This window comes from Hermetia illucens, chromosome 5 (assembly GCF_905115235.1).
Source record: "Hermetia illucens chromosome 5, iHerIll2.2.curated.20191125, whole genome shotgun sequence".
Taxonomy (NCBI): Eukaryota; Metazoa; Arthropoda; class Insecta; order Diptera; family Stratiomyidae; genus Hermetia; species Hermetia illucens.
The window spans coordinates 102,788,477-102,860,565 of NC_051853.1; positions in this window are offsets into that span (position 1 = coordinate 102,788,477).

A 72,089-nucleotide genomic window follows, 5' to 3' on the forward strand; every position below is an offset into this window, starting at 1 on the left:
GATCGAATGGCGGAAGTCACTGTCGGTAGGTCACACTTTGTGGAGGGGTGACAGTTGCATTGCGGGCTACGCTATACACTGGAATCCGCTCTACCAAGACCACCGACGAGTGATTCGCCCAAGGGCATTTGGTGTAGAAAAGTAGAGGAGGAGTGCGAGCGTCTCACGAAGTCGTAGGGACGGAGGGGGGGATACCGAAAAGCATTTCTGGTAACCCCAAACGATGGCGCCTAGGTGTGCTTGACGCGCTGATATATATTGCATATTGATGCCTTCGTCAATACTTGTTTGTAGCATATCATCGAGGTATTCGGGTATGACGTGATTTAATTCTTCATTCACTATTAGGTTAGGAATTAAGAAGGAGTGGCATTGGAATCTCCTATCCCACATTGACCACTACTTTAACAAAACTAAACCATTCACATGGTAGATGCACTACGCCCTGAGAGTGAAAGGCCGACATACCAATGTATAATCGGCAATGGGAAAAAGCTTTCAAATATCAGAATTAATTTCAAGGTGCAATAGTAGTGTAATCAGTCAGGCTGTCCATCGTTCAGAAATTCAATGCTTTTCTATAAAAATCTGTTGGGACTTTACGGCTGAAATCCATGAGCGACGCAAAATATTTATTCGAGAATAATATATAAAAGCGATGGCCTCTTTCTTGCTAATTGTTCAGAAAAATCCAATTACCCTAAAAAATAGGACCCATAAAACCATAAATTCCCCGATAAGGGCAACAGCGATTGCATTAGTGTAGTGCTTTAAATTGCTGGCCAATCATTGCCTTAATTATGCATTAACTCCGTTAGTCTCGTACATTTAAACAACAAGGACTTTAGCCAAGCCGACTCCTTCGTTATATAGCACATACAACATAGAAAGCATTTGCCACTCCCGAAGCTACAGAGCACGTGCCAACTCAACACAGAAGTGCTCATAATTCCTCCAGCAAGACAGCATAAGCCATCGAATAATTACAGTAATTAAAGTTCGTTCCAATAAATAGGACGAGAAACTACAAGAAGTCGAGGGTGGAACTGCCAGAAAATAACATCACAGTGTATCCTGGGGAGTTCTTTTAGAAATTTTGTAATATTCTGAGGACCTTGTTGTGACTATCTCTGGAGAACTGAGAATTTCCTATGATAAATGTGCCTGAAAGCTGCAACTACTAAAAAATGTATACACGCCATTGCTTAAGGTAGTCAGTATTTTTTTATATTTTTATCTGCTTTTCTTGAAGAGAGCTTCTCCACAGGCACTGTCTTCTTACCTTTAAACAGTTTGTTATCCATTGCATCTCCCCTAAATACCATAAAGAACTAGTCCACGTCGCTTCCAAAACTTCACGGTACACTATTTCATGAATAATAAATGTCCTTTCTTCCGCGGAGGGTTGAAAATCTCCGATACAACGTTGACCCCCTTCAAAGTTATCTTTTCGTCAAGACTGCCATAAATCACAGCGTCGAAATCTCAAAATTTCCATGAACTTCTCATTTTTTTCAACCCTCTTCCTTCCCTTTGTTGAAGCATAGGAGAGTGCAGGCCTGGAAAACTTGCCTCTGGATTAGAAAAGACTTTTCGAGTGAAATTCTTGGCAGAGCGCTGGTTATCGGCGGCACGAAGGCAAAGATACCGTGGAAAATTCAGCTTGACATATTGAATCCAAGTTAATCTCCGATTCATTTTTCATCATAATCAAAGCAATGAACGGAGCTTTAAGAGTTGTTTTGAGGTGAATGAAAAGGGGTCGAGTGTTTGTCAGAATTCCGAACCGTTCAAGACAATGAGGATGGCAACCGTAGCTGTAGTGGAAGAGCACTTGCAGCATTGTTGTTTCTAGGTAAATGATCTCCGTGCATTGGATTTAGGACAATAAACTGGAATTGTGCTTGGAAGATAGGGAAGTAATCAAGTTTAAAAGGTCTACTTGGATGTAATACAGTGTTAGCATCGAAAGCCTTTAAATCTCGCCCTGAGTGGTTTCATCCAAAAATGTTCATCGAAATCGATAAGGTATTGTTTAAATCTACTTGGTTGAAAGTTGATATCTAAAATGTTTTCAATTTCATATTCTTGGATCTATTTGAATTCTACGCAAGTGTATGGTTTAATACTAAATAAATTTTGCAAAACATGACTTCAAACTGAAATATAATTATCCGATTGCATTAGGTGCGTCATTCGTGAAGCGAGAGGTTTGCTTCCAAAAAGGATTATGTCTATTTGGGGTAACTTTTCAGGAAGTAGAAATTCATCTTTGTGGTTTTTGATATTTTCTTAATGCATTTTTAATTTTGTGCAGTTACATACAAATTAAGTTTGGAGAGACGACACGATGAGATTCATTCTAATCTACCCAGTTTCTTACAGGTTGTGGAGGATATCGCTAGTACCTGCACAGGTTTAAACTGGACACTTCACCAGATTGGCCAAATTGCGATGGAGTCCCAGAGGACTCAGAGCATGTATTCTTTCACTGTCCAAGGTGTTTTGGGAAAGGAGAAATTTAGTAGAAACTCTAGGAGAGGTGCTGGTACCATAAAATCTGGGGCCGAGAATCGGATGCGGATGCGATCAACTCCATGATCGTATCTATTCAGAACAAACTGTGGGCGGCAGCGGAGAAGAGAAAAGCGGGGTTACGTGCTCCGGGTTCAGAAGAAAAGTGACGAAGCTAGAGTAGCTTGACTCCTCCTCGTGGTGTAATACCCTGTGATGATTCCGCGGGGCAAGGAGGGGAGTAGGAGTGGTTTTAGTGGTTAGAATTCCGCTCAAAAAACCTGATTTAAAAAAAACCTCAAAACCGGCGGTACTAAAAAAAGAAACACAACTTTCGCAGTTGTTTTTTACCATAACTACCTAGGGGTGGATCTATACATACCTACACTGAAGTACACTACTAACGACTAAAGTGGCTATACTCCACTTCCCAACGACGATTATGCATGAGCTGTCTTCAAACCCCAATATAAGCAACGTTCTCCACTGTACTGTCGATAAATGGGAAGCTGAACGTTTCAGTTATCACAGGTATTGTGTATTACTTATATAAACATATTTAAATGGGTATTTGTCCCATTCATGCATTTAGTTTGTCACACCATTCACTTGAGTATGGTATTGACACTCAAAGTTTTAGAATGGATGGAGGTTCCAAGTCAATTTCTAAAAAATATAAATATAATAAACATGGTAATATACGTCGGATACCAGTCAACTCAGCTGTGAATGAGTACCTGAGTCAAATCAGGGTAATAATCCCGGGCGAGTGCAATGCTGGCCACATTGCCTCATACAGTGTACTGTAATGTACCGTTACGGTCTTGAATGAAGCGCTCTAACACGGCCTGATCCAATACGGATTGTTGGGCCAACGATTATTATTATCATTAATGCACTATTATTAACTTTATTTACACCAGCATCGGTATGAAGAGTATTTTGAGTCCTAAATACGATGTGCATGGACCACCACATTTCTTTTCAGATATTTAGAATGGATAGTTTCTTAGAACAGGTCCTTGAAGAAGCTGACCCTTTTAGGACCACCGCATTACTCTCGTTTGCAGCCAATTTCAAAACTAATACCGGCCTCAGAAAGTAAAAATCGAGACCATTAATTTGGTACCCCTCATAAATACATTTGATGAAAAAAAATGTACACTCCTTTGCACGTATAGGAACTCACTGCCCCGATAGCAGCGAGATGGGCGGGAGTATTAATCTCCGCTGAGGATTTTCATACGAGATTCCGATTAGCCGAATTAAATGCATTTTTTGCGTCCAGCGTTACTACCACTACGCCTTGCTGATACTACCCTTGCCGTGAATTACATTTTTGACCAAGCCAATAACCAATTTGATGGCGTCAATGGTTGATCCCGCTTTACTAAAACCTTAAACCATTCTGATGATCTGAAAAGCCGACTCTCAACAGCAGGGGTTAATCTATTATAGATTACCCGCTCTAACATTTTCCCCACAGTGTTCAGAAGACATATCGGTTGGTATGCGGATGGTTTACCTGGGGGTCTACCAGACTTGGGCAGAAGTATCAACTACCGCCACTTCTATGCAGGTAAAAATATCCCCCCGGGCATGCACGCTTCGAATAACTTAACTGGATTTCACGTTAGGCTTAAGCGCCTTATTTGGTACTCCATTCAGGTCAGGGACTTTGCAGTCTCCTATTCTACCGCAAATTTCCAGCAGCCCGTCTGTAGTAACGCGCGGAAGTGCCGTCAGATTCAGTCGGTGGCGTCTGTCAGTGGACTCCTCTTGCTGGGGGAATAACCCCAGGATGATTTTCTGCAAAAGGATAGGACGCGTGGTCTGAGAAGGTGAACGGCGTCTGAATCGTTCCATCACGATTATATAAGCACTCCCCACGGGTTGACGTCCGCTTCTGAGCAGTGCTGCTTGAAGCATCTCCGCCTGATTTGCTGGCGCACTCTTTTTACCAGTGATCGATTCTACCTAACACCCTCTGAGCCGCTCTTCTGGCTCAGTTGCTGGCTGATCGAAGGTTGCCCGGTTCACCATTCCACCCGTAGTTTGGTCTTTTACTGGGGAATGAGCACCTCCAGGGCATGGACGCGTCGCATGCTTTGGCGATGCATTGGGCTACAGGGACAGCTCTTTGCCTATAGGCGTCTGCTTTATCAGGTTGGTTTAACCACACCTCTATGAAGGTCTTCTCATCCATATGTCATCGTGACGGTTTCTATACGGTTCACTTATGATTGCAATTTTCATATTAGATTTAAATAAACCTCATTTTCTGATTCGATTCGATGTCACTTCATCGAGAGCCTTACATTGTATGTAGATCTCATGTTTTTGGGGACGCACTGGAGCATTGAAAGTGAGTTTTTAACTTGAGCGCCAAAGCCATTAGTTTTGCCTACGCTAGATCTTTTCAGCACGAACTGCTCACTCGAGCTGTTCGTATTTCCGCTCAGATCAGATCAGCTTAGATCAGATTGCCCTTACTGGAGATAATAATCACCTCTGGACGAATTCGCACTTTTGCATTTCGTTTCGTTTGTCTTGGGCTTCAAAACGCTGGCGGACGTTCGTACATTGTGTAAAACAAATCCTTATTAAAATCGGTATGCTGTCTGCCTGTCTGTCTATCCGTCCGTCTCTCTGTCTATCCATCAGTGGGTCACACGGGTTTTTCTTGGAGACGGTTATAGCGATTGGCACTAAATTTGGTGAGAAAGTGGGAACTGTGAACGCTAGCGCATACGGTGAGTTACATGCATTTATGTTGAATTTAAAGGAGGTTTCTATACATGCAAACAGGAGGTGTATCTTTTTTCAACGAATATGGTCATGTGAGGTATCAAATGAAAGGTGTTGATTAGTACCGAAGCTGGTCTTAGTTTTGACATTTGTTGTAAAGGTGTGGAGTGCGGGGGTCGAGAGTGATCATTAATTTAACGGACCCATTCTCAGAAACTGGCCAACCGAAAAATCTGAAAAAAAAAATCAAGAGGCTGTTACTATATGGTGCCTAGATTCCGGAATACCTACCGTACCGGTATCCTTTAAAAAAAGTTAATAATAGTATATTATTATAATTTTTAGTAATTGGCTGCGAAACTCCCCTAAGTTTATCCTAGTACCACGTAGGTTATAGAGCATGGTCCTACCAAGTTTCAAGGAAATCGCACTATTAGTAACACAGTTATAACAGGTCAAAATTTTCACTTCTTCGGAAATTCAAAATTTTGATTGTCAATATCCCCCGAAAGTAAATATTCTCACATTTTTTCATTTTAATTTCCTTTTTCAAAATCATTTTTATTTAAAACAAATGTTGAACAGTATTAATATAGATCGAGAAAAAGGAATGAAAAAACGATCTTATAATCAAACAAGTTAAAATGGAATAAGCATTATGGCCATTGTGGGCACTCAAAGTTTTTCACTAATATACAGGGTGCGGCAGTATAACTTCCTTTTTTCAAAACTCAATAAAAACTATTGTATCCATTGGAAAATATTTATTTATTTTTTATAATGTAGGTACATGTCTAAAGTTTTTATTTAAATTGTTTTGAAGATCAAATCTGTTAGGTGACGCCCCCATTCTCCATACATTGCGTCAACCGATTTCTGGCGTTTGTCATGACTCTTGTTAGCATAGCAGGTGTTATGTTGGCAATTTCTTCTTGGATGTTAGTCTTCAAATCTTGTAGGGTTCTTGGACGGTTCACATAAACACGGGATTTCAAAAAACCCTATAGAAAAAAATCACAAGGGGACAGATCGGGAGAGCGTGCCGGCCATTCCAAATCGCCTCTAATTGAGATAAGCCACTCTGGAAAGTGTTCCCTCAAAACAGCCATCGATGCTCTTGAAGTGTGCGCTGTTGCACCGTCTTGTTGGAACCAAGTGTCCCCCAAATCCAAATTTTCTAGCCGTGGGAAAAAAAAATTCTGTAGCATGTTTACATACCGGTCTGAATTCATTGTCACTGTAACCTCATTTTCCTCAAAAAACCAGGGACCAATAATTCCAGCTGAGGAAATTGCACACCACACTGTGACTTTGGGTGAATGCAAAGGCTTTTGATGCAATTCTCGAGGGTTGGTGTCAGCCCAGTAGCGCATATTTTGTTTGTTAATCGACCCACACAAATGAAAATGGGCTTCATCGCTAAAAAAAACAATAGCACCCTCGGGAACGACATCAAGAAGAAGCTCACACGCGTTCATCCGAGAATTGAAGTCACGTTCTGAAAGTTCCTGCACTATCGCCATCTTATAGGGATGAAAATGAAGATCATCACGAAGAATTCTTCTCACAGAACGATCGGATAGTCCAAGGGCAGATGCGTGTTTGCGCACAGGACGCCGTGGCGATCGCAACATTGACGCTCTCACTGCTTCAATGTTCTCTGGTGATCTGACGGGCTGAGGGTCTCCAGTTTTTCCTTTTGTCGCACTTGCAGTTTGTCTGAATGTAGTGACCCATGTAACAATTGATTTGCGGTCTGGGACGGGAGCCAAGGGGGCTAAGGGGTTAAATTAAAGCGATTCCGAAATGGTTTTTTGAAATGTGTTGCAATAACCGAACATCCGCTTGAAAAGTTAACCTCAACGGCAAAGGCATGCTCCTCACTATTCCAACGCATGATGGCGACTGAACCGTGTCGGGACAAAACTTTACAGTATCCCCTCTTGAACGAGACCACTAGCGCTCCGCTATGACATCAACTAACTGAGTGGCGCGCATTTTAAAAGAGGAAGTTATGCTGCCGCACCCTGTATAACAAACTATAATTAATATAACAAAATACACTACATTGAAAAATAATATGTACGTTATCGGAAAATGATCAAAAACTTGAAATTCCCTAATCTAATTCGGCACTTTACATCTTAAAAAAAACTACTTCTGAAATTTAAATTTATGGTTGTTGTTTAGGATCTGCGGGATCCTAAGTCCACATCCATGTGATGGTGGACCGGACTAAATGAGGGGCAACTTACTCCCACGTTTTTTTTAGTCCATGGATCCCTGTTTGGAGCGTAGCACCCCAAGCATTTAAAAATCGAAAAAATCAAAATTTGACTGACGGTTTCGTCCAGGGCAGAGGCAACTCATCAGACGCTGCCTCACCTCTGCCCTGGGAGCAGCGTGACCGAAAGTGCCAACAGGTGGAAAGACGCTCCCTTTTAGCAGCGCAACACGACAAGGTCGCGAATTATATTGGACTTAAAACGCCAGTCGTTGTAGTCTAAGCTAGACTAAGGCTAAAGCTAGGTTGTTGTTTAGGATCTGCGGGATCCTACGTCCACATCCATCTGACGGTGAACCGGACTAAATGAGGAGCAACTTACTCCCAGGTTTTTTTAGTCCATGGATCCCTGTTTGGAGCGTAGCACCCCAAGCATTTAAAAATCGAAAAAATCAAAATTTGACTGACAGCAGCGTCTCATGAGTTGCCTCTGCCCTGGACGAAACCGTTAGTCAAATTTTGATTTTTTCGATTTTTAAATTTATTCTTAAGGCTAGTACAAAAATATATACAATTTATTTATCTTAAAGCTAATAAAATGGATGGTATATTTATTTATTGAGATTCTTATAATTTACAATTTTTGTTTTCTTTTTTAATGAGCGAAATGAGCACAATACAATATAATAAAATATATAATTCATAACGACCGGAGGTGAAAGTAACACCCGTATAATATTTATATTATTTACATAGTCCTACTAGGAAACAAATGGCAGAACTGAGCACGGCCGCCGCTAACCGGCATCCCGCAGCCACCAGTACCACGGGGGTATTCTATCCTTTTGTTCGTGGCCCGCCTATGTATATGATACATAACCGGATCACCGGCAGAATCGAGAATTAGACCATTCCTGCTCCCGCTTCGGGAGGAATGAAGCCTGTCGTGAGAGCTTTCTCGAAATACCCATCATTTGGGTGCGTAACAGATTGCACTATATGATAACTGTGATGTTTATGATAACATCACCTCATTAGTTACATAATGCTCATAGTTTGACGAAGCAGTCTTATTAAGCCCTTACAAGCACGTAGACATTTCCTTTCAAATATCCTTATTTTCTCCATTTGGCTATCATTCAAATTAAACCAGATAGGACACCCGTAGGTCAGCACCGGTCTAACCAAAGTAAGATAGCAAATAATCTTAACCTTCCGGCAAAGATGTGGAGCATAAAAGAGTTTTCGAATGCATATATTACGTGCTACGTACTAATGGGGCAACTGCACCCTCAAATGTCTCTATATAGGAAGTACAAAACCTTTCATACCTCAAACGTCCAGCTTCCCTCTTTTTTGCGCACTCTGTTATTTGGCAGTAATTCGATAGAAGTATTAGGCGTCACTTGGGTTGCTTGTGACATTGTTAGGACAGCTGGTTTCGGCATCTCCTTAATATTTTTTTCCTCCATCTCTGATTTATTATAAAGAAGTCTAGTACCTATCACCATATTCTAGTGAAGCCGGTATAGGTTGTGCTTGATCAACTCGGACAGGTCGACTATTCTCCTCAACTTTGGTGTTTATTGACCTTGCCTGCACCTTTTCCTTTACCGCCTTTGACATTGGTGGAGATCTCACAGTTGAAGAGCTTTTTCTGAATGGGTCTCTTTCTTGGCCCTGGAGTACCCACTGCTGTCGCGTCTCTTGAACATACGCGATGGGTGTTATCATCGTCCTGCCTTCAATTCATCTTTGTTCAGTCTTATTACCGGTATTTTCGGTAAGGTGACACTACCCTTGAACACCTACTTCACCGTTATGTGCCACGGAGGTCAAGTTGTCTACTACATAGGCACTGGAAAGCACTGTATTGATAATAGCCCACCTTATACGTTTCACACTAGGAGTTCAATATTATTAGTAAATGTAAAGAAGTTAATCTATAACAGATACAAACAAGTGGGAATACCGGAAGCTCGACGCTTCGGGTGTAAAGTTTTGTAAGGAACTCTCTACGCACTTTTATCCATTCCTCCATAGCTAAGAATGCAAAATATCTCCTAATATTTTGTCGAGCTTCAAAACTTAAAATGTACATACATATTAAAACAAGCAAACTTCGCCTATTACCGAATAGTACTGCACTATTGGCAAACTTCTCCAGTAATTGACACTGATATACGAATAACTAAAAAAAGCTAGGAACCGAAAACTCAAATGTCTCCATGAAATCCGATGTTCTTGTAAGTTCATTTTATATGGTTATGACATCATACACGTCTTAGAGTGCAAAAAAATTATGTGAAATGCAAAACTTTGACCTTCTCCACATGGCTATATTTGGTGAAAAGAAGTTCCCCCCCCCCTTTCGCATATATGGGGACCCCCACCACCTCATTCTAAACCAAAATGATGCCACTCGCTGCATGTAAAGGGACATATAGGCGAAATGTTCTCACCAAATTTCGGGACAATCGATTCAGCCGTTTTCGGGTAAATCAGACAGACAAGTAGACAGACGGAAAGATGAATAGACGGACGGACGGGTAGACGAGTAACCTGAAAAATCGGGACTCGAGAATTCACTCACCGAGAGTTGCCTGAACATCGAAGTATATGGTAAGCGACCAAAAGGTCGGCCGAAACAACAGTGACTTGATACGCTGGATGGGGATTTAAAAGCCTCGCGATTGCATCCAGATCAGGCGAAATCGATCACGACGACCCGAGTCCACTTGTGAACTAGAGAAAAGCTGAAGAAAAAACGAAGTTAGAAGGTAAAGGCGACCCTGAGTTGCCATCTTCATATCGCATATGCAGATGATATCGCGGCGCTTGTTGCTGGAGGTACTGTCAAATAGGCCCAAAGCAGACTTGGCATATTGATGCGATGGGTAAACGAGGATGACTGCTCATGGTTTCACCCTTGGACTAGAAAAAAATGAACTAGTCATCCTGACTAAACAGAGAATTCCGACCTTACGTCTAACATCGACCACCAACGGTAAAGTGCTCGGACTGACTTTTGGATCAAAGATTAGCTTTCTTGAGGAAATCAAAGCGGCAGAGGACAAGGCTGCAACTGGAACTCCGGTTTAAAGTAGTAGCAGGCGACGTCTCCTAAGAAGTGCATCGCAATCTGTTCTACTCTACGGCGCGGAGGTATGGGCAGATCCTCTTGGCAAGAAGGTTTGTCGTAAGCGTCTTGCACAAGTATAGGGACGGGGAGCTTTGCGGGTGGCGTCTGCCTACTGCACTATCTCTGAACCGGCCGTGGCGCTGATCGCGGGAGTGATCCGCGTTGCCCTTCTTGCCAAACAGCGTAAAGCCATATACAAGCGCTGCTCGTGAAGAATGGCAACGTACACTAAATGAGTGGCAACTCTATTGGCAAACGGAAACTATTATAGATATAGATGAACTGCGCGGCTCATTATCAATTTAGGAACGCGGCTGATTTGGAAGCATAGTGAGACTGACTATTTTCCTACCCAGCTTCAAGTGAGCATGGAGTTTCAATCTTATTTGCATAATATTGGAAATGGAATCCATCACACCTATTTTTCTTGTCGAAGATGGGAGGGGATTCGTCAGCGGCTCTATTTAAACACAGGGGATCCCTCTCCATACAACATTGTCGACAAGATGCTGAGGAGCGCTGACAGCTGTCATGGATTACCTTCGTGTTCTTCTCGTTGGAAAGAAGATAGAGCTTCAGCAGTGGTGGGACCGGATGGCAAGGGTTTCTTGAACTAACAGTTCCCTTCCTCCTCCCCTCCTCCGCTGGTGAAAGGGATTCTCTGATTCGATGGCTCCGAAAGGAAAGAGCTCTGGGTTAGCACGCAGTAATGTGACAAACGGTTTCAGGCTAGCTCTCTCTCGAAGAGGAGTTGTATAGTTGTTAGTCCGATGACATACCGTTGCGGGAGTTTAACATTGTGCGTAAATTTATAAATTCTCGTTAGCACGAATTACATTACAATACCAGCGAAGACGATCGGTGAAACCCCATACCGATCGCGGATATCCTCATTTCAGATGTGGTTGTGGTGTGTTACGCCACTGTTTTTACGCAACATATTGGTCTCCATTACTACGAGGCGCTATTCATTGTCCCTTATAGTCGGCCAACACTCAGAACAATAGAGGTGACAGAGCAAATGATATCGTTAAATTTCTGGATTAGAGACGTTCGTTGATACGTTAATCGCAAAGAACACTTGTTGCGGAACGTCTGTTCTTCCATCCGTGAAGTGATTTCATAACGCAGGTCCCCATTGGCTGATAGCATTGATCCGATATTTTTAAATGACACAGTTCTGGGGAAGTCACTGTCACTGACAGTGATCGTAACTACTTCATTAGGATCTGTCGTCGAAAAATTCTGTTTTATTCAGATTCAATCTGGGACCGTGTTAAATCACGGTCATTGGATGTTCCGTGTGGCAGTGTCCATAACAAGAACAAAGAGGAATGGTGGGAGGGCACTTCTTGATGAGTACCGACAGAGACATGAAGTGGTTATGATATGATACTTTGTGGATCGTGGTCGAATAATTTATCCCAGCGCACGAGCATCTTTGGTACCAGATATCCCCGTAGAGCTTATCAGATGAGCTCGTGTGGCACACTCAAATGCCTCTTCTAGATACAGAAATGCAATGAAAAGAGGATGATGTTTCTGACTATATGCCTTCGTGAGTAACCGGTACGTATACTCTATCAGTTGTTTCACGGTTTCTAACAAAACCAGGTTTGACTCACGGTGACTTGACCAATGTCGTGAATAAGGCTGTCAAGATCAAATAGTGGTTTGAACACTCTGCTGCACTTAATTTCTTTTTTTTATATTGAAAAAGTCCTACTTTCCTGCCAGTTAGATAATGTTCACCTTCCTTCCTACCTTCTTCAATAACTTGATTGAAGCATTCTCTGAAACACAATGTTGGCTCCCAGGTCGTCGCTCAGATGTGATATCATCTGGTCTTGTTGTTTCCCCCGATTTCATTCGGTTGGTTGTTTCCTCGACTTCAGTGGCCCTGACAGTTGGAATCGCTCCAAATGTCGGCAAATGTAGAAATGGAGAACGAACAAATTCTTCGGTGGAAATCTGCTCAAAATTTTCCCGCAATCTATACATCGCAGCTAATCGATCGTTTAGCAAACTACCGTTTTTCATTAGCGCAACAGAATTGTTCCTGTATGCTAGGGACCGGTAATGTAAATTGTCGGTGTGAGAATATAGTTGATTTGTGTGTTATTGTTCTCGCTATATAATTACAGAAGTTTATAATCATTTCTTTCGGGGTTTCTTGTGGAGCGCAGATGTCAATTCACGATCATTTTTAAGGTTTTGTTTGCAAAAACCTTATTAAAATCGGTTCAATGTCTGCCTGTTTGTCTGTCTGCCTGTCTGTCACATGCACTTTTCTCAGAAACGGTATATGATTGATACGAAATTTGATAAGAAGGTGCGAACTGTGAACTCTCAGACATGCAGTTAGTGACATCCTTCTACGTTGTGATTTAGGGGAGATCCCCATACATGTGAAAGGGGGATGTAAAATTTTTTTTCATTGGCTATAGTCGTGTTGGGTATGAAATGAAAGGTCTCGATTAGTACTTTTCGAAGTCTTAGTTTTGAGATTTGTTAGAAAGGCGGGGAGTGGGAGGGGTGGAAATGATGATTTCTTTAACAGACCCAGTATCAGAAACTACCCAACCGAAAAATCTGAAAAAATTCATGAAGCCACCTCTATATGGTGCCCAGGCTCTCCATATCGATATCTGTTCAAATAGTTCAATAGTATATTAAAGTAGTTTTGGGAAAATTGAGTAAAACCCCCCTTAAGTTTATCCCAGAGTTATAAAAGTTGGTAGTAGTATAAAATATACTATGAAGCATATTATTCCCAAGTTTGATCAAAATCATACTATTAGTAACAAAGTTACAGTAGCTCAAACTTGTCTTTACCGTGTAAATTTTAAACCCGAAATCTGATATGCTAAATGCATATACATAATGGGCTAGGTACAAATGGGATAGTTCTACACTCAAATATACTCACAGAAGAAGCAAACAAAACCTTTCATACCTGAAGCGTCCAGCTTCCAGTTTCCCGACTTGTGCTTTTTAACGACATTGAATGGGTTTTCTGTCACGGGACTGGCTGCCGTGAGAAACTAACCATACTATTTACCTCTCTCCCTCATCTCTGGATTTCATTTCGGTTTTTACTGAGATTAGTACGTTGTCTTAAAACCTCCTTCTTTATCTGGGATTGGGACTATCCAACAACAATAAAAGAATCTTATTGATAAAAAAAAAATTCTTAAATTTCTGGTTATTATATTCAATATTTAGATCGATTTCGGGGTTTTGGGAAGTGGATGTTATGATAGGAGGGGTTGAAGGAAATAAATTAAGAAATAGGAAAAATACTGCATACTATATAGGATACAAACTTTTCGTCAACCCATCACATGACAATGCGAACGAAATGATGAACCTGATGCTAAACCGCGGATACTACATATTCATTTGTTCTTCTTCATTATCAAATGAAGACATCTGGGACAAGTGCGGGTTTGCCTGCATCCTAAAAGTTGCGCGAGCAGGCGTTTTTGATGGTATGGACATGTAATTCACGACGAGAAAGTTTCTGCTGAGGTTGCAAAAACGGGGGAGGGCAAGAGAACTGGATCTAGTTATCGCAGTTCCTTCTAATTCTCGGATACCCATACATATATTTGATAGAAGATAAAACTAGCATAGCCGAATGTGCTCCACAATCAAGGCGATCGCGAGCAGATGATTGATCTCCGCGCATTGCTTGCATCGGGGTTTGCAGCCCTTATCTCACTGGTCCTCATGTATTCCTCGGAGAATTGGGTCAGGTTTTGGACAAAATCCGGCTCAATAGGTTACGGTGGGCGAATCATTTAATCCGTATCGATGAGGATGATCCCACCCGAAAAGTCTATAAGGGCAATATATATGGTAGAAAAAGAAGACGAGACAGACCCTGCCTGAGATGGAGCGATGGTGTAGGTCAGGACGCCAGACAACTTTTAGGGATATCAAATTGGTGGACCTCGGCGCAAAGCCGGGATGCCTGGAGTTCCTTATTAAGGCAGGCCTAGACCGGATACCGGTTGTTGCGCTGTTGATGATGACGAATGCACCAGATACACCAGCACAATAAAACACTCCTGCACCTGTCATTTTCATAAAATTCCATTTCCCACAAAATTCGACAAACTTGCATTTTATTCATTGTAATTAGATCTTGCATTTCCTTTAATCCAAATTACTTAATTGATCACGTTTTGGTTGCTTTGCTAAAATTAATGTAGAAACATTTATTATAACAGTCAGATCAGTAATTAAATGGACTAGCAATGATTCGGTTATTTCAATTAAATATTTTTTTTTAATCAAAAATAAATTCTTGATTTTTCAACGGTGCAACAACCGGTATCTGGTCTAGGCCTGTCTTCATAAGGAACTCCAGACTGTCCGGTTTTGCTCCGGGGTCGACCAATTCGATATCCTGTTGCAATTGGACAACCTGCAGATAATTCTTGCAATAATAGCATATTACTCACTCTTTAGCCAAGATGCTGTCTTATTACCGAATTCAGGTAGCATTTCCGTTATTGGTAAATCCACACAGCACATACCAATTTACATAATTCTGGAAGTATTTAACCCTGTTTTTCGAAGGAGAATGTTTCGATGGGTGATTTGAAGGTATTGTTCTGCCTCTATCGAGTTTCAATGAGCGAGTGCCTACAATTTTACTGTTTTTAGTGACGTTTTTAGTGAAACTGACCTTCACCTTCCATGACTGACGTACTGTGCTCCGAATAAAATATGCATGGTCTGTTTTCTCAAATTGGTGTTTAAGAATTTTTTTTTATAGGTACATGTTATAAAAAACACGCAAATATATTGAAAAGCTTCAGAAATGGAAGAGGATACATAATTATCATTTACGATAAATAAAAGAACTGTTCGATGGAACCTTTCCTAACGGCCACCATCGTACCACTCTCCAATTAAGGACAGAGAAGTTAATTGCGAGCTACATATGTGATACGAATCCATTCCGTGAAGTCAAAAATTATTTTCCATTACGTCTATTAAATTCGTTCTGATTTGCGTCATAACCCAACACAGTTGACGGGCTCTACCCCCATGAAAACCCACCACTTGATGCTGACGCTATGAGTTTCATTTCTCATGGATGAAATTTAACAAATATTACCTTCAACCCTTCGTTCTAATCAAAAAAATCATTCATACGTAAAAGGGTACACTTGAAGGCAATTAAATTCTACAATCAATCAATTGATTTGGAAACTCTTTTTGGAACATCAAAGTCAGAGGAATATGATCCGACGAGTGGTCTAGGTTACCGGACTGAATGCGAAATGGTGGTGGCCATCGAAGGAATCTAGGTCAATCGATTACATGCTGTTCTTCTCATAAATTTTCGATTGAATGTAATTTGTGCTCGCAACATCCCGTCAGCACCAGTAGCCAAAGTGCTCCAAATCAATCAAATCACTTGACAGGTCGAAAAGAAACATTAAATTCGGCTCTTTCAGAAACGGTGTCGTTTCACGAAAACGTAGAAAAGCCAGCTCCATTATGTTGGCTTTTATAAGCCTGAACGAATTTCAAATTTATGTTTATAAACGAATTTTCGCTGTTCTCCGATGGAATTATTTCAGTCAGTTTGTCTGGCTTTTGACTGATCGCCCGAGTTCAATAGCGTCATTATTTGGATAAGAAACCTGGTCGATGTAAATTCTAAATTAAATTTATTCAGATTTCTGTGTAAGTCATTAAGGCCTGCTCGAGGTTGTATATATTCCACTCTAATTGTTCACTCCTTGATGATGAGGAAGACAATTTTACTATTCCACGTAAAGGAACAATAATATTGGCTCCAATAGGTTCAAGCTCAGTGAACCTAGGGGTCTGATAATAGTGAGTTTTGACTATTGCAAATACAACAGGTAGCAGTAAATACAACCGAAAACGTCCTAAATCGTTTCGCCTATAGAAGGAGCCAAAGGCCAATGTATTAAATCTTATGTCCAGACCCCATCTTACTTCAGTCTCATTTGAATATTTTCAAATATTGAGTCCAGATTGGCTTTATTGCTGCTTTGTATATAAAAACTTGAAATGCTAAGTGCAGCTTGCAAAATTTGTTGTCTAGCAAGTGCAGCCTTTTAGATCTCAGGCTCACCCAAGATTTTGCCTAAAATCTGGGTCCTCCAAGTAAGCCCCCTGTCTTTTAGGCACCTTACCTCCTTAGACTGATGAGTTTCTTCAATTTAGAGGTGACTAAGCTCTCGTTGTTGAAAATCGCCCCCCTCTCGGGCCAACAATAGCTCAACTTCTTTCACGTGAATCTTTTTAAGGTTTTGTGTATACACCTTATTAACCTTACTAAAATCGGTTCACTGTCTGTCTGTCCGTCACACGCATTTTTCTCGGAGATCGTTGTAGTGATTGGCACCAAATTTGGTAGAAAAGTGGGAACGCTCACGCATATAGCGAGTTACATCCTTTTACGTCGAATTTAAGGGGGGGTCCCCATACATGTAAAAGGGGGGTGTAAATTTTTTTTTCATCAAATATAGTCATGCGGGGTATCAAATTAAAGGTCTTGGTTAGTTCTTTTCGAAGCCGGTCTTAGTTTTGACATTTGTTGAAAAGGTGGGGACTGCGGGGGGTTCAAAGTGATCATTTTTTTAACGAACCCATTTTCAGAAATTACCAAACCGAAAAATCTGAAAAAAATCAGAGGGCTGCCACACTAGGCTCCGAAATACCCTCCATACCGATACCTTTTTAAATAAAGTTAAAAATAGTACATTACTATAATTTTTAGTAATTGACAGGAAAACCCCCCTTAAGTTCACTCTAGAATCACGAAATGTAGCAATGTAGGCTAGAGCATAGAGCATGATCATGCCAAATTTGGTGAAAATCGCACTATTACTAACAAAGTTATACTAGGTAAAAACTGTCGCGTCTCAGGACTATGAACGCCAGTATCACTTAAAAGTTCGAAATTTTCACATAATATATGCATATTTTAAGTGCTACATGCTAATGGGACAAATGCACACTCAAATCTCTTTATAAAAGAAATGCACAAAACCTTTCATACCTGAAGCGTCTAGCTTCCGGTTTCCCGACTTGTTTATTGTCGAGGCACGAGTGTCCTCGGTATAACGCTGAGATGCGATTCGACCATTTCATCAGATATTCGCATGTAGTTCTCCCTGAATTCGCAGATGAGGCCTCCATAACAAACCTTTTCAAAAGCCTGGCCAACGTCAAGAAATATGGTTGAGCAGTATTCTCTACTCCCAAAGCGTAGCTACCTGGGAGGCTAACCGATGAACTTGTTCGACAATTGCAACGTACATCCTGAACCCAAATTGGAGTGATGAAATAATCTCGCTTTTTTCGAAATATTGTTGTAGCTCGTTTAACTTAAAAAGAGAGCAGCCTTATCAACCTATAAAATGTGACAAGTCTTGAATCTTCACCTATATTCGGGATCATTGGCATTTACGATATTTCCCGAATTTGCCAAAGTGGTGAAAGCATATGACATAATTACAATATGTCAGCTGCATGACAGCAGATTTTGAATCATTTTGGTTGCAATAACCTCGAAATCGGGAGCCTTTTTAGGATCGATTTTTGAGAATCAAGACACTTTACTCGCTTTGAAACCAATCGTTTGAATACACCTTGGGGAATTCTATTAGATATGGATTTGGTAGAATAACACTCCTAAGTGCTAAAGAAAGATTGCATCGTTCTCAGTATCACTTCTCGCCCATCTGCCGTACGACAACGAGATTGGTGACTTGCGCATCATATTGTATTCTTCATCGTTCTCTAATAAAAATGATTCATCGCTGAAAAAAGCGTTTGAATGTCAAGGAAGAATTTTGGATCCTTAAGTTTTCTTTTTCCAATGGCTGCAACTTAGCTACTGCCAGATGCTTCTACGAATATGGTTAAATAAGCTATTGTTATTTACACCTCAGATATGATTGCTTCAATGGAGACAAACGCGCACGGCTAGACAGGACAAAGTCACTGGGTGGTAATGATCCTTATTATTTCACCCCCTGTCAACTTACAATTCCCGGTTTGTAGCCCCGGATAACCATCAGTGTACCTGGTGGTGAACTAACTTGCGCGGCGATATTGACGTCGACCCGCAATAGCATAGATTTATGCCTTGGAAAATGATTCGGAATCTGTTGCACATGAGTTGACAACTGTGGCATTCTAATACCTTTTTACATCTAAGTGACATCTCGTGGAAACGGCTTTCCGGTTAATGTACGTTGAAAGTTATGAATCATTAAGTTTGCAGTGCAGACTCACCTCTCAGACGCTCACCGCAACTCGCAGCTAAAATGGGAAATTCCAATATAAATCCCTTTGAAAGAAGCGCGAAGGTACGACAGTCACCTACAAAAAAAGTAGAAAGCCCCACCCTCCCATCGGTGTAGGCGGCAAGTATTAAAAAGGGAATGACACCATAGAGGCGGCCAGACACGGGAGACACCATTAGATTCTAGCTCCGAAAAGGGGCCACGAAAAAAGATGGCAAGTTCCGAGCTGCGTGACACCCTCTTTGTCGGGAAAAAAGGGTGACGAACTTGACAACCAGATGGAAACGCAAGACATCTCCCTCTTAGGGTATACCTCGTCTGAAAGGCGAGAGACCAGCAGCTTTCCTGAAAGACAACCAAAATGGAGCTGGGGAAAAAACACGTTACCCCTATTTGCCCAAAGCGCATTGCCTGCTAGAAGGGGAACAAACAAGCGATAAAAGGAGATGAAGAGAAAACAGAGTGAATTTGCCGACAAGCATTCAGCAAGACGAATTCTGCGAAGTGGTGACCAAACGGGCTAAGCGGCAAAAAGGAGAAAATTCAACAATAACAACGTAAGTTGAATAGCGACGGCAGTGACTTCATTTATAGCAAAGTCGAAGCGCACTGGGCGGACAACATTATCGCCAAGAGAAATAGAGAAGAGGCAATATATGGTCAGAGGCAATTCTCATCAAGCCGAATAAAGAGCGACCCTCTGCAGAAGTTCTTCGGGAAGTCCGCAACAATGTCAAACCGGAAAACGATACATGTTAAATCTATCGGACGGATAAGATTCTAGGCATGAAAGCAGTGGTTTCCAGCTTGAAATCCATGTGCATCATTGAAGTAAGAGATCTGGATTGTCTAACTAACCCGCAAGAGGTGAAGGAAGCGATGAAAATGGATTACTTAGATGTGAGCAGCCTCAAGGTGGGAGAAGACACCCATCCAACTTCTTCACTGCGGGAAAATAAAGAAACGCTGGATCTTCTGCAGGATAAAGCACTATCTCGAATGCAAACTTTGCTATACAGTCGTTAGTGTCAGCAGTGCTACGAGGGAAGGTGCCGGAAGATTTCATGGTCAAGGACATCAGTACATTTGCTTGAGATGCTGGAAAATCATAGCCATACTCACTTATTGTGGATACTGAGAAACTATTTGAAAGACCATCCCTTCTCCAGAAGACCCGGGAAGGACACCCCAAAAGTTATGCCGCCTCGGAAGCGGCGTCTGTCTCGAGTAATTGATATTGATATATAACTGATAAACAGCGTAAAACGAAATGTTTTCCCGCGGCCCCCATCCATTCGTCAAGTTCACTTTGCTGTGGTATTGACGAATTGATATGTTATGATGACGTCACACACGTTTCAGAATGCACGAAATTAAGATAAAATGTATGTAAATTGGATTGGCTTCCAAATTCGCAAAGTTATGCCTCATGATATTTTTTATATCACTCCACCACTCCACATGAACTTAAGGGGGTTTCCGAGTAAATTGATAAAATACACTAATATACTGTTATTAATTTTAATAGTGCATCGGAACGGAATGTATTTTGAGGCCTAGACTTCCTTTAGATGCCCGACTGTGAATATTTTCCGATTTTTCGGTTGGATAGGCTCAGAGAACAGGACCTGTTACACTTTTTGATGGTCATATTTTGAGCCTCTCTCCCTTACGTTTCCCCTGATATCAAATATAGTATGGGGCCAGTTTCGAAAAGTACTAATCGAGCCCTTTCATTCGACACCCCACATGGCCATATCATGCCAAAAAAATTGCATCCTCCTTTCGCACACACAAAATAGGTAGAGATTCACAGATAATACGTTCTCACCAAATTTCGTGACAATCGGTTTATCCGTTTTCGAATAAATCCCGTGTGACAGACAGACAGACAGACAAACAGATATCGAATCGATTCTAATAACGTTTTGTTTCACACAAAACTTTAAAAATGCGAACCTTTGGCCGCATTCTTGAGAAAACTTCTTTGAAGAATTTTTGGTCCCTTATTAATATATCCTAATGCATGAAGATTCCGTTGCCTATACAACGGCAAAATCGATGAAAGATGTTACCTATTCGTCTGGTTGTCGATAAAATCCAGCTCACTGTAACAGTGAGCGGGTCACTTAATTCGTGTGGGTGGGGATAATCCAGCCCCGAAGCGATGGCGTAGGCTAGGACACCAGACAACTTTAAGGGGTGTCGCAAAACCGGAATGCCTGGAGATGCTTACTATGGCAGGCCTAGACTAAATACCGATTATTGCGCCTTTAGTAATGATGATGATAAGTTGGTCATTAAGTTAGATACCTGCTCGGTAACACGGGAAATTCACGATATGGCAGCCTGGTCGGTTTTGTCCTTGGCGAGGTTGCTTTCAGTTCACAGTATGTGTGTTTGACATTGAAGTTTCCAGGGAAAATAAATCCCCTCCCAAGCGTGTTGAACCAGTCTAGAAACTGCTCCGTACAAAATTCGTGGGGCTGCAATTTGACGCATAAGATGCAATTTTCATCTACTGTTGCTTTGTTAACAATAGTAGAATTTCAACCAAAGTTTCCAATATGATGCTCCATATCATAATCTAGATTACATTACATTACAATTTAACGTTTCCAAAATGATTATTTGAACAGCCGCCAACAAGGAAAGTATTTTGAAGCTCAAATGTCCTAGAAAGGCTCGCCAAGAGAGAATGTTTTTCTAAAATAAACGACTAATTTGTAAACCTCGTACCCTCCCCCTCCTAGAACCGTTTTAATGGAAATGGATCAACAAACATTCAGTCAGACCACACTCTACGCTTTGTGAGACGCCACAGGACATAAAATTAGAAGTCAGCCGAGAAATTCGTCAGACTAATCTGCATACTCGAAGCCAAGAAATTTGTCAGGCCAATCTGCAAACGCATTGGACAAACAGATCTTCACAGAGATGCGGCTCGACAAAGTTACTAGGGCAGGCGGAAAAAACCCTCCGCGAGAGTTACGTGCAACTCAGTTCATTAGAGTCTAATGTGGAAATCTACGGCAGTGATTAGTATTCTCAACTATTCCGCGGTCATTATCGATAGCTTGCTTTAGGTTGACCCCGCTATTAAAGCTTGGAAAGCACTGACATTTATTCAGGAAAAACCTGAGGTGGTTACCATCAACAAACAACGTAAGACCAGTTATGGCCGCAATAAAATTGGGAATCGTACCATTACCACTAAGCCGTCCATTTTGTATTTGGGAGTGATAATAGATACGAAGCTCAGTTATCAGCAAGTACAGTATGCTTGGGGATGGTGGGCTTCTTATCGCCAAGGTGCTGAGCACGATTTTGCTCTACGTGACCTTGGAAAGGCATTTGAGATCTCATTTTACGCTTGCTAGCTAAGAATAACTCTAAGGGTATGTTCTGCATTGCCACAATCTTAGATGGTGCAGTCTTGGTAGTATCGGGAATGACATCTTAGCAAATTAGATGAAGGACCTATACGAGTCCACCTTTCTGTCTCATATTTCTCCCTCCGCATGTGACTATCCTAAAAACCTAGACTGTTCACTTTAAGTGATTGCAAGGACAAGCTGACGCTGACCCTTTGGAGAGGCAACTGCAAAACAATAATCTTGAAAGTCAAAAGCAAACGTTCTCTACCGGTTGCACAGCTTCTCTTGCTATAAGAAATAGTGACGAATCTTTTTCCACAAATTAGATGTACCACTAGTTTTTCACTCTCCAGATATATGCTGTCGAATTTACAACGGTATGTGGGGAGGAGATCCTAGAAACTATGAAGAATATAGACGAAAGTGAAGGGCCTACCAACAAAGCTCTTAAGGCAGCAGTCAAAACAGTGTCAAATGTGTTCCTCGAGGCGTTTACCTATATATTAAAGAAGAGTACTTCTCACATACTGGGAGAAGCAGAATGGTCCTGGCAGATTATTCGAACGGACAATCTACAACAAATTACTTCCGAAAAGGAATGTAGTCTTTCGGAGCATTAGTTCGGATTTCGAAGGATTAATGGAGTTAACCTGGTGGCTACCATAGCTAAGACTGCATTCGAATAGAATAAATGGTGTACAATAATAGAGCCATAAGACGCCGTTGCCAGACCCAAGCCGGGTTGTGAAAGAAGGAGGGATAGATAATCATAATCATAATCGTTGGCGCAACAACCCAATTGGATTAGGGCCTTGAAGTGTGTTAGAGCACTTCATTCAAGACCGTAACGGTAGACTACAGAATAGCCTGCAGGAGGCAATGTGGTCAGCATTGCGCTCGCCCGAGATTATTACCCTGATTTGACTCAGGTACTCATTCATAGCTGAGTCGACTGGTGTCCGACGGAAAACCACGATACAAACACCACTGCCACCAGCGAGATTTGAACCGCGACCTTCCGTACGATAATCTTGTGCTCTAACCACTCAGCTGTCCTGACAGCGGATAGGTAGCTTCTGTCTAAAAGGCTGAACATCACTGTAGGAGTAGATGAGGAAAGTGCCAAAAATTGTTTAGTCTTGCAGATTACTTACTGAGGAGGCTACCGCCCCACCTAGCAATTACGAATAAAATGCGCTACCAAAAATAAGGAAAATGGAAAATTTAAGGTCCATAACCGGCGAAAATTTTGGTATCCGCCGAAGCAGTTTAAATCTCCTCTGAGATTCGGGACAAATTCCAAAGAGCATGCATAGAATACTCGAAAAAGACTCCTTTGCATAAACCTGGTATTCCGTGGATCTATGCATCTCCAGCGACTCCGAGAAATCTACCATAAATCAATGTTGGAATTGCGTCTCGGCTGTGTTTTGATATGTTACTACTGCAGAAACAATCACTTGATATTGTGGTCAGATTGCACGGTCAGAAGATTCGCTTCCGCGTTATTGGTTTGAGTGACCGAAGAGATCTACCATGGAAAATAAGTCTAAAACGTCGGTGAGGTTCATGAAGGAAGGATATAGGTTCGATGACTCAAATTAGGACCCGCGATGCCAGCAGACGGGTGAAAAAATAAGGTGAAGAGAATTTACCGAAACTATGCCATTCCCAGTGAGACACGCGTAGTTCGATTTTTGAACAAACTAAAAGAAAAATTTTCTGTCGTTTGTGGTCGGTTGCGACGGTATGGCTATAATCACTCTAGACGTGTCCAGAATGCAACGAAGAAACAATGGAGTTTTTTTGAGACCTCTCATCGAATCCCAGCAGAGCGTCCAGAGAGTACAGTTTTCGATGACGGAAACGAGAGAATACTGATGTGGACTTCAGGGGTTACATACCTAGCACTTAGAGCATGTTGGGTGGATTACCACTGTCCGAAATTACATGTGGAGTGTGTAGCAAACCAAGACATATAAGACGCGACCGGTGATCGCCAGAAGGCTATCCAATATAGGTAGCCTAAGGCCGAGCGGTCAACTCCTTACCTCAAGGGTAGTCAGCTCAATTCTTTTACATACAGCCCCAGTATGGGCTGATGCAATAGAAGTTCATTGAGGAACAATAGGAGCCACATATGCATTTCGGGCATAATGTGCTGTACGAACTATATCTGACGAAGTAAACATCCTATATCTTCCCCCAAAAAGGACAGATAGTTGACAGACAATGAACTGATTTTAATAGTTTTCCTTTTGCTATAAAATCTTAAAGAGTTTCCACAACCCGAAATTGTGGTCTAGCAGTTCACAATCACAAACGCAACCACCAAGCTACGGGAACCGTGATAAGTGTTCTTTTTCAATTGAGTTTATAGTAATGACATCACGAACATGCATGCTTAGTTTTGGAGAAAAGTAGAAACCAAGCACAAAAGTGTACCCCCTTAAATTATAAAAAAAATACTAGTCCATGTTGAGCACATAACTACAGTTGAAAGGAAGAACTACATTACGCCGAGCTCAAAGAGTCCTTAACTGCGGTTTGGCCTGCCAACCAAAGCCAGCCAGCAATTCTGAAAGGACGACCTTTCGCAAATAAGAGTGAAGAATGAGATCTTTCAGAAAAGTCCGGATTTGGATTCCATTTGTGTTTTGCCAGGCTTGATACTGGCAACCTTTTATTGGTACATGGAGATATCATGTACACTAATATATTATATTTAGGGAAAAATCAGATCTGGAATAGGCGCACGCTATTCGATAGGGTTAGCAACTGCCAAAATGAGGACCACAACGGTTAAAGGTATGAATATCATATATATAACTGTCATAATATTGATCCGTCCGCCTCATTAATTTCCTTTCTTTGTGGCGATGTCCCTTCTTTTGGAAACTTATTCGTGTCAGTTGGGTGTCAAATTCTACATATCTTCTCGGCCATTAAACCAAATATCTTAATTTGCCTAATTGAATCTGTGGGACATATGTGAAATGTTTGATATTGCTTCTGTCTCGGATAGTTTCTCATCAAAATTCCATACAGACTTCCGACTTCAAAGATTATTTTAAATTAGCTGTCATCACTTATGGATAAAATTCATGTATCTTCCATCCAAGTTGGTTCTTGTGCTGTACTTTGTAGAGTCTTGGCAGGGGATTAACTGCCTAATCGCCGAAGAATGGATCACTAAGCCTCTAATTCATTAAAATAATCTTATCAGTTCAATGGAGACCAACTTTGACTGCGGCATTGTTTTCAGTTCAATTTGTTACGTCGCCCACTCCGCCGTCCGCGTATATGAACACTGGGACTTTCGGCTAAATCTAAAGAAAGCCGACAAGACGGAATTCCCGTCTTAGACAAAAAACAAAGAAAAGTGCATAGGTAGACATTCGTACGCGGAAAAGACGTCCTCCGTGCATGAAGGTGAAGGCTTAGCCAAAGGCTAATCCCTCCCTGGACATAATTTGACCACAGTATCTAGAAGAATATCAATCTGTCAGCTTAACTGAAAAGCAGCGTCGCAGTGGAGAGGGCGAAATTGAAATGAAAACCAGAAATAAAATTTCCAAGATTAACGATACGACGTTAAGACCATCATTATGTGATCAAGTTCGATTTTATTGGATGGCTACGCATTTAAGCCTGGTCTAAAAACAGACTCAGGCCGTGGAAAATCATCTCCCCAGAAAAAATCCATAATTACATCCTGACATTTTATTTATGCTTCTCATTTAGTTTCTGTTTTTCATTTGCATCCACTCAGAATGCTTGTGCGGATACTTTAATACCAAAAGGACGGGAAGGCGTCATATTAGGGATCATCTGGTGGCTACAATTTCTTGTTTGCTATCAATCCATTAAATTATTTGAAAATTGGCTCGATCGGTTCACTAGGCTTCCTTGGGAGTGTCTAGTTGATCTGGATGTCCAACAATGTGAGATATTCATTTGTAATTATGCATCCAACTGAATGAAGAGGATGACATGGAAAAGTCCATCCATGTCCATCGTACTCGTGGCGTTAGTATCCAGCAACGAATTTACTTGCACTTTTTTAGATTCTGCAAACTACTTAGCAATAAGGCGAAGATGAAGGCTTACGAGCTCGACACCTGAATCGATATTTTCTCAAATGACATATTAAAACGCTTTAATTGAAACATAAATTTGAATATCAGCAACAAGATCGAGACGCATAATACTCGTACCCTGATCATAGCAAAACACGTATCCTCCTCGTTTTTGAAGCCGAGACTGTAAACATTACGAATATCGGACATATTAAGATTTTACATTGCGATCAAGATCATTTCGATCGGCGCGGATTTGATTGCACCGCGGGGGCCTGCTCCTTCTCGGCTCAGAATCACTTTATTCGTAATTAGAGCCGCCTTTTCCGTGTTTCTTTGGATTATGCGCTGGGATAAATTTTAATCTGAACCGGTGGATACGGAGCGTGCGAATGTAAACGCAAATGATCGCAGTTGAGAATCTAGAAATGCTGATTTTCCAGATATGCAGTTATAAGTAATATAGTAGCCAAATGAAGGTTAGCACTCAATGCATGATAATTGCGATAGAAGATAATTTATTTGGAATCCAAGAGAATAAAAAGGAAAAGTTTCAAAATCCTGCGCAGTAAAAAACGTCATATTTGACTTTCTGTATTTGTCTCTTTAGTACAAAAGAAAAGCTGATTAGCTGAGTTTAGGTTCCTTGAAATGACAGCTGAATAAAATTCACCAAGTAGGATAGATAGGATGTCCTCTTTTCATCTAGAATGATCTATTATATTATATTCCATTCCGATAGCTACAAATACTTCTCTTGACTGAAGGTTAACTCTTTATTTAAAGCGTTATTCATGCTCAGTTTAGGACCGACTTCCCGTTTATGACATTCATCTATGGGAAGTGGGTTATGGTAGGTTTTTGAAATGTGTTCTTACTCTTTGAAAACGGTATCAAAAGTGCCTCGAAATGCTCGCTTTTTATAATTTTAGTAAAAATTCCAGATTAATGAGTAAGACTCACGAGAACACTTTTGTTTCTGATGGAGCACGGTGCTTTTGAATTCAGGTAAGTCTTCCAGTTGAGACTTTGTGAGTTGGGGCTTAGGAATACTTTCAAAGTCTTTTCTGCGTGTCGTAAAAGACGACTAAAAGAAATAGAAGTTTGTGGGCGGCAACCTACAAATTTCCAATCTTTACCTCTAAAGAAACATCAACAACACCTCGGATAGATATTGGTCTCACGGATACGACATTTTGCAATCAAAAACATGCAATGATGATTGGTTTCTGTTAGGTACGCACGCTCTACATCAATGGTATCGATCGTCCCCAGAGTGCTTGCTTTCCCCAACTAGAGCGCAAATTCCAGTGATATAAGCTACATACTCCCGGCCTCAGGGAAGTAAAATGGTGGAACTCTGGAGAGTACTGCTCTCTTCCTTGGTATTGTACTTTCGTACTCTGAAATCCAGGATTTAGCGGACGTGTATCAGGTATTGATTCGAACTGGGAGCCAGTTCCTGAAACCATTCTGAAGGCAAAGTTCCGGTCCAACTCAGGATTATCACAATTGCACAGTGTTTTGTGCCAATCGAAACGATATAGATCAGAAGGACGCCTTCTACGAATAATTACACGCAGTTCTAGGGAGTTTTCCAAAAGGTGACATTGTAATCATGATGACTGATCTGAATGGCAAGGTGGGCTCTGACAACACGTTGCTCGGACATGTGATGGGGAAACATGGTCTTGGCAACCGTAACGGTAATGGTGAGGGCTTGTGGATTTTTGCAATTTCCACCACGTTTTTCTGGATAGCATATTGCTCGAGCACAGAGCCTGCCGTAATGCCAGTTGGGTTTCAATTGACCGACACCGGACGAGGACTGATACTTCGCGATCAGTAGTAGATTTACGCGTTGTCTCCTAGATGGGCATAACAAGAGCGGCGCTAACATCGGCCTAGAAAGGATCACCTGATGGTCGCTTATGTTTTGAGTGTTGTGTCCAACACCTCTTGCAGAGTTGGGGAGCTATTACCGCCGAAGTCCAAAATCGACCTTTTGAATGATCCAACTGTCGCTCAACTGTGAGAGAACTTACTGATCAGAAGGCGAATATACTGGGTAACCCGCCTGAGAAGATCGATGAGCATTCAAAAACGTTGTTTTCTCATATACTGCGAAAGTTGAGGGTCACGTTCCAAAAGGATGTCGTAAAATCTGGCTGACTGCGAGATAGGATCGTTGATGGGAAGGGATTGAACCTCTACTGACCGCTACTACTGTCAAAGGGTAATATAGGTCCCAGGTCGAAACGTGGATTGATACCCACGATGGAGCATAAAACCTAGGCAGCGTCTACTGAGCCAAAAACAAAAGCTCTACTACCAAACCCTGTCTCCTTCCCCACATAGTGATCGCTGGGAGTTCTTTTTTAATAAAACTGCGGAGAACGATGAGGGCAAGTCTCCCACGCCTTAAAAAGGGACAAATTGTACCAACTGGTCTTTCAGGTTGCGGGTTGCGCAGGGATGAAAAACCCCGCACTGAAAGCCAAAGTCAAAAAACCACACAAGGAGTCGCAAACTGGATTGAGAACACAATATGTAGAACAACCAACGATTTGCCCACTTTCTCATGGAACTTCCTATACAGAAAAGGAGCTACCAAGTAGCCTGCCGATATCCTGTCATAATATGGGGCTGATGTAACAGTGAGATGCGTTGGGCAGGGAACGCTTTACTGGAGAAGAGCTACTACACCATATATTAGAGGCCATCCCGTAAGCCATGTACTAATTTGCCAAAAAAATAAGCCTTTGAAAATATAACCTTGATGCTTATACCCAGGAGACTGCAGAGTCATGCTTATACACAGGAGACTGCAGAGTCGGAGAACGATAACTTCAACGTATACTCAAGGCGAAGGATAGTGCATCAATGGTATTATCTGCTCCATTCATAAAAAGAGAGCCATCACGCAATGTAGCAATTATAGAGGTTTCGCGTCGTTGAGTATCATCCGCAAGGTATTCTCTGCTATCAGAGAAGGGCGAATAATCCTGTATATCCAGAATATCATTGGCCCACACCAAAGAGGCTTCACTCCAGGCAAATCAGCAAGAGATCAGAATTTCTCTGTGCGGGAAGCGATGAAAAACTATTAGAATATGGGCATCAGTTGCAACGTATTTTCATCGTCTTTAAAGCCGCCTATGATAGCATAGCCAGGGTAAAGCTGTGCACGGTCAAGAGAAAATTTGGTATCCCAACGAAACTAAAAAGATTGACTAGGCAGACCCTGATCAATGTCTGGGACCAAATAAAAGCAGCAGGATCGTCCTCTTTAACCTCACCCTAGAAAAAGTGATCCGCGATGCAAGTGCTAATGCAAGGGCATCACCCTTTTCAAGTCCACCCAAATTTGGCCAATGATGACATTATGGGAACAACAACCGAGTTATACAAACTGCCTTCATCCAGATCGTGTAGGCAGCGCGAGATTTTAAGCTGCACATTATTGAAGTTAAAACGGAGTCCATGGTTGCAACATCAGCAGCAAAGGACAAAGAAGTGGCAACATCAAATCGTACAGGTGAAATAAGAACGATAAAGATATGAGACTCCGAAGCATGACCGTTGATAATTTCTCCTATCTAGGCTCGAAAATCACAACCGATAACCAAAATATTCTTTCGAAAAAGGTCACCCATCTTGAGTGTGACAATAGGAAATCCTTATCGGTGAAGAGCAGGCTGAATCCTATTGCGATAAATACGTCAATAACCCAGCTAGTACTTTGGGAAAGTTTAGAACAGCGTGAGCAAAGAGTGTATCTGGTGTCCCCTACGCAGGAAGGGCAGCGCACCAGCAAAAAATTTAGAGGAGTTTGATGTCTATAGAGAAGTTTATCAGTGTTACATTTTGCCACGGAGATTATTTCTTTTTGTTATCAGTGACGTTTTTCATGCCGCCTTATCCGGAGCACGCAAAAGAATTCAGTAGACCGCGACACCTTTGCTCAACCACCTCGACTAGGCAGATGACATCTATTTGCTTACACTGTTATAGACTTTGACTAATTGGCTTTGAATTTTGAAAGAGAGGAAAGTAAAGTAAAGTAAAGATAAACACAAACGAAACCAAGGTTCTCAGTCTGACGGGTCATCTTACCCTCCCTGTCTGCATTAATTGGAAATGCATCGAAGGTGTTCATCAGTTTGTATATCTAGGAAACGTACTTTCTGCCGAAGATGTCATCGACCTGGAAGTTGATCGTCGGATTAACAGCGTTGCCTCGTCATGAATCTGGAAATGCAGTTATATCAACACGGATATCAAGTTGAAGTTGTTCTGTGCTTGTTTCTTTTCTGTATTATATATGAGAGCAGCGCACGAAAAAATTACCCCCAGTGTCATTCGAAGCCTACAGGCCTTTATCAGCACCTTCCTACGACGTATCATCTGAGTGCACTGGGCTGTCATCCGTATGCGATATAATCGGAAGACGAAAGTAACAGTGGGTAGGTAACACATTAAGAGGGGTGATAGCTAGATCGTTGGCTCGACATGTGAAGGACCTCACTCTCCCAAGATAGCCACTTCTCGCAGAATGTAAGAAAAGGAATGCGGGCATCTCAGGAAGTTCAGAGAGGAGCTGCAATGCATTTCAATGGGCCGTGAATGATGGTGCGTAAGAGTAATTGACGCGCTATTCACCATCAAGAGCTGTATGATAACTATCTATACTACAGTTCCGTAGCCTACAAAACGACGAAATCTATGAGCGATACCATGACTGTTGTGGTCCGGTTGTTAATAAAATCCGGCTCAATAGGTTACAATGTGTAGGTTACCCAATCCATATGGATGAGGATGATTCGGCCCGAAAAGTCTATCTATGGTAGAAAAAAAAGATGAGGTAGACCCTGCCTGAGATGGAGCGATGATCTACATTACACTGTAATGTTAGAAGCCTCTGAATAGCGCATTGCTATGTTTCAATGGAGATTTCCGCCTGCATATAATTTGACCACAATAGCGAAGTCCAGAAAGGCTTCGTGGAGGTTGCATTGAGATTGGGGTCGGTGATATAAATGCCAAGGTGAGTCATGACAACACCTCAATAATAAAGGTATTAAGAGAATGTGCACTGCATGCTAACAAAACCACTTTGTCGCTTTTATGGTTATAAAGTATTATGACGATCAATTCTATAACCGACAGGAATTTCGACACATTTTCTACTTCTAGATGTATGAGCCTAACATATGATATTATGTGTTCTCCCGGGTGTGTTAAGTTACTTCGCGCAAGTGCCGGACATTGCTCCAGAACAAGTATAGAGTTTTAATTACTCTACTTACAGCATTTTCATCTCTATCTTCCCCAGGGTAATAGTTATCTAGCAGTAAAATGAAAAAAAGCTCAGTTCCAGAATTGCTCTTGGATATGTCTCCATTGCTCCTGCGAAATACATACAAGCCAGTATTTGAAGTGTGTGTAGCTCCCTAATTATTGGGCTGAATTTGGTTCTATCTACCCAGTTACCGCCGCATAGGTAATCAAAGGCCTTACTATTGTAGTGAATGTTGAACATAGTATTTTCGGGATGCATCCCCCTTTCTTTCATGCTGTGGATCTGCAAAACATCAAAACCTTGTAGCTTTCCGACATCCTTTCCCAATATCCGTCCTCCAGAGTAAAGAGAGTAGAGTCTCATTCAACTTCTGTACCAAGAAAAGTAGTGACCTTCAAGTAATCAAGCTTGCGTTTCCTAGTGAATGGTACAAATGGTACCGTGGCTAGTTTGACGCATGATCCCGCTCTTCTCTATAGCATGCCATGTGATGCCATCTTTTGGAAGGATCATTAAATGATTTCTACACTTCTCTGAAGTAGTGCTATCCACGGGGGTTGAAGGGTACTATCCACGTCGATAGATTTCATTAATTTTCCTCCTTCTCCCTTATGGGAGTGTCAAAGAAAATGTTATTCGTCTCTGGACCCCTGAAAATGACTTTTTAAAAGCAGATGTACACTCTCTTTCGTATCCTCGGTAAATGTTTGTATTGATAACACCACGCAATCGGGCATGTGATGGAGAGGTATAGTCTTGGTGTCTTGTCATAAGCGGCACATAATTCGAGCAATGGACCTACAATTAATAATAATCGTTGGCACAACATTCCATATTGGATCAGGGCCTCGAAGTGTGCGAAGTGTGTTAGAACACTTTATTCAAGACCGTAACGGTACACTACAGAACATTGTAGGAGGCAATGTGGTCAGGATTGTGCTCGCCCGAGATTATTCCCCTGATTTGACTCAGGTATTCAGTCACAGCTGAGTCGACTGGTATCCGACGTCAAATCACGATACAAATCCCACTGCCGTCAGCGAGATTTGAACCGCGACCTTCCGTACGACAGCCTTGTGCTCTAACTACTCAGCTATCCGGACACGGATCTGCAATTACGTTAGTTATATTTCGAGGGGTCGGCAGCAAACATGTAACCCGGATAACCACATCGCGCTTTGCAGGAAATTTAAGAATTGTCTTTTAAATGAACACAACACAAAGAGCGCAGATATTGATCATGTAAGGGATCATCCTTGGACTGAAGCGACTGGGCTGGTGTCACCCCATCGGATCATGGTAAACGATAATTTATATACCGTTCAGGCCAAATAGTCGGCCACGTCTCAAAATGACTCGATAAGGCTTAGCCAGCTACGAAAATGTGAAATAATAATAATCGTTGGCGCGACCATCCAATCGGATCAGGAGCTTGAAGTGTGTTAGAGCCCTTAATTTAAAACCGTAACGGTACGGGGCCAAGTCACTATAAAATCACGCTGTTACCAATGAAATTTGAAGAATGACCTTCCGTACCGCATCCTATTGCTCTAATCACTGAGCTATGCGGACAGTGCAAATGCAACAGCCCATGAACGTAAGGAAAATGCCATTGCAAATACCGAGCAAAGGGAAAAATTACCACAGCATTGATGAAGGTTGTTAAGTTGTCCAAAACGAGAAATGATTATTTCGCATCACAAAAAATATTCCAAGCAATCCTGCATTGTCTTCGTCACCGTAATTACAGCTGTAAAAGGTTTGTAGATTTCTAAAATGTTTCTCCGCCTTGTCGGCAGCAGCGCATTGTTTCACAATCATTAGTAAAGTTAGGAGTTATCTTCTGACTGTTCGTAACAAAAAGGTGCTTTCGTTGGTCGTTGGAAAAAAAATAACATCTAATAGTCGCCTACTCTCGCTTGTGTGTTGCTAATGCCCCCCCAAAATCCTTTAGTCTAACCACAATCACTAAAGGCAATAATTTCTCTAGATAAATGATTTGATCTCTCATTTTTCGGTATTCTGTCATGAGCAAAGAAAACTGTTAAAATTTTGTCGGCATAACTCCACGGTCCTTTTCGGATTCGGATTGATTTTGTAAGTTCAGCATTCACACCAGTGGATGCGATACCAACCTACCACCACTCCCACAATTAGGGAGTACGGTGTCCAAATTGTACAGCTGAACTCTACGCTTCATCCCATAAAGAGCATTGCCCGCGATATGAGCACAACCGTCCCGAAACTCCCACAACTGAGACGAGAACACATCTCAGAAGGCCATCCTGGATCTTGTGGTACCAGATAACCTTCGACGAGGTATCCCGGTAGGAACTACATCAAATGAGTTTCTTGCAGACCCAGGCTCGGGTCTGACCGTCGCAGTTTTCACAGCATTGGCTTACTGCATCCACGATCAGCAAGTCGATATAAATGCAGCTTTTCCTAGCTTCACCACTTGGTGATTCGACTTTGGTCAGTTGGTGCTGATTCAGCAGGCAGGTTCGCTGCTCCATCTGCTTCCTCGCCACCGCTGTGCACGGCACCATCCATACAAATAAACATGAAATATTGTTTTGATGGTTTGTTCACGCTTGTTTCATATTAGCCTTCGAAGATGGTTGTGGCAAAAAGCTTTAAAATACTATGGTAGAACCCGGATTTAGTGAGAGAATGGATGTCTGATTTAAACTGTACACAAGAAACTATGATTCAAATCATAACTCAAAGCCGACTGCCTTCAACCCAGAGACTGGACTTTACCGTCCATGCTAGTGCACTTGAATAAACAAAATTGGCATTTGACTTGTTTCATAAATATGCATAAATCCACATTCCCAGAAGACATAATTCCGGCCCTAGTAATAATGAAATGAATACCCTGGGTCTACATATTCTGAATACCTACCTACACTGCATATGGTTGAGACAGGCATGGTCGTATATTCCAAATACCTGGGGCGATTTGAAGGTAGTATCAGTTCTCAAACTGGGGAAAATCATGCAACTAGTCTAGAGGCTAACAGATTTGCATACAAAATTGAGAGGTCGTACTTTTAGAATAGACTATGGTTGTCGGAATACTAAGCAGCGTTATCAACACTAAATAGCGGCACCATACCAAGTCCAGATAGCTCACTGGTTAGAGCACCAGGCTGTCATACGGAAGGTCACAGTTCAAATTCACCTCCATCCATCGATCATTTCCTCCGTCTTTGAAGTCCGAGCAGCGATGTCTGTCTACGTCAACAGAATCCGCTTTCCATCGAAATCCATTTTATTAAATTGTCGCCCATATATTAAACGTGTTCTGCCCATTGCAGCTTCCCAAGTTGAATTACAGTAGAGACTTCAATTCATGGGCGTTATATTTTATCCCGCTTCAGGCTCTTCACTACCTTGTAGGCTTGCTTGTGTTGTTGCTCGCAATATTCTCGTCAATTATCTTTAAATCCTCGTCAAACTGATGTCGTTTTTGACCTTAATATTTTATTAGCTACTCATCGGATATTGTACACTGCAACCATAACTTGACCTAACTCGAAGGATTTTGATGATTGTGGGAAGCCCTTTAATGTCACCCTACTATCTGACAAAGGGACCTTCGCGGCGGAAAAATGGAAATCCCTCCCAGATTCAGTGCTTTTCAGCCGAAATCTCAAAATAGAGGTCACCTATTCTTTTAGATCTGAATGGTTGACTCGAGGAAGTTTGGTCAAGTTATCAAGAACAAACGTACCGCAGTCCTCGCAAGGGCGAGCAGGGCAATACAGATGAACTAGAATCAAGTTGCGGAGCTCCAGAAAATGCATTAGAAATCGCCGTTAGAATTAGATGCATGGCAAAAGGAATTGCCTCAATAGTGAAATGAAGATCAGCTGAATCTCAAGAAACCGACTAGGGAGATCCTCTATATCTCATCATCATCATCAACGGCGCAACAACCGGTATCCGGTCTAGGCCTGTCTTAGTAAGGAACTCCAGACATTCCGGTTTTGCGCTGAGGTCCACCAATTCGATATCCCTAAAAGCTGTCTGGCGTCCTGACCTACGCCATCGCTCCATCTTAGGCAGGGTCTGCCTCGTCTTCTTTTTCTACCATAGATATTGCCCTAATAGACTTTCCGGGTGGGATCATCCTCATCCATACGGATTAAGTGCCCCGCCCACCGTAACCTACTGAGGCGGATTTTATCCACAACCGGACGGTCATGGTATCGCTCATAGATTTCGTCATTGTGTAGGCTACGGAATCGTCCATTCTCATGTAGGGAGCCAAAAATTCTTCGGAGGATTCTTCTCTCGAACGCGGCCAAGAGTTCGCAATTTTTCTTGCTAAGAACCCAAGTTTCCGAGGAATACATGAGGACTGGCAAGATCATAGTCTTGTACAGTAAGAGCTTTGACCCTATGGTGAGACGTTTCGAGCGGAACAGTCTTTGTAAGCTGAAATAGGTTCTGTTGGCTGACAACAACCGTGCGCGGATTTCATCATCGTAGTTGTTATCGGTTGTGATTTTCGACCCTAGATAGGAGAAATTGTCAACGGTCTCAAAGTTGTATTCTCCTATCCTTATTCTTCTTCGTGTTTGTGTTTGACCAGTGCGATTTGATGTTGTTGGTTGATTCGTCTTCGGTGCTGACGTTGCCACCATATATTTTGTCTTGCCTTCATTGATGTGCAGCCCAAGATCTCGCGCCGCCTGCTCGATCTGGATGAAGGCAGTTTGTACGTCTCGGGTGGTTCTTCCCATGATGTCGATATCGTCAGCATAGGCCAGTAGTTGGATGGACTTGAAGAGGATCGTACCTCTTGCATTTACCTCGGCATCACGGATCACTTTCTCGAGGGCCAGGTTAAAGAGGACGCATGATAGGGCATCCCCTAGTTGTAGACCGTTGTTGATGTCGAATGGTCTTGAGAGTGATCCTGCTGCTTTTATCTGGTCTCGCACATTGGACAGGGTCAGCGTAGTCAGTTTTATTAATTTCGTCGGGATACCGAATTCTCTCATGGCCGTGTACAGTTTTACCCTGGCTATGCTATCATAGGCGGCTTTGAAGTCGATGGACAGATGGTGCAACTGTTGTGCAAATTCCAACAGTTTTTCCATCGCTTGCCGCACAGAGAAAATCTGATCTGTTGCTGATTTGCCTGGAGTGAAGCCTCTTTGGTATGGGCCAATGATGTTCTGGGCGTATGGAGCTATCCGGCCTAGCAAGATAGTGGAGAATATCTTATAGATGGTACTCAGCAACGTGATACCTCTATAATTGCTGCACTGTGTGATATCTCCCTTTTTATGTATGAAACAGATAATGACTCGGTGCCAATCATCAGGCATTGATTCGCTGTCCCATACCTTGAGCACAAGTCGATGAACCACTTTGTGTAACTGGTCGCCTCCATATTTAACCAATTCGGCTGTAATTCCATCGGCTCCTGGCGACTTATGATTTTTTAGCCGATGGATTCTCCTAAACTTGGTGGTGGCAGTATTTGTCCGTCGTCTTCAGTTGGCGGGACCTCCAACTCGTCGATGTTCTGGTTGTTCAGTAGCTCATCAAAGTACTCAACCCATCGCTCTAATATGCCCATTCTGTCGGAAATCAGATTTCCCTCTTTGTCTCGACAGGATGACCATCAAGGTGTATAAGGCTCCATCCTGCTGACTGGTTGGTAAAACTTCCGCGCCTGGTGCAGTTGCTCCCTGTACTTTTCTAGTTCACAGACTTGTTGGTTCTCCCAGGCTTCCTTTTTCCGTCTGTGAAGTCGCTTCTCCGCTCGACGGAGTTTGTAATAAGTCTCTGCGCGTGTCCGCGTTCTTTGAGAATGCAACATTACTCGGTATGCGGCATTCTTCCGTTCCGTTGCTAGCTTGCATTCATCGTCAAACCAGCCGTTCCAACTCCTTTTGCGGCTGGGCATATTTGTGGCCGTATCCATGATAACGTTCTTCAGGTGATTGTGAAGATCATTTGTTGATGCTTCACCTCCAGGTCCTCTGTTGACTGCGGTTATTGCGGCATCCATTTCCCTCTTATAGGTGTCGCGGAAGGTTGTGTTGTGGATGGCTTCAGTGTTCACTCTCACCTGGTTATCAGAGGGGATTCTAGGTGGTATTGTTATTCGAGCTCGGAGCACCATGCCAACGAGATAGTGATCCGAGTCTATATTGACCCCCCTATATGTTCTGACATTCATTAAGGTTGAGAGGTGGCGGCGTACTTCCAACAACCATTTCGTGTGACCCTGCTAATTGAGTAATCCGCAGTCCGTTATCATTTGGAAGCGTGAACGTTAATGACGCTTATATTTCTAAACGTGCCTCGCAGGCGCAGAGTTCATAGCCGTTCGCTTCTGTTTTCAAAGCCGATAACAGCAGGTTTCATTTTTTGGTTGACTAAGAAATCTACTCCGAGCACATGGTTTACTGGATGACCGCTATAATATATGGTGTTGCGACTCTTCTCCAGGAAACCGGTCCCTGTCCATCGCATCTCTTGTAACGCTGTTATATCAGCCCTATATTGGGACAGGGTGTTGGCTAGCTGGTCATCAGCTTCACGCTCTGTACAGGGAGCGCATGTTCCACGAGAAAATGCGCAAATCGTTGATCCACTGTCGTTGCCGGGTCGGTCGTTTTAAAGCCCATCCTGTCCGAGGCTCCTTTCGTGGCTCCGTAACATCGGTTTTCCGTGTAGGGTTGTCAGCCCTACCCAACCCCCAACCTGGAGGACCAGTTGGTACAGTTTGTCCCGTTTTTAGGCGGACATCTGCTATGTTTAAAATCCTGTAACATCATTGACCGTATCAGTGAGTCTACTAGACTCAGGAAGCCACTTGCCAAGGAACATCTAAGTGCATCTTTTTATACAAATCCTACAGCTTGTGGAAAAGAATATAGAACAGTTAGTCCCCGCCAAAGAGAAGAACTTGCCCCGCAATTCACAAGATTATTAGTATGGCTGAGCGGTAGCAACACTGCAGGCAATATAGTTTAGTTGCCTTCATGGATGTAAGGGGAGCATAGAACAATGTTAATTCTAAGGCCATTGAGGAGAGTCTAACCAAAGTAGGATTGGAGGGGTGTTTTTTTTGCTATAGTCAAAAGTCCATACTGAGTGGTCAGAGACGACCAAGAGGGAGAGCTATCCTAAATGCCTAAAAAGTTGTGAAGCGCTCAAAGGATCCCCTTCCTGGAGGCAGCCAATTCCGCCAATTTTAAACGAAACTAATAAATGGCGCCCAATGTGGGGTCCAATATTCATGTCATTTGTAATGACTAATAATCGAAGAGCTCCGTCAACATGCTCAATGCTAGCCAGGCTCGAAAATGTGGTGTGTAGAGGGTCCTTTGCGCAATTCGATCCTCCACGTGTCATTTTCACAACTTTTTCGGTTTTTGGAATAGCCCGCCCTCTTGGTCGCCTCCGGCCACTCAGGATGGTCTTTTGACCATCGCTGATTCTATTAGCCATTACACATCCTCCAGGCTGGTGGGGCGGTACGGAGACGTGCTGAAGAATCTAGTGGGCTCAAAGTCTGGCGCAGACTTAACAGAAAATAGTCATGCGCCAAAACTTGGCTCTGGTCCCGTCATTATTGAGTGCCACAGCACTACCCTGTTCCAATTATATCAGTCCATTTAGAATAATTTAGTATTTTAGTAGTAAGGAAAGATACAAACAATAGGGGTCCATAGGCTAACAAGCTAGGATAAAGTTTCTCTCCCATTATTCTGGTGCGATATTAAGTGAAAAGCAGATTCAGGGATGCCTGGATTCCAAGCAAACGAAAGAAAGCAAACACCGTTAGCCTAATCTCTAAAAAATATACCCCGAAAGTTGACATATAATCGACATAAAAATGTTTGACGGGCCTAGAAAATGCTAAACCTAGCAACGAACAGGAACCACTTCATTACATTGCACCCGATGTTGGCTTTGCATTAAAGGATTTTGTGTTTCAGCGCACCAAGGATCAATGACACAGATTACAATTATCCATTCACGGCGACTTTCGATTTTCTTTCAGCGAAATTTTGATTTTTTGGTGTCATCTGTGATATTATTTGATAGCATAATATTATAAGTTATAATTACAACTTTCTTTCCCATTCTCACTCAACTGTTAGCTTCCCGCAAATTGCATATAAACTTGCCGCTACTCATCCATTGGGTCTGCACATAAAACGTATCAAATAACGACGGAATGGTTCATTTCAGCGCTCAGCTGAGCAACTTTTGCATGCAGTTCGGAGCTACTCCAGTTGCATGCCACCATCCAACGACCGATTGCCAGGGTTTGTAGGACTGCATGCATTTCCTCTCTACGTACATATAATGTACATCGAATGCGCACGATTCTTCAATAAAACATCTTAATTCATCCCGAAGAATGGCAGTGGCATGGTGCGGCAGAGGCACTGGAAAAGGAAGTAATAACAGTAACAAATCAACACAGGGAACACTCGACACCATCAAGTGATTTGCTTGGAACTCAAGATGTTGAGAAGAACTTCGGATTGTAAATTACTATGTCTAGGAACGGGTATGGGAGCGCTATGCAGGTTAAGGTGGCCGGAAAGAACTATGCCAGATCAGGAAAAGATTTCTGGTGAAGGCACTCGCGTACGAACCAGGAGTGGCTCCTCAATATAAAGCAGAACTTTTTCCTATGCGCGCTATAGTTTGTTCCGTAAGATTGAGAAGAAACTGTTTTCGACTCGTATTAAAAGTTGGAAATCTGTCCTAATTTGTTGTCCGATTGAGGTCAGGGCTTCCTTCCAAGTTTCCTCCTCCCTTCAATTAGGATCTTCGCTGTGGAAATCAATATGCACTTTTTTATGCGAAGTGCATCAGGAATCCGCCCTTAAAAATCCCCATGACGATGACGGCGTTGGACGAATTACATTCTGTCGCCAGCTAAAAACAAACAAAAACCTGCAACGGCAGTAAGGGGAGAATGCAGTTTTCATTTCAGTAATGAGACGTTTGTTCAAAGTACACTTTTGCAAATCATCACCATCTTCTTGACGGCGTTGACGACAGTTTCAAGTGTTTACCAATCGACTTGAAAAAAAAATTAGTACGCTCCCGTCTCAAAGGAGGAACTCAGTTATTCATTGTTTGGTCTTCTGGAACATTTCAAGAACTATGGTGACATTATTTAGAAGCTCGTGATTAATGTTGTTCTAGAGTGCAGCTAATTAGAATTTGGAAGAAAAGACTTAAAGTTACCATTTTGGGGTCGTTCAAGAGCCTGTCGTTGGGTGCGAGTCGCTAGCGTCCACTTGAGCACAATGATTTGAATAATGAACTGCCGGCGTCCTGATTGCATCAAAGAAATTAAACGTGATTCTCTGTTTTATGCAAGTATATTTAAATTAAGAGTTAGAAAAGGGCATGCAGTACATATGTATGTGCACAGCAGCCAATGCGATAAATGCCTTTAATTTTCAAATATACGATGTCCAATTGAACTACTACGTCGGGTAAAAAATTGATGCTTTATGACTTCGTTTGGTGGCTCTTATAAATGCAGCTCGTTGAAAACCTCTAATTGGTTCATCATTTTCAGTACTACGGCGTGCCTTTTAACAATTCTATTGAAGTGTTAAATAATTCACCACGCACCGTGTTTCATGTACGCCCATGTAACTATATTTACGTAAATTTATGTTTTAAAGTTAAATCCGTTGAACGTACCACATTGCACTACGTATCTGTAGAAAAGATAATACTTAGGGTATTTGTGGAAGTATCCAAAAAATCTCAAAAATGTACTGACTTCGATCTTTCTTTTTAGGATGTGCCTCACTCGGGGGATCAGCTCATCTGGGTCGAGTTCGCCACTTTTTTCGGTTGCTCCATCAACGGCGCAACAACCGATATACGGTCTAGGCCTGCCTTAATAAAAATAAGTTCCGCAAATTCGATAGCCCTAATACCTGTCTGGCGTCGTGACCTACGCCACCGCTCCATCTCAGACAGGGTCTGTCTCGTCTTCTTTTTCTACCATAGATATTGCCCTTATACACTTTCCGCGCTGGATCATGCTCATCCATACGGATTAAGTGATCCGCCCACAGTAACCTATTGAGGCGGATTTTATCCACAACCGGACGGTATGGTATCGCTCATAGATTTCGTCGTTATGGAGGCTACGGAATCATCCATCCTCATGTAGGGGGTTCGGAGGATTCTTCTCTCGAACGCGGCCAAAAGTTCAAAATTCTTGTTGCTAAGAACCCAAGTCTCCTAGGAATACATGAGGACTGGTAAGATAATTGTATTGTCCAGTGAGAGCTTTGACCCTATGGTGAGACGTTTCGAGCGTCACAGTTTTTGTAAGCTGAAATAGCCTCTGTTGGCTGACAACAACCGTGCGGGGATCACGAGGTTCTCAAATCACCGTCCAGTGTATCAAGCTATCGCTTTTTCAGTCGACTTGTGAGTTTTTGTCCATGAGCCTGGACATTCAGACTAATCTTAGCTAGAGAAGTCCCGTAAAAGTGGATTACCATTTAAGATGTCTCTCGCGTCATTTTTTCGACAGCTAGTTAAATTTGACCAATATGGCAAAGTAACTTCACTCGTATCTATCTCTATAATTTTATAATAACCACAATATTGACGTCTCTTCGAATAGTACAGAGCGCGAAATTTGCGTAGCCGCACACAGTTTTTATCAGTATGAAGTAAAATAGAAATGCATAGATAAAGTAAATATATTATACAAATTTTTAATTTAATAAAAAATAAGCTAATACTTAGAAAAATCCATACTCCAATTTGAAGCAAAACAGAAATTATAGTAATTTTCGAAAAAAGAAGCGAATTTTTCTTAGCCGCACTACATTTAATTGATAAAATATCGAAATGTGATTGACGGTTTTGATAATTTTGAGTACAAACTCAAACTCAAACTCAAACAGCCATTTTTATTAATTTTTCTAAAAAATCCTATTTGGCAGTAAGAAGTCTCTTTATGTCCAAGTCCTTGCAAAATTGCTATGCCTTAAACATTTTCGTCTGGATTACAACCTGGACTTCTGACTTTTCAGTGAAAAAATAGTTTTGAAAGAGTCGAACATCTTTTTCAACGTTTTTTGCTACTCGATTTCTTTCATTATCTTGCTGAAATATGAATGCTATTATTTATCTTTTGAATTACTAATTAGAGCATCCTTCAAAATCTCGTTAAATCTTTCTGCCATAATTTTCTTTGTTAGGAGTCATTTGCACGAAGATCCTCCCCAATTTCTCAACTGAAATAATGATACTATGTATTTTTCTGTCTAAGCCATATGATTGTTTACATAATCTAAGTAGCAGCTTTGTGAGAAGATGAAGGTTGGGATTTTTGCCGGTAGACCTGGAGGAGGTTAATGGACCATAACAGCTTTCTGCGCTGATTATATCCGCTTGCTCTCATCGGATCAAGGACCTTGGACAAATGACTCTGGATTTTGAAAGAGAGACAAGTGGACTGAAAATAAACACAAACAAAACCAAGGTTTTCAGTCTGACGAGTCATTGTACCCTGCCTATCTGCATAAATGAGTAGAGCAACGAAAGCGTTGATCAATTTGCCTCATCTTGAAAGTGATCAAAATTTCTAGTCCAACGCAAGACGCCGTTCATTGTCTTTTATAGTCGGCCAACACCCACAACAATAAAGAGCGTCAGAACGGACGACATTGCCGTAAATTTAAAATTTCAGACCTTCGTTGATACGTCAATCATAAGAACACCAGTTGTGAATGCCACTTCATCTAGGTTGCACTAATGCTGAAGAAATTTCACAACGCACTTCTTCATTGGCTGAGAGCATTGACCCGAGATATCTAAATCGCTCAGTTGTCGGCAGGTTGACAGTAATTGTGCCTGTTTCATGGGATTTTATCGATAGAAATTCATTTTTATTTACTTTCAATCTGAGACCGTATTGCATAAGGCAATGAGTGACACATGAGTTTTTGTGGCACTCGGTCAATCGCCTTCCCCAGATCTAGAAATGCAATGCAAAGAGGACGAAGCTTCTCACGGTCTGCTTTCATGAGTAACCGCGCTAAATGTATTGCGTCAGTACCTCGGCAGTCCTTGACAAACCTCCTTGATTCACGGTTATGTGAATGATGTCAACAATGGACGGAATTTAATTCTGCTGCATTCTTTTTCCATATTGGAACTGTAGTACTTTCTTGCCAACAAGGTGATGTTCTACCTTCCTCGTTAACCCGTAGTGTTTGGTCTCAGCACTTCAGTTCAGATGGGATGTCGCCACGTCCTGTTGCTTTCCTTGATTTCATTCGTTTTATTGCTTCCTCGACTTTAGTGGCGCTGACACGTGGGATTGCTCCAAATGCCGCCGATGTTTGAAGCAGTGGAATATAAACTAATTCTTCTATTGAAATCTATTCAAAAAATTCTCGTCATCTACCCGTCGCGACTCGATTCGTAAGAGGGCAATCAACGGCCGATGCCATAGTTCAATGGTATCATAAGGAACGGATCTGCAGTTAGTGACGGCGCGAAATGAGAACATAGTTAATTTAGCGTTTTACTGTTCCCACTATCGAATGTAAAGAGACAAGCCAATCGTCTGATGAATCACCATGGGTCTCCGCAAAATCGATCATACCCTCGCAACCCTCAGTGCCTGCTGCAAACCCTTTTCTGCCATGGCATTTGTTGTCGTCTGTCTTTTCACCTACCATTAAGGCCGCCTGCAGGCGCGTTGCAGGTCTTTGTATCGGGAAGTTGCCAAAAAGCATCTTTCTCGTTGTCAGGATGACTTGTCTGTGGTGCGTACGCAATGAAGAAGTGAATAGTGCAATCAGCTGATATAATGGTGAGCTACGTTAGCCAATTTTCCCTCTGAGATGGCAATGCCTACACTTAATTGAGTATATGGGCTACCAAAATAGAGAAGTTTGTAATCATTGTTACCGCTTACGCGTTCTGCGTCTCACCTTTTGACACCAGATCATCGGGTTTCCAGTGAGCGTACCAATATTTAGCGTACAGACACGTATTTGTTTTTGTTGGGACTAGCTTTCTTACTTCGTAACGCCTTCCATGCGTCAAGAGTCCTTGTCCATTTCTCGATTGGAGTGGCACCCGTCCTGCCGCGTCGACTGAGGCGGCCTAAGCATTTCTTTGAAACTTGTGACTAAATCCGATCATTTTATTAAGGTTTTGTGTGAAACAAAACCTTATTAGAATCGATTCGATGTCTATCTGTCCGTCTGTCTATCTGTCTGTCTGTCACTCTCCCCGCGGGACTCCCATTTGGTATTACGTCGCGGGGCTGGATCAGAATTTATTCTGCGCTCATGTCAACATTCGTGTTCCTCTCGCGTTCATTCTTTCGGATGACTTCCTCCTGCCTAAGCTTCTTTCCGATGGCTGTAATCACTTTTTCTACTTCGGTCCATATCCCCTTGGCTTTCACCATAAGCTCCATGATATTTTCGGGTGTAAAGTGCTCCCCGGTTGTAGCTTCTAATGTAGCCCTTTGGGTTTCGAATCTGGGGCAGTGAAAAAAGACGTGTTCTGCGTCCTCTGGAATGTTTACACACTGTGGGCAATATGGCGAATCATCGCGCCCAAATCAGTACAGATATGCTCGATAGCCTCCGTGTCCGCTCAAGAATTGAGTTAGGTCGAAACCTACTTCGCCGTGAGGTCGCTCGATCCATTTCCGGATATCCCATATGATTTTGTGAGTCCAACGGCCTTTTTCTGACTCGTCCCACTTCTCTTGCCATTCCGCGACAGCTTCAGCTCGTGCGAACTGTCGCCGACGGGCAGGAGATTCTCCGGTGAGGTACGTTCGATCGTAAAGTCGTTGTATTTCTTTCGCCAGAATCTCAATCGGGATCATTCCTGCTATCACGCAAGCTGCTTCATTAGAAATTGTTCTGTAAGCGCAACATGTTCGGAGCACACTTATGCGATACGCAGCTCCAATCTTTTTTTTATTTATTATATTTTCCAGTGCATCTGCCCACACTGGGGCTGCATACAGTAGGATCGAACTGACCACCCTTGAAATAAGGAGTCGACGGCTCGGCCTTGGGCCACCTATATTTGGTAGCATTCTCGCAACCAGCGCTCCGATGTTATATGCCTTGGTTGCTGCACCCTCCACATGCAATCTGAAATTCAACCTCTGGTCAATCATTACACCTAAGTACTTAAGTGCAGGCTTGGAATAAATTGTTTGCATTCCAACTTTGATCTTCATGGAAGTGCACTTTCTCCGCTTGGTAATAAGTACTACTTCCGTCTTATGCTCTGCGAGCTGTAGACCAGCATTCTCTAACCAGGATTTAATCTCATAGACTGCTTCATTTGGATAGAGCTCGACTTCTTCGAGAAGGCGTGCAACAACCGTCACACCAATATCGTCCGCGAAACCAATGGAGGCCACACCAGTAGGAAGGTCTAGGGTCAGTACCCCGTTATACATAATAATCCACAAGAGTGGCCCTAGGACAGACCCTTGCGGAACTCCGCATGTCGTTTGGTAGGATTTCATTCCTTCATCTGATTCGTAGCACAGAGTCCTATCGATTAGGAAGTCGGCAACAATACGCACCAGGTACTTCGCCACGCCTAAGTTAATTAGGGACTCAAGTATCTTGCTCCATCTAGCGGAATTGAAGGCATTTTTCACATCAAGTGTAATCACTGCACAACATTTGCCCTCGTCAAGTGCGGTCTTAGCTGTGTTTGCTACTAGGACAAGTGCATCGGTTGTAGACCTCCCCTTTCGAAAACCGAACTGATTTTCGGAGAGACCGCCATCCTTTTCGGCAATTCGAATTAATCTGTTATAGATTACTCGTTCAAATAGTTTGCAAGTATTATTTAGAAGGCATATCGGCCTGTAGGACGAAGCTTCACCTAAAGGTTTGTTTGGCTTGGGGACTAGAATTAATTTCTGCTTCTTCCATTGTGTAGGAAATACTCCTTCTTTAAGGCATGTGGTGAACGCCTCGGCAAACATATTTGGAGCTATTTTTACTGCTGCCTTCAGAGCTTTATTGGGAATGCTATCCAAGCCAGGTGATATATTTCCAACAATTTTATCCGCAGCTTCAAGGACCTCCTTTTCGCTTACCGTGGGAACTTCCGCGGTGTCTATCTCGACAGTGGGAAGGTTAGCGGTACTCACATTCTGTGGGAAAAGATCCGTTACTATTTCATCAAGCAGAGTAGGGGAAGAGATCGGTGGGGAGCGTTTGCCTTTAACTTTCGATATTACGGTTTTATAAGCGCCACCCCAGGGGTTCGTATCAGCTTCATTACACAGTCGCTTAAAGTGTTCGCATTTACTTTTCATGATAGCCACATGTAGTTTCTTCCGAGCGTTTTTATATTCTTCATGTAACTGCTCGTATCCAGATCGGTTTCTATTTCGCTGACTGCGCCTTCTGGCCTTGAGGCAGGCCTTGCGGCATTCTCCGATTTCAAAATTCCACCAAAAGTTCGGAACTCGCTTCTGTGATACAACATACCTTGGCATGGATGCGTCACATGCTCGTCGCAACTTCTCGCCAATCTGCAGAGCTTTATTTTCTGCGCTTCCTTGAAGCGCTGTATTTTGCTGCAAAACCTCTCCGAAAATCTCCTCGTCAAACCTATTAGCTGCCCACCTTTCAGCTCTCGTCCGAGACCGTTTCATTCGTTTTCCATGTCTGATTTCAAAAATGATGGCCTGGTGGTCGCTATGTGTATATTCGTCACTGACATACCACTGCAGATCCTTAGCTAAAACATCGCTAACAAAAGTGACATCTATCACGGACCCCATTTCTCTCTTACGGAAAGTGTTCACGCATCCAGTGTTAGCCACTACAAGATTCAGACGAGAAAGAGCTTCGAGTAATATTCGTCCTCTTGCGTTCGTTTCTCGGCTGCCCCATTCTTCAGCCCATGCGTTGAAATCTCCAGCCACTATCTTAGGACTATGGTTACTGTCTGTCTTTTTTTTTTTTTTTCGGCGTTGGAAGGAAGGTTCAAAACCTACTGCTGGCTCCTGCCACGCAGTTATGTGAGACTTCTACTCACTAAAACCACCTCCTTCTCATTCCACTCTCCCCACGGAACTCCTATCAAGTATTGCATCGCGGGGCTGGATCAGCTTTTAGCTGCGGCTCATTATGGTTCTCTCCCTTCCTTGTTTTCGTCTTAGTTCTTCCTGCCTAAGCTGTTGGTGAATAGCTTGCAGTTCCCTTACAACCTGGTTCCAGGCATCCGTTGACTCCAGCATAAACTCCACAATGTTTTCGGGTGTTAAACGCCTGTCTGCGACCGCTTCCATTCTTGTTCGGTGCGCGGTGAACCTGGGGCAATCAAATATGACATGCTCCGCATTCTCAGCCACGTTACCACATCTTGGGCAGCATGGTGATTCGTCGTGACCAAATCGATGTAAATAAGCACGATAACCTCCATGTCCACTCAAGAATTGTGTTAGCTCGTGGCTTAATTCCCCATGGTTTCGTTCAAACCATCTCCGAATATCCGGAATGATGCGGTATGTCCAACGAGCAGTTTGGGACTCGTCCCATCGCTGTTGCCACCGTTCGATAGATTCCCACCGTGCCAGCTGCCGTCGAAATGCGCTAGACTCTCCAGCTGCATACGTTTTGTCGTAGAGTCGCCGACATTCCTTCGCCAAGATGTCTATGGGGAGCATCCCTGCTAGTACATATGCCGCTTCTCCTGATGTTGTCCGATATGCACTGCATACCCGGAGTGCACTTAACCGATACGCCATTCCCAATTTTCGGCAGTTCACTTTGTTATTCAGAGCAGTTGCCCAAACTGGAGCTGCGTAGAGTAGCACGGAGCTGACTACCCTGGAGAGCAGAAGACGTCGACTTTGTCTTGGCCCACCAATGTTCGGTAGTATCCTCGAGATCGTTGTAGCGATGGAAGACGCTTTAGTTGCGGCGTACTCAATGTGTCTTTTGAAGTTGAGTCTTCTGTCAATAATTACTCCCAAGTATTTGAGCGATGGTTGGGAGTAAATTGTCTTTCCGCCAACTTTGATTTTCACAGTTGTGTTCTTTCTTCTCTTGCTAATGAGAACTACTTCTGTTTTATGCTCGGCAAGTGAAAGGCCAGAATTTCTCAACCAGGAATTGATCTCCCATATCGCTTCATTTGCATAGATCTCGATCTCGTCTTGGTGCTTTGCAACCACCGTTATTCCGATATCATCGGCGAAGCCAATAGTTGTCACGTTGTCCGGTAGGCGTAGCGTCAACACTCCATCGTACATAACTAGCCACAGCAAGGGACCCAGGACAGAACCCTGTGGCACTCCGCAAGTTGTCGGGAATATTTTTAGCCCATCGTCCGAGTCGCAGTAAAGTCTTCTCCCAAGGAGAAACTCGACTACAATGCGTACAATGTACTTCGGGGCTTGTAACTGGTCGAGTGCCTCGATGATTTTATTCCATTTTGCACTATTGAACGCATTTTTTACGTCGAGGGTTATTACTGCGCAGCTTTTTCCTTCTTCTATTGCAGCCTGAGCCAAGCCAGTCAGCATGCTGATTGCGTCGACAGTTGATTTTGCCTTACGAAATCCGAATTGTTTGTCGGAAAGGCCTCCTTCCTTTTCCGCAACAGCGAGCAGTCTGTTATATATTACTCGTTCAAAAAGTTTGCCAATGGTATTGACCAGACATATCGGCCTATATGAGGAGGGGTCACCCAATGGTTTACCTGCCTTCGGAATGAGTATTAGCTTTTGTACCTTCCATTGCTCGGGGAATTCTCCTTCCCTAAGGCATGCCGTGAAAACTTGGGCAAACATACCTGGTGCTGTCCTGGCGGCTACTTTCAGGGCAATGTTAGGGATTCCATCCGGTCCTGGAGTCTTTTTTTCAATCAATCTTTTTGCTGCGTCTAGAACCTCCTCATTTTCCACTATCGGAACTTCGTCGGGATTTAACTGTACTGCAGGCAAACTTGTACAATTCAGATCCACTGGGAATAGAGTGTTCACTATATTCTGCAACAACTCTGGGCAAGTAATCGGTGGGGAGCGCTCGCCTTTTAGTGATGACATCACTGACCTATATGCGCCACCCCATGGGTCGGAATCAGCTTCAGTACACATCCGCTTGAAATGTTCGGATTTGCTCCTTGCGATAGCTACTTGCAATTTTTTCCTCGCATCTTTATATTGCACGTGTAGCCCCTCGAACTCAGGTCGGTTTCTTCTGCGCTGGGAGCGTCTCCTAGCTTTGAGACACTTTTTCCGGCATTCCTCAATTTCGGAATTCCACCAAAAATTAGGATTTCGTCTTCGGAAAGTGCTACGTGAGGCATAGCGGCATCACATGCCCGCTGCAATTTTTCCACGACCTGTGAAACTTTGTTTTGTGCGCTTCCCGATAGCAATGTATCTTCCAGAAGTACCTCCTTGAACATTTCTGCGTCGAATTTCTTAGTTACCCAGCTCATCGTTATTCGTGTTAATGGCTTCAAATTATTCCTTTGCGAGGTTTGAAAGATGATAGCCTGATAATCGCTGTGTGTGTACTCCTCGCTGACACGCCACTCCAAGTCTCTGATTAAGGTATCACTGACGAAGGTGAGGTCTACCACCGATTGCAATTCTCCCCTTCGGAATGTGTTGGCTCCCCCAGAGTTGGCAAGTACCACGTTCAAGCGCGAGAATGTCTCCAGCAATATTCGTCCTCTTGCGTTGGTTTCTCTGCTACCCCATTCTTCTGCCCATGCGTTGAAGTCGCCGGCTATTACTTTGGGGTTGTAGCGACTTGCATTGAAGGATAGTTTCTCCAGCAATGACGTGAATTCCTCTATTGTGAGGCTCGGTGCTGCGTAGCAGCTATAGATATATATCCCTCCAATCTTGGCACGGGTGAACCCGTCTTCTGGATGTCTTTTCGCATCTACTATAGCTTGGCTTCCGCAGCTCCATATCGCCGCCATACTGGTTTTGTCTGCTATCCATACTCCGCTATGCAGATGGTTACTGTCTGTCTGTCTGTCTGTCTGTCCGTCTGTCTGTCTGTCTGTCTGCCTGTCTGTCACACCCGATTTATTCGCAAACGGCTGTACCGATTGTCACGAAAATTGGTAAGAGTATGTGATCTGCCGTTCCCTTTACATGCAGCAACTGGCGCCATTTTGTGTTAAGTTTAAGGGGGGCTCCCCATACAGGTGAAAGGAGGCTGTAAATTTTTTTTTCACAGAATGTAGCCATGTGGGATATCAAATGAAAGGTCTCAATTAGTACTTTTCGAAACTGGTTCAATATTTAATGTTGGATGAAACATAGGGGAGTGAGGGTTCAAAATATGACCCACAAAAAGTGTAACAGGTCTCGTTCTCAGAACCCATCTAACCGAAAAATCCGAAAAAAATCATAGTAGTGCACCTCTATGAAATCTAGGCCTCAAAATATATCCGGTTTCGATATCTACACAAATAAAGTTAATAATAGTATATTTCCATATTTTAGTAATTTACCCGGCATCCCCCTTATGTTCATTGCAGAAGTACAACATTTAGCATAGGTGTGATAAAGAATATGGTGCACAATTTGGTCAAGTTTGAAGACTATTATTAACAAAGTTATAGGGGGTGAAACTTTACAATTTTTTGTGAATTTCGTGCACTCTACAACCTGCATGACGTCATCATCACATGTCAATTCGTCAATACCACAACGAAATGAGTTCTTATGGATGGGGGCGGAAAGAATTATTTTGTTTTAGTTTTTAGTCTTTCTTAGATAAGATGAACACAAAACCTTTATACCCGAAGCGCGAGCTTCCGGCATTTCAACTTGTTTTTAACTACAATGGACGCATTTTGTTGATCGACCGGTCGCAGGATCTGTCACCAAGAGAGAACAGGTATGATTTAGCAAAGTGGAATAACATTTCAAACATTTGAGTGTGCATTTGTTCCATTAGTACGTAGCACGTAATATATGCATATGTTATGTGAGAATATCCACATTTAGGTGATATTCACTTTCAAAGCCTTGAATTTGCAAAATCACTTTGACCTATTATAACTTTGTTAGTAATAGTGCGATTTCCACCAAACTTGGTAGGATTATGCTCCACATTATACCCTATATTGTTTAATCAAACGAGGAGATAGTGGAAATGGAGACTTACTTGGCTGCGTTTATTCGCAGCACGAAAATGCGCCGCTCGTCTCAGCGCCCTGCGAAGAACGCAACAAGGGCTGAAATACCCGACGAGACATTCGGACGCGCAGACGGAGAGTAGGACCCGCAAGACGATGCGGCACCTGTAACGGAGATAGGAGCCGAGACCATACCACGCAGTATCATAATTGCGGAGACAGGTTGTAATGATAGGAGTGGAAATAGAAGATCAGGTCGATCATCCTTAGTGGCCGATAACGACCTAGAGGGCAGAGCAATCCCAAAAATCTAAACAATTTGGCTAAATTGACCGTGAAGGTCCGCCCACAAAGATTGAAGCTCCATCAAAGTGCTCGGTCGACACGTTCTTGCACGCCTCTGTGCTAGCCAGGCTCGGGAATGTGGGGGGGTCCTTTGAGCGCTTTGATCCCTCACGCTTCATTACTAAAAACCAACGTGTCTTTTCCGATGCGTGGGTCCGCACCGGATTTTAAATTCGAGTTGACAACGAATTTCGCGACGGCCTATCGATGGACAAACAGAACGCGAGCTAAATTGGAAAATAGAAAAAAAAACCGGCTCGACCGCGCGCGTGGAGCCGTAAGTCTCCGGACCCGAGTGCCGCGATCAAGGAGGGGAAGATCCACGACGGATCACCGTCTCGATTGCTGTCTCTTCCGCCTCAGATCTTGTACGAGGCGCCGCCTCTGAGGTTCCCACCCTTCCTCGACATCCTCCGGCCAGTTATTCATTTAGAGGATGTCCCTTCGATAGCAATTCTGCAGCTAAATATTCACTTCATTCATCCGACACTTCAACTATCTGTCTTTTCAATTGTTTTTCTCCTCTTTGCCCTAAATCACTGTGCCTTTATCACTTGCCAACGATTGAACGATTTGTCAACGATTTGAACTTATCCACGGAATCTTTGTTCAAAATGCCCTTGCGTTAGGGCTTACCACGATATGGTTTTAGTTTTCTTCTCATTGAATTCTTTTCCTTTGTTCGCGAAAAATCTTCACACCTCCGGATTAATGATCCTCTTCTCTTCTCCAAGATTTTCTCTCCTCTTCCTTTATTTCTCCTTCGATCAAAATCGAATTCTGTTCCTCTTCCTCGATTCCCAAGAAAAACCCTCCTTCCTTTCTTTGTCTTCCACCAAGCACTCAGAACCACTCTCCTCCAGACCAAAACTCTTCCACCGTCCTTTCTTCCTCGATTCCCAAGAAAAACCCCCTTTCCTTTCTTTGTCTTCCACCAAGCACCAAAAAACCACTCTCCTCCAGACCAAAACTCTTCCACCGTCCTTTCTTCCTCGATTCCCAAGAAAAACCCTGCTTCCTTTCTTTGTCTTCCACCAAGCACCAAAAAACCACTCTCCTCCAGACCAAAACTCTTCCACCGTTCTTTCTTCCTCGATTCCCAAGAAAAACCCTCCTTCCTTTCTTTGTCTTCTACCAAGCACCAAAAAACCACTCTCCTCCAGACCAAAACTCTTCCACCGTTCTTTCTTCCTCGATTCCCAAGAAAAACCCTCCTTTCTTTCTTTGTCTTCCACCAAGCACCAAAAAACCACTCTCCTTCAGACCAAAACTCTTCCACCGTTCTTTTCTCCTCACCCAGTAACCTTCTCCCTGTGCTTTGGTCGTGCACCGCTTCTATTCCCGCTACATAGCCTTTCTTACTCGGCAATGTTGCGGCAACATGCGCATGCGCCTGCAGATGCGGCAAATCATTCGCCTCCTGTCAAGATCAATTCGCTTGAATACATTGAATAATGTGCAATCTGCGGCGAACTTTAAGGCAATTGCACACTATTAAATGCATTGTTTAAGCAAATTAATTAAGAAAGAGCCGAATGAAATTCCGCTCCCGTCGCGCAGCCGCGGTCACTACAAGGTACAGTGGAAACTGCCGAAACTAACCAAATGGTTTCGAATATAAGCCGAGTGGGAGGGTTGTCGACTACTCTGGCGCAAGCTGAAGAGGAAAGGAAAAAAAAAGGGGGGGGGGGGTCACTTAATTAAAGTAATATGCTATTATGAACTTTATTTGAACAGATATCGGTATGGAGGGTATTTCGGAGCCTAGGCAGCATATAGTCGCAGCCTCTTAATTTTTTTCAGATTTTCGGCTGAGTAGTTTCCGAGAATGGGTCCGTTAAAGAAATGATCAATTTCGACCCGCCACACCCCGCACCTTTCCAACAAATGTCAAAACTGGGAAAGTACTAACCGAGACCTTTCATTTGATACCCCACATGATTATATTTGATGAAAAAGAATTGTACACCCCTCTTTTGCGTGTATGGGGACCCCCACTTAAAGTCAATGTAGAATTATGTAACTTACTGCATGCGTGAGCGTTCACAGTTCTCACCTTTCCACCATATTTGGTATAAATCGTTATAACCTTGTAGTGACCGCGGCTGCGCGACGGGAGCGGAATTTCATTCGGCTCTTTCTTAATCAATTTGCTTAAACAATGCATTTAATAGTGTGCAATTGCCTTAAAGTTCGCCGCAGATTGCACATTATTCAATGTATTCAAGCGAATTGATCTTGACAGGAGGGGAATGATTTGCCGCATCCGCAGGCGCATGCGCATGTTGCCGCAACATTGCCTAGCGAATGAGAAAGGCTATGTAGCGGGAATAGAAGCGGTGCACGAACAAAGGCAGCGAGAATGTTGCTGGGAGGAGGTTTTTGGCGGGAAGGAAAAACGAGGAGTTTGGTTGGAGAGCTGGAGGACAGCGGTTCGGAGAGCTTCTTGGTGGAGGAGGAACTATAATAATTTGAATTTAAAGACAAAAAAAGAAATAGGTACCCGAAGGATCGGTCCGAGCTCGGAGTGACATTTGGGTAAGTGGTTGTTTATTTTCTTTTCTTTTCTTTTTTTTTTGTATGATTTTTAGTTTATTTCCCTTCTCGTTGGTAAATATTACACTTTGGTTATTTATTGTTTTTTCTCTTATTTTATTTTCATTTTCTTTTTCATAAATTTACATTTTAGTTAACTTTATTTTAATTTCTTTTTGGTTGTAATAATTTCTTTCTTTGTATTATGATCAGAAGCGTGAAAAAGTACATTAATGTGTGAATAATCAAAGGTAGTTTGAGGACTTCCTCCCCTTACTTCCTCCTTACTCCCGCGGGATTCTTACACAAGGGACATCCTCTAAAAGAATAACTGGCCGGAGGATGTCGAGGAAGGGTGGGAACCTCACCGGCCGCGCCTCGTTCAAGATCTGAGGCGGAAGGGACGGCAATCGGGAAGGTGATCCGTCGTAGATTTTCCAATACTTGATCGCGGCACTCGGGTCCGGAGACAAACGGCTCCACGCGCGCGGTCGAGCCGTTTTTTTTTTATTTTCCAATTTAGCTCGCGTTCTGGTTTTATTCGATAGGCCGTCGCGAATTCTTACGTAAAATTCGATTTTAAAATCCGGTGCGGACCCACGCACTGGTAAAGACACGTTGTTTTTAGTAATGAAGCGTGAGGGATCAAAGCGCTCAAAGGACCCCCCCACATTCCCGAGCCTGGCTAGCACAGAGGCGTGCAAGAACGTGTCGACCGAGAGCTTTGATAGAGCTGCAATCTTCGTGGGTGGACCTGCACGGTCAAATTTTGCCAAATTGTTTAGTTTTTTTGGGATAGCTCTGCCCTCTAGGTCGTTATCGGCCACTCAAGGGATCGACTTGATCTCCTATCTCCATAAATATCATTACAAATGGCGCCCAAAGTGGGGCCCAACATTTCCTGGATTCAGGCATAATTTATTATTTACAGGTTTCCTGAATCATGTGGAAGATAGCCTATTCCGGCTCACAACTTCGTTTGGTGGTGTCGGATAGAGAATCAATAGATTCTCAATATTGTTCCCGGCTAGGCTCCACGTACACTTGTCTTCAGATTTCTAGTTTTAGGTTTCACGCCTTTTTCCCCAGAAGCAAGTGTTCCTAAGCCTCAATTTCCTTTCCCACCTTGTAACGTAGAGTTTCCTGCCCTATCCTTGGTAGAATACCATAAGAGCTAGTCGTTTGTTGTGTTTGTCTTGAGACTTAACGTCTCGTAGGTGATTGCCTCCCAGAAGCCTCTGGATCTACGGGCCTTTGCGGCTATAAGCTGAAAGGTATTGCCGTCCGAGCTTCTGAGGAGTGTCCTTCCCTACCTTAATGTGAAACGGCTATCTCTTCGTTTCGGAATTTTAAAGAAAATTAAATATTCTTTCTTCTTCGTAGGGAGGAAGTGACGGGTGAGATGGATCCTTGATGGAATACGGAGGTAGTCGGCTATATGCTGTGCCATTCCGTCCTCAATGATTCATCTTCACTTTGTTCTCTGACTCCAGAAGAGGAAGATTGAATTCTCGCGTTCCCTTTTTGCTTGTTCTTTTTATTTAATATTCTGCGACGGGGAGCAACTCGATTGTTGTCTCTTCTTGGAAAACACTGTGTGTGGAAGTTCTGCACACAGATGAGAAAATTTATGAGGTTGGGATGGCATTTTAGTCATCCGAGAGTTCTGCGGGAGTTGAATATGGAGTGACAATTTAGAGAGAGAGGAGTCCTCATAATTCATTTTTTTTTTCTGTCGTTCTTCTTTTTCATTTTTTTTTTCCTTTCTTTTGCCTTGTTTTTTTTTTGCTCCTTTTTCTTTTCGATTGATTCGACAATTTTCATTTTTTTTTCTTGCTTTCTTTTATATACTTCATTTTTTTTTCCTTTCCGCTTTTGCAACTTTTAATTTCGCTTCTTTTGTTTTTCTTTATTTTTTTCTCTTGGACTTCCTTTTGGTCGTTTCCAATTTTATTTTATTTTTTTCGATATGTCACATAGACGAGATCACGGGTATCGCGACCTTTATCGTCTCCCTTCCACGCTACCTCCAGGTCAATGGAGCTCAGCTGAGCTTGACCTGCCAGCACGCCGTGATGACTGACGGTGGCATGAGGCGGCGAGGAGAGATCCTGTGGGTTGGGTTGATCCTTCCACGCGGGATGCTAGGGCGACGGACGCTTCACGGGTTGAAGGATTGGTTCGAGAGCAATGTGTTCCGCTTCGAGGCTCGAACCCGAACACGCACTCAGTGCATCAGGCAGCTCAACATCAGCCTGCTTCAACTCGTGCAGTGCATTTTGAAGACAGACGTGACTATGGACAGAATAAAGATAATTTTTATATACATGACCATAGACGTGACGTTGGTTTTGACGGACTTGACGACAGGTCCGGATCCGAAAACTTTCAACGACATGACGACAGATCCGGACTCGACTATATGTACGATTTTACTGTTTCTGACGATGACGATTTGCCGTATGGATGTCAGGCACGACCGCTTAATACCAAATCAGCGGATCGTGTGTATTCCATTTTGGCATCCTGGAACTTGGTTTTTGATGGCACATCGAAATGTTTGCCCATCAACCAATTCTTGTTCCGCGTGGAAGCTTTGACCAACACAACCCTACAGGGGGATTTTGGCCTGCTGTGTACTTATGTACACACCCTTCTCAGAGACAGAGCAGCAGATTGGTACTGGGACTATCACCAGTCTGTCGGACGAATCGAGTGGACCTCTTTTCGTGAGGCGCTTCGCCATGAGTTTAAGGATTCTCTAGATGACTGGGATATCCTTGAACTGATGCGAGATCGCACGCAAGGTCCATCCGAAGATTTCGACAGTTATTATAAAGCTGTGCGTTCGCTAGCCAATAGGTTAGAAAATTCCTTAACGGAAGACAAGTTGGTAGAGTTGCTACGTCGTGGGTTGAGACCCGACGTTCAGAGGCAACTTCTCTATTTTCCGGCTAGCACGGTTCGCGAGCTGCGTAAGTTAGTACAGCAAAGCGAAATTTTAGAGGAGCGTCTCTCAAGCAGGCTCTCTCACCAATTACACAGCTATTCTGCTGAATCTGAAGAGGGTGTTGACATAAAGAACATCTCAGGAAATCCTCAGTCTGAGATTCAGAATCGTGATTTGGACTTGGTCTGCTGGAATTGTCGGCAGATTGGACATTTGTTTGAGGACTGTTGGGAGGATCCCAAAGTCTTTTGTTTCGGTTGCGGGCGCCCGAACACTCGTAAGCCCGTATGTCCGAACTGTCGAGTTCCAGAGCCCAGCCCCAGTCATCAGGGCGCTCCTGCATTGGACGCACGTGACTGCGCAGGCGTTGCGACAACGTCTTCCACAGTAACTCCGAAAGTTACCGTGTTGAAGCAGTCCGATAATGTTAATATGACCTACCCGGATTTGACCCCACCACCCATTGTTTCGAGAAAACCGATGCTTTCGGTTCTGAGGCCGTTGCACGTAAGACTGCAACAATATCAAGCGGCCAGAGAACGGATCTTCGGAGTAGCAGAGATGACGACGAAAAAACCGAAGCGCTCAACTCTTCGCTTACGGCACTATTGGATGCGAATAATGCGCAACCGTCGTCTTTACTACTCTGCCATTCTCACGAGTCGGCCCAATAATGATATTCGCCCGTATGCGGATGTCACAGTCTTGAGTGAGCGTGTTTCAGGACTGATTGATACCGGAGCCACTGTAAGTTGCTTAGCTTCGGATTTCGCCCGGAAAATTATTAACGACGGTCGGTACAAGTGGGAGAGATTACGCATCGATCTCAGGACAGCTGACGGGACTAGCCACTCGACAGTAGGCAGAGTGTCAGCTGACATCACGTTTCGTGATCGGACGGAATCGATGTCGTTCCTCCTTATCCCGTCGTTAACGCAAAATCTTTACCTTGGAGCTGATTTTGTGCGCAAGTTCGATCTCGCACAGGACTTATTTGTACCTTCCATTTGTTCCATCGAAAATGTTGAGAACGTCAATCAACACCAGTTGACGACACACCAGCGAGCAAGGCTCGAGGCTGTCATTGGCAGTTTTCCATCTTTCGAGTCGGAGGGCTTAGGACGTACAAGTCTTACGACACACGTCATCGATGTCGGCGGTAACAAACCGATTAAACAGAGACACTTCTCAGTCTCTCCCGCCATCGAAAAGCTCCTCTACGAAGAGATTGATAGGATGCTGGCTTTGGGAGTCATTGAAGAATCGCAAAGCGCCTGGTCTTCGCCAGTTACCCTTGTGGTGAAACCTGGTAAAGTGCGACTTTGCCTTGATGCACGTAAAGTGAATAGTGTAACAGTGAAGGACGCTTATCCTTTACCTCTCATCGAGGGGATTTTCAGTCGTCTCCCGAAGGCTAGATTCATTACGATTCTAGATCTGAAGGATGCGTTCTGGCAAATTCCTCTGGATGAGGCGTCCAAGGATAAGACTGCCTTCACCGTCCCAGGTCGGCCACTCTATCAGTTTGTGACCATGCCGTTTGGGCTCTGCAATGCACCTCAAACCATGCAGCGACTGATGGATAAGGTCATCCCTGCTCACTTACGTCATCAAGTCTTTGTATATTTAGATGACTTGCTACTTATTACAGAGACCTTCGATCAGCACCTGCTGCTCTTAAGCGAAGTGGCTCTCTGTATGAGACGCGCTGGCTTGACGTTGAACATCCGGAAGAGCAAGTTTGTCATGAAGGAAGTTCGATACTTGGGGCACATCATCGGTAACGGGACGATTTGTACCGATCCCGACAAGGTACACGCCATCAAAGATTTTCCGCGGCCGAAAACCGTCAGGCAACTGCGGCGGTTTCTTGGGATGTGTGGGTGGTATCAGCGATTTGTGCCAAATTACGCTTCGCTGACTGCACCGTTGACAGACATGCTGGTCTGAGGAAGCTATCTCGGCCTTCGACGCTCTGAAAACGAGTCTCTCCTCGGCTCCAGTTCTGCACAGCCCCGACTTCTCCAAACCTTTCGCCATACATTGTGACGCAAGTCAACATGGCATAGGAGCGGTGCTGATGCAGAAGACAGAGGAGGGACATGAAGTTCCTATAGCGTATATGTCGAAGAAGCTTACACAGCCTCGGCGAAACTACACTGTCACTGAGCAAGAATGTCTGGCAGCGGTGGAGGCAGTGCGCAAATTCCGAGCGTATGTCGAAGGCACAACATTCGAAGTGGTAACTGACCACGCTTCGCTCAAATGGCTGATGAACCAGTCCGACCTTCACGGCAGACTGGCCAGATGGGCACTGAAGCTTCAAGGATTCTCGTTCATCATTAAACACAGAAAGGGATCACAACATCTGGTCCCGGATTCTCTATCTCGAATGTATTCACCAGCGGAGGTGGATGCTTTGGAGAGAAGTGGGAACAACGCAGACGTGGATTTTAATTCACCACATTTTCGGTCTGCGAACTATTTGCAATTAATAGAGCATATTAGGGAGAATTCCAACAAACTCCCTGATCTGCAGGTATGCGATGGATTGGTATACAAACGAACCAATCATGCTTCAGGAAATGAGATGCAGGAACAACAGGCTTGGAAGCTTTGGATTCCGGAGGAGCTGACGATGGAGGTGATCACCCGTGCCCATGATCATCCTTTGAGTGCACATGGGGGGGTTGGTAAAACCTTGGGTAGACTGCGGTTGTGGTTTTATTGGCCTAAAATGGTTTCACAGGTCAAGGACTATATCCGCAATTGTGAAACGTGCAAGACGTCAAAAGCTCCCAACCAAACGCTCCAACCTCTAATGGGAAAAGCGCTCATCTCCGATCGGGTATTTCAACGTTTGTATATCGATTTGATCGGCCCATACCCCAGATCTCGCGCCGGAAATATCGGAGCAATAGTCATTCTCGATTCTCTCTCAAAGTTTTCATTTGTGGAGCCGATTAAACGGTTTACCGCAAACGTGCTGATCGAATACTTGGAGACGAGAATCTTTCATGTGTTTGGAATCCCTGAGTCGATCACATCTGATAATGGGGTACAGTTCAAATCCGTGGCTTTCAACGATCTTCTGAACCAGTATGGCATTCAACACATTTACACCGCTTTATACTCCCCGCAGGCAAACGCCTCGGAGCGAGTGAATCGCTCACTGTTGGCTGCTATACGCGCTTATATCGGTCCTGATCAAAGAGATTGGGATAACAAGTTGTCATCCATCAACTGTGCCTTGCGTTCAGCGAAACACGTCTCGATAGGGACATCACCCTATCACGTCGTTTTTGGGCAAAGCATGGTCACCCATGGGAGTACCTATGCCCTCTTACGACGCCTGAACGCCTTGCCTGATGCTACCTTGGAGATCTGTTCTCAGGATAAACTTGCTATTCTGAGAGCAGAGGTTCAAGGGCGAATCCTCCAGGCAAGAGAGACACAGGAAAGGAGTTACAACTTGCGATCCCGAGCTCGTGAATTTCAGGTCGGAGATATCGTGTATAAGCGGCTCTTCAACTTAAGCAGTGCAGCAAAACGATATAATGCCAAATTGGATCAGAAGTTCGTGAAGGCGAAGGTCATCGGTCGAGTCGGAACGGTTCAATACGAGCTGGAGGACATGGAGGGTCGTAACCTGGGCATCGCTCACGCGAAGGACCTCAAGGCCTAATGTGGGTTTGGATCTCGGTCTACCTTTCCTTGTAACCGCCAACACCCAGCCGCTATCAGCAGTGAGGCCCTCACTGGTCTTCAGCTTTCTTTCCTCGAGCGGGTCTCGAAAACCCAGCTGCCCTGTAGTGACCGCGGCTGCGCGACGGGAGCGGAATTTCATTCGGCTCTTTCTTAATCAATTTGCTTAAACAATGCATTTAATAGTGTGCAATTGCCTTAAAGTTCGCCGCAGATTGCACATTATTCAATGTATTCAAGCGAATTGATCTGGACAGGAGGGGAATGATTTGCCGCATCCGCAGGCGCATGCGCATGTTGCCGCAACATTGCCTAGCGAATGAGAAAGGCTATGTAGCGGGAATAGAAGCGGTGCACGAACAAAGGCGGCGAGAATGTTGCTGGGAGGAGGTTTTTGGCGGGAAGGAAAAACGAGGAGTTTGGTTGGAGAGCTGGAGGACAGCGGTTCGGAGAGCTTCTTGGTGGAGGAGGAAGTTTTTGGAGCTTGAGGAGGTCTGGTGGACTTAGCGAAGGAAGGTGCAGGAGTACTGAGGGGAAAAAGAAAAGGAGGAAGAGGAAAGATAAGAGTGAGGACGGAGGAAAAAGAAGAGGATGATCCATCCTAAAGTGTGAAGATTTTCGCGAGCAAAATAAAAGAATCCGACCGAGAAAACTAACACCACATCGTGCTAACTGAAGTGTAGTTTAAACGAAGATTCCGAGATTAGATTCAAATCGTTTAATCGTTAATACCTGAATAATGTACAGAGTTTTAAAGCAAAAAGAAGAAAAACAATTGAAATAGACGAAATCGCAACGGAAAGAAATTAATATCTAATTGCAGAAGTCTAGTGTCGAAATTTGCGCGTTGTGTATAAACAATCCCTCATAAAAGCATGAGGAACGAAATCTTAGAGAAGAAGTGAACTAACGTTAGTTTTGTGTTGTAGGACTATATATATTTTTTAGTTTATAAATAATTTGAATTTAAAGACAAAAAAAGAAATAGGTACCCGAAGGATCGGTCCGAGCTCGGAGTGACATTTGGGTAAGTGGTTGTTTATTTTCTTTTCTTTTCTTTTTTTTTTGTATGATTTTTAGTTTATTTCCCTTCTCGTTGGTAAATATTACACTTTGGTTATTTATTGTTTTTTCTCTTATTTTATTTTCATTTTCTTTTTCATAAATTTACATTTTAGTTAACTTTATTTTAATTTCTTTTTGGTTGTAATAATTTCTTTCTTTGTATTATGATCAGAAGCGTGAAAAAGTACATTAATGTGTGAATAATCAAAGGTAGTTTGAGGACTTCCTCCCCTTACTTCCTCCTTACTCCCGCGGGATTCTTACACAAGGGACATCCTCTAAAAGAATAACTGGCCGGAGGATGTCGAGGAAGGGTGGGAACCTCACCGGCCGCGCCTCGTTCAAGATCTGAGGCGGAAGGGACGGCAATCGGGAAGGTGATCCGTCGTAGATTTTCCAATACTTGATCACGGCACTCGGGTCCGGAGACAAACGGCTCCACGCGCGCGGTCGAGCCGTTTTTTTTTTATTTTCCAATTTAGCTCGCGTTCTGGTTTTATTCGATAGGCCGTCGCGAATTCTTACGTAAAATTCGATTTTAAAATCCGGTGCGGACCCACGCACTGGTAAAGACACGTTGTTTTTAGTAATGAAGCGTGAGGGATCAAAGCGCTCAAAGGACCCCCCCACATTCCCGAGCCTGGCTAGCACAGAGGCGTGCAAGAACGTGTCGACCGAGAGCTTTGATAGAGCTGCAATCTTCGTGGGCGGACCTGCACGGTCAAATTTTTCCAAATTGTTTAGTTTTTTTGGGATAGCTCTGCCCTCTAGGTCGTTATCGGCCACTCAAGGGATCGACTTGATCTCCTATCTCCATAAATATCATTACAACCTTTTACTAATGGGAATGGCTGCTTGCCGTTCGTTCCAAGCCTTTTTATCTGGGTTGTGCAACTCTTTTGACTCAAGCCCGTTCCTATTACTTTAATTGTGTCTCCTGGCTAAGGTTAACTTTGCGAAGTTCTTCAAATCTCCTGCAGAAGTATTTCCGCGAACATTTACTTATCAAGTTTCTGCCGCTTTCTTGATATGCTTTCCTATTATTTTATTTTATTACATTATTAGGCTCTGCCAGCTTACTTCGGAAGTTATACTTTTCAAAATCAATAGTTCATCCAGCGTTCATTTACGATAAGCTGAAATCACCTTCTTAAACGGCGGACATTTGGCTGTGATATGGTCGATGTTATTTTCCTGCGTTTTTTCTGCATATCAGGCATTTAGTATTCCCATGGCAATATGCCCTTCTTCGGCAAAATACAGAAGTATCGTACTTTCTTGAAAAGTTTCTCAAAAAAGAGGTCCAAATTCTGCGCGTTTGAAACACCTCTTTGGCGACATATGCTCTCGTAGTCGATAGCTAACCTACCCGACGCGAATTTTGCCAAGATCAATAGCTTTTTCCGCTGCTTGGAATGACAAGGCTGTCTAAGTACTACCATATGCTTCACATAGCTTTATAATATTTGGCTCAACGATTGAATCTAGCCCGACTTGAGTCTTTAAGGTCCCGTAGTTTCCGCTGTTGTGGTGATCTCATCTAGCATCTTGCATACAATCAGCATTGAATTTTGAGGCTCAGATTTATCCCCACTCTCTAGTCCATTGGTGACTCAATATTCTTATGGAAATCTGAAGAATTTTTCGCCCCCTACATGAGGATGGACGATTCCGTAGCCTACACAATGACGAAATCTATGAGTGATACCATGACCGTCTGGTTGTGGATAAAATCCGGCTCAATAGGTTACAGTGGGCGGGTCACTTAATCCGTATGGATGAAGATGATCCCACCCGGAAAGTCTATAAGGGCAATATCTATGGTAGGAAAAGAAGACGAGGCAGACCCTGCCTAAGATGGAGCGATGGCGTGGGCCAGGACACCAGACAGCTTTTAGGGATATCGAATTGGTGGACCTCGGCGCAAAACCGGGATGTCTGGAGTTCCTTATTAAGGCAGGCCTAGACCGGATACCGGTTGTTGCGCCGTTGATGATGATGATAACCTTTTCCGAAAAAAAATCGTGTGACAGACAGACAGACAGATAATAAAAATTGTTAACATTTCATTAAAACGACATTTGTTGTTTTTATTTACCCATAATTCTAAATCGTGTTGCATATTACAAAATGAAATTTTAACGCTAGTTTCTGGCTAAAAACGTAGTGTAGGTAATTTGCAGCATTATAGCGAATTTTTCGCACTTTATCTAGGATTTGAGAGTCAAGAGCAGCAAATAGCGGACATCAACAGATTGGGAATCATAATAATCGTAGTGTGTAAAGAAGTTTTGTTCGCAATGGTTCTAAAGCTAGCATCAGCAAGGTGGCGGAATGCGTAAGTAGAATTCATTTGATCATGCCAAGAAGTTGCTGGTTAAGAATTTTAAATTGGTCAGGTAAATTTTGTTACTTAGCAACTGGAGGAGTCGCGTACAGTGTTTTGTGTTGCACGGGCCGATTCCAAGAGATTGCCTGAGATGTTTACATTTTGCGGTTTATTTTCCTCCTACTGTTCCCAAGGATTTGCAGTATCCTGCAATTGAAAGTTTCGCGCCAAAGGCAGGCTGGATGTAGAAAAAGGTTCATGCGGGGCGTTTCACCCATCGTCTCCATCGTTGTGAACGACCTGTGGGCATGATCCCAATGAATGGCCGGAATTGCTCTAGGTTCATCTAAGGTGTTAAATGAAGTGATTTTCGCTTGGCGATTATCCTGTATTAAATCGTGAAATTTATCCTTTCAACCCGGAAAGGAAACAAAATAAAAATGAAAATAATGAAGAAAACCAGAGAAATGACGAGGTTTAATATTGAAAAGACAGCCAGCTTTGTTTATTTAGTCACACTACTGAGGAGAGGAGGCAAATTCAGCTTGGAGAAAAGGCATCGTATTTTCGCTGGCAATTTTTAAGGTAAGATGCGTTTCACGTCTGTAAAACCTTAAGCTCTGGATGCTGTCAGTAGCTCTGAGCAGCATCTCCAATGTGATGTGATTGAAAAATGCGTGCCTATTTGGAAAGCTAACCTTAGTAGTTACTCCAGGTTGGCATGATTCTGGGGTTTACCATTAGACGAGGCCTTCGCATAGAATGAGCCACTCCAATCCGAGTATTTAGAGGACTGAACTTCTTCTTCATCACATCTGCAACGCTCGCACAGTATAGTCAGTGCAGTCAGTAACATTTAGCTTTGAAGGACCGCCTCCGTACAGATCTACACAAGCGACATCTAACATTTCTTGGCAAATTAGACTACATTCGTTTTCTTACCCATTTCTAAGTTAGATTCCAGTTTGTCTTTGAGGAGGTTCAGAGAGTCGTCAATTATATCGGGTTGGCAGATCAATATGTTTTGATCTGGGAATCTAGGGCACCTAATTCGATATGCAGCATGTTGCATAGTGTATTGTGTCACCCTGTCCATTGTATGCAACCTCCCAGTCGAATCAAATTTGTCCACCACCAAACAAAAACTGGTCGAAAAGGTGGAATATTTAATGAATTCGTTATTAGAGCCAAGGCAATGTTTCGACTGCCTCGACTGAAATGCAAATTACGTTATTTCCCTCAAACGTTGAGCCAGTGCTCTTCATTATGAGCAAACACACTACAATATACTCTGCGTGTTCTCGAAATGAAACTTTAATTAAACATGTGCCTGACATAGTCTTTCGTTGATCATATTGATGCACGATAAAATGTATTTCCTGTCTAATTCCATAATTTAATTGCCTCTAAAATATGGAGAACATCTGAACCTTCCATCTTCTCCTTGAGCAGATTGTCATCATTTCAGTAGTTCAAATTGGATGTCGGATATGTAATTCGATTAAAGCGAAAATACACGGCGCCCAACGTGTCACGTTCACTGTTTAATTAGTGAACAAATTGTCGCGCCATGGCGTCACCGCCTCCATTGGGCAAACGCAGATGTGCCAATGATTGACATTTTTATGGAGCAACATGGTCTTCTGACAATATTGCATCCTTAATTAGAATTACCATTTAAGACATGCACCTCAAGGCAGGCACTCCCATCACCCACCGCCGTTGTTCAAGCATCACTCGTTCACCTGTAACAATATTTCGATTTTCACATGTGAACATTTCCACGTGTTGATGTGCAGATGAATTTTACTTTTGGGGCTTACCGTGGATATGCCGCAGATATACAAGGATATGTACGCTTCAGATACAATGCACTAGATGACGCAAATCTACAGTGAACCTGCCACGTCTCCTGTTTTAGCGTACGTGTGCCCAAATGTGTATTGCATAGAATAGTTTGTGCTAAAATAACGCAGCAAATTAAAAGTAAACACAGGAATACCCAGAGGGAGCATATCCGACCGTTTCCACTCTCAAATTGGCCCGGGTACGGTCCCTAACGTAAATTAAAACTAACATTAAAATCGGAATGTTGATGTACTCTGCGGTGTTTCGACAGGACCAAGGCAAGGTACGCAGTGTTGTCGACATTTTGTTTATGCCACCCGGGTAGGTTTAATTTGTTATATAAATTAGGTAATATCAGGTATGTTTACAATTCATTACCTTTCGGCCCAGTTGGAGGCCGGGGAAAGCTTGGGTTGGAAATTTATTGCAATACCGAATATATAATACATATATAGGCACGTTCCCAGACAATTGAGGGCAGTATTAATAAGCAATTTTTCCAAAACACCCGCCCAGGGTGTCACAAAAAGGAAGGAAATGAAGTTGCTTGAAGAACAAATCAGCTTCCAATAACACGCGTAGAAAGTCTAAAGGCTCCCACGCGAGCTACACTGACAACCCCATCTGATGGATCTAAGATCCCATCTATATCAGCCAAAACTCAACTGCGACTATGAAATTCCAGCTAAATTTGGTGGTTCCCTTGCAACAGTTTTATCGGTGGAACTTCCAAATGTATTTATGCATTCCGCATTATCCCTTCGCTCAGACAAACACCACCGCCACGAGGGTAGTCCACTCCTCGACCCAGGCATTATAAATCGGTTAATGAGTTTTAGATATGCATGGACAATAGAATGAGATTGGCTTAATGCACTTCTAATCTGCGAATAGTATTCGGAATAAAGCAGCACACAAAGTGCCATTGTATGCGGCCCAGGACACCAGACAAGCATTTCTAAAGTGCCAGGAAAGTGCTGTGTGCTCACAATAAATGCCAAACGATGTTCCCGTTCGCCATAAATTTTGATTAAAAGCCGATATTGCAATGGAGGCAGAAGCAAGGGTGCAGCGCTGCCACGATGATGTGAAAGGGATGTGCAGGATTATCGCTGAGCTATTCAGTTGGTGCTGGAAATTCGACAAACAACAACAGATGGCCCTAATATAAAAATGCAAGCCACATGATTGTAAATAGGATCGCTTGTTACAATTGATATCTATCACATTCTGCGGCGACGGATGGCAATGTAAAATTAAATTGTACTCGCAGTTCAAAGGCAAACTTCGCCGCGAAACAAACGGATTGTAATTTAATAATAGTTCCAGCAAACATAATGTTGTCGGAACAGAATCAAATAAACTGCAAGTACTCTCAGCAGATATCCATTTGGATATTATATACGTTGCAATTTAGCAAACACAGTGATATTCCCCAGGTTATCTGGGGTGAAATATGCCGATTTCCGAGTTTTATACCCACCCCAATTTACTGTTAGGCTTTTGTAAAACAGGAGCTTCGACTTTATCGAGTTTAAAGCAAATCGGGACTATTTATGTTAGAAATATTTGGCAAACGGGCGGTGGTAAGCATGATCTTATCCAAATATGATTCATTCATTTTGCATTAAAAATTTAATAATTTCAATTTACCGATGACTGGTATGGAACTTTTCTAAGTATTGTATTTCTACCGACAACATTAATTATGTAGAGTAGCTTTTGGTTTTTGAATTCTACTTGAGCAATAATTTGAAAAATTTCCAGTTGACAATTTTCATTTTTTTCAGATTTGTTACATTCAACCATAAGTGTCACATCTAATACTGATACCTCTAGTTTATGACAACTCTCCTCTTACAAGCTTAGATTACATGTCTTGGCTCTTTAAAGCATAATATGTAGAACCTTGTTACTGTCATAGTGTCATAATACAGGGTGCGGCAGCATAACTTCCTTTTTCAAAATGCGCGCCACTCAGTTAGTTGATGTCATAGCGGAGCGCTAGTGGTAGTAGTTTTGTCCCGATACGGTTGAGTCGCCATCATGCGTTGGAATAGTGAGGAGCGTGCCTTTGCCGTTGAGGTTTACTTTTCAAGCTATGTTCGGTTATTGCAACACAGCGTGCATTTCGGAATCACTTTAATTTAGTCCCGCTGGCTCCCGTCCCAGACCGCAAATCAATTGTTACATGGGTCACTACATTCAGACAAACTGCAAGTGCGACGAAAGGAAGAACTGGAGTCCCTCGGCTCGTTAGATTACCTGAGAACATTGAAGCAGTGAGAGCGTCAATGTTGCGATCGCCACGGCATTCTGCGCAAACACGCATCTGCCCTTGGACTATCCGATCGTTCTGTGAGAAGAATTCTTCGTGATGATCTTCATTTGCGTGTGAGCTTCTTCTTGATGTCGTTCCCGAGGGTGCTATTGTTTTTTTTAGCGGTGAAGCCCACTTTCATTTGTGTGGGTCGGTTAACAAACAAAACATGCGCTACTGGGCTGACACCAACTCTCGAGAATTGCATCAGAAGCCTTTGCATTCACCCAAAGTCACAGTGTGGTGTGCAATTTCCTCAGCTGGAATTATTGGTCCCTGGTTTTTTGAGGAAAATGAGGTTACAGTGACAGTGAATTCGGACCGGTATGTAACATGCTACAGAATTTTTTTCTCCCACGGCTAGAAAATTTGGATTTGGAGGACACTTGGTTCCAACAAGACGGTGCAACAGCACACACTTCAAGAGCATCGATGGCTGTTTTGAGGGAACACTTTCCAGAGCGCCTTATCTCAATTAGAGACGATTTGGAATGGCCGACACGCTCTCCCGATCTGTCCTCTTGTGATTTTTTTATATGGGGTTTTTTGAAATCCCGTGTTTATGTGAACCGTCCAAGAACCCTACAAGATTTCAAGACCAACATCCAAGAAGAAATTGCCAACATAACACCTGCTATGCTAACAAGAGTCATGACAAACGCCAGAAATCGGTTTACGCAATGTATGGAGAATGGGGGACGTCACCTAACAGATTTGATCTTCAAAACAATGTAAATAAAAATAAAGACATATACCTACATTATAAAAAATAAATAAATATTTTCCGATGCATACAATAGTTTTTATTGAGTTTTGAAAAAAGGAAGTTATGCTACTGCACCCTGTATAATCCCACAGCATAATCTTACAAAGGAACAGTAAGACAATAATATTTAATATTTTAATATTGTTGCAATCTATTCATTCGTGGTTGGAACGGATTGGTTGGCTACTCTGCCGCCAAGGTTAAAATATTAATGAAGATACTAGGGTTGCTATATCCCTTTTTAATCCGTTTGTAGCCTTGTATACTTGGTACAGAAATGATTTTCCCACTAGTACTGTAACGCTGCCCTCAGACAGCTGATCTAATACCGATCTGTGGAAACGGATCCAGATCGGACACCATTAACCTGGGAAGATGACGAAAGTGAATGTCACTACGAAAGAAGAACAAACTTTTTCGATATAATGACTTGGGTGTTGTTAACAATAGCCATAGAAATTGGGCGCAAGGTTTAAGGTGAGGACAAATCTTCAAGAATGAGACCTTGTGCCCTGGCATAAAATTGGTTAGGTGCAACCATCATCATCATCAATGGCTCAACAACCGGTATATGATCCAGGTTAGCCTTAGTAAAGCACTCCAGACATCGCGGTTTCTTGGCCTAGGCAACCGCTCCATCTCAGGCAGGGTCTGCCACGTCTTCTATCTATGGTAGAGATATTGACCTTATCCACAAGCGTTATTTCGTTATTTTGTAGGCTACAGAATCGCCCATCACAAATGTAGGGGGCCAAAAATTCTTCATGGGATTCTTCTCTCGAACCCAAGAACCAAAATTTCCGAGGAATACATGGAGGCTGACAAGATTATTGTACAGTAAGAGGTGAGTCGTTTTGAGCGAAATATAATAGTTCTTTTATGTTGAAATAGGCGCTGTTGGCTGCTAATAACCCCTGGCGAATTTCATCGTCATAGCTGTTATCGGTGCTGATTTTTAACCCTAACATAAAAGAAATTATCAACGATCTCAAAGCTGTAGTCTCCTATCTTGTGTCTCTGTGTTTTCATTTGGCCAGTGCCATTTGATTTCGTTGGTTTATTATTCTTTCGTGCTGAAATCGCGAACATGTACTTGGTCTTGTCTTCATTAATGTATAGTTCAAAGTCTCGCGCCGCCTGCTACATCACGGATTGTTCTTCTCATAATGTCAATATCGTCAGCATTGCCTAGTAGTTGGGTGGCCTTGAAGAAGATGGTGTCTCCTGTTGAGGGCCAGCCTAGTCAGTCTTATTAATTTCGTAAGGATACTGAATACTCTCATGCAACCATGCTGACTCAATATTATATTAATAGCAAAAGTAGAAACGAAATTGATGCCTTTGCATTCTTACTCTACGATTCTTTGTGTTACCATTTGAACAATTCAAAGCATTTAGCATGGAGGGGTATAGAGTCCCTAAACTGAACTTTCCGGATAGCTCAGTGGTTAGAGCACTAGGCTGTCATACGGAAGGTCGCGGTTCAAATCTCACTGGTGGCAGTGGAATGTGCATCGTGATTTGACGTCGGATACCAGTGGACTCAGCTGTGAATGAGTACCTGAGTCAAATCAGGGTAATAATCTCGGGCGAGCGCAATGCTGACCACATTGCCTCCTAGTGTACCGTTACGGTCTTGAATGAAGTGCTCTAACACACTTCAAGGCCCTGATCCAATATGGATTGATGCGCCAACGATTATTATTATTAAACTGAACTTTACGAAATACCTTTCTGGTATGCCTTACTTTGAGCTGCGTGTTCACCTTTCGGCAGAGGGTTAAAGTAGTCATCGCACCGAAAACTAGGAAAAATAAAAATTCCTAATTGAAGATATATTAGTTAACATGAATATCGCTGAAATGTCGGGGACTAGTTGAGCGTGATGCGTCGCACCCACTAAATGAAAACCAACATGCTAATCAACTTGTAAAGTCCTGAGCCTACTCTTTATTCTCTGGTTTCCAAGATAGAGAGTATAACTTCGTTCGTGGACATTGAAGGGGTTTTACTGTACGCCTTTCCAAAAAAAAGTGCGAGTACAACTTTGAGACCGTTAATAATTTCTCCTATTTAGGGTAGAAAACAACAACCCATAACAGCTACGATGATGAAATCCGCGCACGGTTGTTGGCAGCCAACAGAGCCTATTTCAGCTTATAAAAACTGTTCCGCTCGAAACGTCCTACCAGAGGGTCAAAGCTATTACTGTCTAAGACCTTATCAGTCCTCATGTATTCCTCGGAGACTTGGGTTCTTACCAAGAAGAATTGCGAACTCTTGACCGCGTTCGAGGGAAAAATCCTCCGAAGAATTTTTGGCTCCCTACATGAGGATGGACGATTCTGTAGCCTACATAACGACGAAATCTATG